This window comes from Cyprinodon tularosa, unplaced genomic scaffold (assembly GCF_016077235.1).
Source record: "Cyprinodon tularosa strain WSP-4 unplaced genomic scaffold, ASM1607723v1 ctg117, whole genome shotgun sequence".
Classification (NCBI taxonomy): Eukaryota; Metazoa; Chordata; class Actinopteri; order Cyprinodontiformes; family Cyprinodontidae; genus Cyprinodon; species Cyprinodon tularosa.
The window spans coordinates 1,177,209-1,249,297 of NW_024037970.1; the positions used below are offsets into that span (position 1 = coordinate 1,177,209).

Sequence of the window (72,089 nt, forward strand, 5' to 3'; positions counted from 1 at the left end):
TCTCCCCACCCCCTCCTGTCGAACCACTCAACAGCCACTTCCTCCAGGGTGAGTATTCACTTCTTTTAGAGTTCTTAATTTAGGAAAACCAGATGAGTATGGATTAACTCTTTCAAATAGAAAACAGAAACAGACACTTTGGAGCTCAAAACATAACAGATCAATGTCCCGTGGCGTGTTCTACTGGGTTGTCATAATCTAAAAATGAACACTGCTGTTACAGAGTTAAAAATAAAAAAAAAGGAACACATTTGTATGCATAACAACACCTTTGTTTCAGAATAATGTAAATAAGCAAGCCCCTGCAAACATCTATTTCTTACCATTTTAACAAATGGGGATTCCCCAAAAGACAAATTTGGCCTCCAAACGGTCATTAGGTTGTTCTGTTGATGAGGTACTACTGTCTAAAATGTCTCATTATTCAAAGGTGAAAGCTAGAGGAAGGCCCCTTTTCATTCCATCCTACTACTTCACCGTTTACACCCAGTGAATTTAAACAGACGAAATGGAAACATATGCCTAATGGTCTAAAATTTAATTTTCACTTAGGACAAAACAGATCAGGAAGTGATGTCACTACTGAACCATTACCCAGGTTAGACCACAAACCTTCGCAGAGATCTGCTTAACCTGCCAGCACTGCATTTGAGAAGTTTACCTCAAACACTTTCGGTTTATAAAAGAAAACATTCAATGCATGCAATTTGCAACAAGTTTAAACTTTCGCTAGATAGAGTTGTTTATTTCTCTTGCAGTTATAGTTGTTAAATATGTCACAGGATGCAGTTAAGGGATCTGATTAAGGTGCCTTGTGGGTGCCCAACTTTGCCCCATATACAGTAAGGCCGACATGTGGATCGGTCATAGAGTACATATAGATTATACAATCGTGCTCTGGATTCAGCACTGGATCTGAAAAGTTTACTCTTCAACTAATTTGGTTATGTATGAAAACACTCTACACCATATTCAATAATAGTCCAAGTTTTATTTCAATTGAAGCATTTTCTGATCTTATCTGAACTCCAAATTTCCAAACTGATAGAAGAAAGTAGGTAACATTGGTGTTGATATATAGCAACTGTTGTCATAGTTTGATATGTTCTTGGTTTTTCCCAGCCTAGATTGCATGCAACATTTACCCACTGTCTGTTTACCTCAACTGCTTGCACCTGTTCTGCTGCCTATTTAGCTCGTAGGTCTCCCTCCAGATGGTCTGCAGCTCTGACTCAGTGTTAAGAACATCTGTTTTTTGTGGTGATTCACCAGCATTCTTGGAATGAAACCTGGACTGTTTCTGCTAAAGCTGTTGCTCTTCTGGAGTTAGTAATTTATCAGTCTGTTTGGATTGGTTTGTGTGTATGATCACTCCTCTCTCTCTCTTGACTAGTCAGTTTGTTTCTGAGTTTTTGGATTTGGATTCTGACTGCTGGACATGGATTGGATTCTGATCTGTTTGGACCAAGTGACTCTCCTTTCCCCCCCAAGAGGAACTTTGAGTTTGTGAAGCTACCCATTGAGTTTCCTTTTGTTAGAAAATAAACTGGTTCAATTTTCCTCGGGTTGTGTTTTCTGTTCTGTTGTTCTACTAGACATTGCATATGTTTAATTTCATCAACTTAAATTGAGCGAGAAACCAAACTCTCATACTTCACATGTATACACAAACATTCAACAGAAGAAAAGGTTTAAACTAAGAACCAACTATCTTGAGATATTATGTTGTTGTTATGTTGTTATAGTATGTTATTAGCATCCAAATTCTTACAATTAACACTATTTCACTCATCCAGCCATTTTCTGACATGCTTAATCCCAAGCGGGGTCACAAGGGGTGCTGGTGCTTATCTCCAGCTGTCTACGGGCAAGAGGTGGGGTACACCCTGGACAGGTCACCAGTCCATCGCAGGGCAACACAGAGACAAACAGGACAAACAACCATTTATTCTCACACTCACACCTAAGGAGAATTTAGAGAAGCCAATTAACCTAACAGACATGTTTTTGGACTGTGGGAGGAAGCTGGAGTACCTGGGGAGATCCCATGCATGGACAGGCAGAACATGCAAACTCCATGCAGATTTATTTGTAATTTACAACCTTCTATAGACTTACAAATAATCACAAAGAAACATGTATTCATTTACTTGACTATTTTTAGTAGATTAACTAGAACATATATTTTACTTTTACTATGTTAATATCATTCTAAAGTGACGCGACTCATACTTGAAGTTCTTTTCTGGCCACATCTCATCCCAAACAGCTCACATGTTTTAATTTAATATTTACAGGACACAGTTAAAGTCTTGCAATTTTTTAAAGTGAGACTTCTTATTTCCACTCAACATTGTTTTTTGATGTTATAGAATAGAATAGAATAGAATAGAATAGAATAGAATAGAATAGAATAGAATAGAATAGAATAGAATAGAATAGAATAGAATAGAATAGAATGGACGAGTAGAAAATCCCTTTATTGTCCCACAATGGGGAAATTCTGGTGTTTACAGGAGTTAAAAGATTATATAAAAAATGGTCACACAAATGTGGACCTTAGAAAAAAGGTATATGAATAACATAATAGTGAATAGTTAAAAGATAAACAATGAAATAATGAACTGTAAAGTGTTTTAACAATATAAAAACGCAACACCTTGAGAAAAAATTGCAAATATCCAGCTATGGACAATTTTACAGTAATGGATATTTGAAAATAGCAGCAACATTATAGATATGCAAAATGACAGCAGCATGTTATTTAACTGACTACGATAGAAACTGTGCAAAATCAGCATGAATGTAACAACTTATTGAGTTTGTTCTGAACAGTGGTGGTTATTAAGTCTTACAGCTGCTGGGAGGAAGGATCTGTGATAACGCTCCCTGGTGCATTTAGGATGCATCACACCTGATGAACGTTTTTAGCCATTTGGGGCTCAAGTAAATGTACAGTTAATATTATATATTAACACTGAAAGTGCCTTAGATATTTTTGGGTTTAAGCCTTGTGTTTGTGAAAAGTGTCACATTAGAATGTTTTCTACATCAGCCTGGATTTATTCTGTCACAATATAATTAATCCTTGCCTCAACATTTTCAGGTAAAATTTTATTCTTAGATTGCAGAACTTCTCATAAATTTTATTGCAGTTCTTTTTGTAATTGACCAGCCATTTTAGCATTTCTTTAATATTGCTTGAGTGACTTTCTGGAAGATGTATTCTTTTTTTTTATTATTGCTTCAGTAAAAATATTTGAGGATTGTGTGACTCTACCCACCTCACTTTGTCCCCAATATTGTGCTTAATACACAGTTTTCAAATATAACATATAGATAACATATTATCTTTAGCCCTGGAATAGATACCATACGTACTCAAACCGAAATTCATCTTTATACTTGATATATACTAAACAAACTGCATATCTGTCTCTTGCTCAATCAAAGGCTGCACGAAACTTTGCCTGATCTCCGGTTTATTGGCTGACCTTTAAATATCAAGTTGCTTCTATCGCTTAATCTTGTTGCTTTACACAGTAAATAATCCGCCCGTATATAACCCTGCATACCACGGATGTCATGGCAACATAATAACCATGCTCACTTGTCTCCAAGATGGACCACAATGCCAACAACGTTACTGCAGAGGTGGGTAGATTATGCAAGAATTGTCATCAAGGAAGAGTTTCACTACTTACATCTTTTTTTTTTTTTTACTTAAGTAAAAGTAAAAGGCGGTCATCCAAAGAGGTGCAACAGAAACAAGAATAAAAGTTGCGCTGCTGAATTATTGGTTAGTGTTTCAAAACAGGTGAAACCCATGAGCAAGACGTGATGCAAAAGTTTTTTTCTGAAAAAATAAAAGCTCTCTCTATCTTTGACCATTCATCAATTTTATCATTTGACGAATGGTGATATCCATGAGCATATATTCTCCTGCCGGTTCACAAAGATTATTTGCAGTGCATATAATAATAGGTGCTCTATTTCTGATTAGAGGCGTTAAGAGAAGGCTGCACTTCTCATTTGTTTCAATCGTTATAAAGGGCACCTATTTAGCCGACATTCAGTCATTCATCCATTCTCACTGATGGTGGCAAGCTGCATGTCCACAGCTGCCCTGGTGCTCACTGACAGAAGTGTTGCTGCCATACTGATGCCATACCACCATCAGTAGGAAATGCGGGGGAAGTATCTTGCCCAAAGACACAACTACACTGAAAACTGGAGCTTGAACCAACAACTTGAACCACACTCCATATCCTACGCCACCGTTGCCCCACATGAGACTAAAGAATTGAATGTTCTTTAGTCTCAAGAGTCAATATGATGCATATGATTTTCAAGGCGTTTTACCAATCATCAAGCTGATTGGTGGGGACTGTCTGTTTTGTAACAATGATGCTTTAACAATGGTTTATCTATTTTAAAAAATGCTAAAGAATAAATATATTTAGATGTCAATTATATATTTTATAAATGTATATACTTCTGTCAGATTTTCTCTTTCAGAGGTCGCAGACAAGGCCACACGATGGCAGCCCACTGCTCACCAACGGATGTAAATTTCTCCAATGTGAGATCAATAATGTTAAATTTTTATTATTATTATTATTATTCCTCTCAGGTGCTACAGGTGTCAGAGCTACAGACACATGGCTGTGTTTTTGTAGGAGAAAGCAAAGGTGTTAAAAATGCAGAAAAGAACACAGAATCGAGGAATAGAGGAAAGAAGCTGAAGAAAGGTGAACAGAGTTAAATATGTGAGGCTGTGAGGTGAGAAAGAAGGAAGTGGAAAAACAACAGGTTAAAACAAAAGATATATATTTAAGCTACGCATAAGCAGTGAAGATAGTTCATGGACAAAGAACAGGAGAAATGAATTAAGCACAGAATCAGGTACAAAACAAGTACATTAAAAAGAGAAGATGATTACATTCTGACATCAGAGAAACTGATTTTATTCATAGCCCATGTGTGATGTCAGCATGTGCAGCTCCACAATAAATGGTTTGGTAATTCTTTTTATCTAAATGTATCATTATATTTGTTTACTATATTGTTTTTTGATTTCTTTTTTTTTACTTATGATTTAGCATTGGTTGACTATTTTGGTGCATACATTTGGTTGACTCATTTTGCACATTTTGCTTGTATGGTTTACTTTAAACTAACACTTTTCTTTTGAGTTCCCAGTTCCTGTGAGGCTGCCATATGGGTTTGGCTGGGCCAGTAAAGCAAGAGAAGCAAATAATCTCAGTGGCAATGAGACTTAATTGGACGCCCACACTTATTTTATAAGAAGGTGTGGGAAAGTTTAAGTTTTTTCCATCTTGATAGGTTTTTGTTGTAATTAAAGCTGGAGAGTTTAATCACTAAAGTTATTTTCTCTCAGGCTGCTGATTTTTTATTGTATATATTAGTTTAGTCTCTTTGTTGTAGTTTTGTTTAGGTAAACGTATGTAATGTTCCCTCTTGTGTCAAAATGGCCTGATCAGGGACTATATATGTTACCCTTGTGTGTCAGTTCGTTAAGTCCATTAAAACCTCAGTTGTGTTACATTTAGTTTTGTTGACCTAATATTATTTTTTGACCCAGAGCTATATTTAGAGTTCAGAATTCTCTTGTAGATAAATCTGTTTCCATTTATTTCCTCAACCTTTTCTGCACTTCCCTGATTTGTTGGCTCAGTCCCTAACTGCACAAACCAAGCAAAGCATAGGACAGAGCAAATCAGGATCATGACGAGAGTTGATGAGAAGTTTTTGGGACTCAAAGAAGTCAGTTGGGGAAACATAGTTACATGTTTGGAGAATAAAGGAAGAACAGGAGCATCTGGTTTTTAGTTCTAGTTTTGATAATAAAGAATAAAGATGTTTTTAATAATGTTTTTAAGAAATGAATAGTATAATCCATATAATTAATATATGGATAGGTTGGAAATGGGTAGGGGAATTTAATTTATTCAATTAAGAATAAAGCATAAAAGTTTAAGATATTGTTATTAATAAATGGTAATTATATTAGATAATGATAGAGGATATTTGGTTATTATATTTTGGATATTTAAAGTAAAATACAGTTTAGAATAATCATTTTGTTCCACAATCAATACCGGTAGGTGGCGGTAATGCGCATTCAAATTGCTTGCTAACCGCCTTAAACTTTACAAAGAAGAAGAATTATTTAATGAATTACGGTAAGAAAACGAAATAAATATAAATAGTATGAGATTTATTAACTTAATTATTATAATTCAATTTTTATTTTTTTTGTTTTGTGGAAAAATTTATATATACGTAGCCCCCCGCTCCACACTCCATTCCAGTAGATGGCGGTAATGCACATTAATAAGTTGCTTTGCAACCGCCATAAAAAAAGACGAAGAAGAAGTAACAGTCCATCGGCTCGCGCGTCAGTTTGGCAGTCGGGCTTGTTCCACTTACCATTCCACCTCCTGCTACTTTTCGACACCTAAACAGGTAAAATTTAACAGTTAGGTTTGGTTTCTAATTTAAAATTCCACCTTTCATCTTGGTGTTTAGACTTTTCCAAAACATTGACTCGTAAATCTGCGCTAGAGCTACAAGATAAAGTTAGCTTACCTCAAATAAGCATGGTTTAAATTTTCAACTGGCACACTAGCTGACTTGTAAAACTGGCTACAGTTGTTTAACGTAAAATAGTTTGCACACATTTACCTACTTAGTTACACTTAAACGTGAGAGAAGCGCTGTAAGAAATAAACCTAGTGCTGTTAAGACTTTAATCAGCAGGTGAACACCCTGCAGCCCAGACAGCAGAGGGCAAGTTAAAAAAACAAAAAAACTCGCACCTCTACCTGGCTGTGTTAGAATGTTTAGAACTACAATAGTATTATATCGATATTCTGACTTTTATTGGGCGTAGTAGCCATGGCAACCGTGCATTTAAGCGCAGATACCTCCTCATTGGGACAGAAACATGCAGGGGAGCTCAGTTTTGCCAACGCGAATTATCCGCCATTTCTTTAACCCTTTATAGGGCACTCAGTGAAATACTTCGAAAATCCAAATTTCAACCCAATACTGCTTTTAGAATCCAGGGCAAGACCTTATTACCTTTGTAACATTCAAAAAATATGCATATTTTGATTGCAAAAATCAATGTAATAAGAAGAAACGCCAACTGGCCCGAATATATTAATAAAAATAAAAGTTCTTCTATAAGAAATTCATGAAAAACACTCTAAGAGTGAAAGAAACAAATGTTTTGGTCCAACATAACCATAGAGGCATTAATGCTGATACTGGCATTTACATTTTTTAGTTTATAAACCTAAATATAATTGTTAACTAGGCTTAATAACTTTTTAATAAGCTTTTTACCTTTTTTTTTTTTTGACTTGTTAACTTTTTTTTCAGCTTAATTTACAGTAGGTATATATCATTCTAGGGCTTATCTAATTGGTTAAATGTCAAAATAAGATGTACAGCCATGTAGCAGCAATGGCTGGATATAGATCTTGTTCTTCTAGACCTCACTGAGGGATGGGGGGCTCCATTTGTAAGAGGTATGCAAGTGATCAAAAATAATATCTGCCCTATAAAGGGTTATAAAATAAAATAAATCTAGCGATCGTTTCCTGTCTAGTTGACGACTTTGGTGATAACATTTGTACAGATAGCTTCTGAGTTTGGTGTCTTCAGTGAGTGGTGAGTGAAGGAGCCCCCCCTCCTTCAAAACACAGCTTCTGCAGTCAGAGGGAGAGGAGCGGCGACTCTGTTTCCTCTAATGATCTCTTTATTCACTGGATAGCCCATAGACCCAAAAAAACTGAAGTCACTTGCTGTCTCTTGCCGCCATCTTGGTACTCCCTACTCTCACGGAGTTGCACCATAAAAATACCGACGTGTGTAGCATTTGGCTGCAACAACACGCATTGTTCTGCTGGGGAAATACATTTCACATGTTTTTATATATATATATAGGGATGTGCCGATACCAGATTTTTTCAAACCAAGTACGATTACAAGTACTTCAACTTCAGTACTTGCCGATACTGAGTACCGATACCGAGTAATATTAAGTGCCATTAACTCCTCAGAATTAATTTGAAAATTTTTTATTTTCATTTGGCTCAAACAGAAATACACTTGGTGTATTTTAATTGTATACATCCGTCCTCTTTTTATATTTTAAGACATAGAACATCACTTTTAGTCTAACCAACCCTGTTAGTTTAACATAGATTTTAACATTTACTGAATAGTTTTAACAGCCTTGTCACAGTTTTTATCTATAGGCAAATTAAACATAACTGAACATATAATGAACACAAACTGTGAATGTGCAACTGATTATTACATAATGCTTTTTGTAAAGCTTGTCTTTTAGGTTGGAACCTATTTTAAGAAAGTGAGGGGCAAGTTTTTCTTGATGAAAAGCAACATCTCTGCATTTGCTGCACTTAATCTGTTTCTTTCTTCATTTATGATGTGTGAAACTGAGCTAAAAAGTCTCTCACTTTCTACACTGGTACATGGAGCTGAGAGGTACCTCTGGGACATTTTAGCCAAAGCAGGAAACCGAATTTTATTAACACCCCAGAACTGCAGTGGGTTTTCTTCTCGAGCAATTGTTTTAGCTTAATTGATTCTGTTTTGATCATATTCTAATATGCTAAACAAAAATGGGCAGACTTTTACCTTGGATCCAGTAGAGTTGCAATGCAGTAGAGGGGGATCTTCTCCATGTCAGTGAAGCGCCTCTTCACAGCTGCAGCTAAGGTCGACTTCATTGTTTTGATACCCTGATCATCATCAGTTCCTCTGTTCAGGATTCTGAGAAGCACAGTCACAGCAGGGATCACATCTGATGCCAATGCATCAGAGCAGCTTACTTTTCTTGTAAGCTCTTCAAACGGAGCCAGAACAGCGACAGTTTTTTCCAAAAGTGCCCACTGGTGAGCGGCGAGATTCTCTGGAAGCTCATTTTCAGATCCATATATTCCAAGAGCACGCTTCTGCTCAATGAGAGACTGTATCATGTAAAATGTGCTGTTCCAGCGGGTCTGTACATCCTGTCGCAATCTTTTTGTTGGTTGGTTGAGCTGCAGCTGAATATCTTCCAGCCGTGAGTAAGCTAACGTGGAGTGTTTAAAATGTCTTACGATTTTCCGGCCGATAGCGACAGCATCAGTCACACTCCTCTGGACCAGAAGCCCTTCGTCTTAAGATGTTTTATTAGGTTACTTGTGTTTAGGGCTGCAACAACGAATCGATAAAATCGATAAAAATCGACTTTTAAAAGCGTTGGCAACGAATTTAATCATCGATTAGTTGTGTCGCGCGATTAATGCATCATCCGCCGCCGCCGTCATCCCGGGGAAGAAAAAAAATATGGCGGAGCGAGTCAGCGCCGCAGTTGCAGTGTTGCCAACTCAGCGACTTTTCAGACCCCTCCAGCGACTATTTTTTTAAAAAGCGACTAGCGACAAATCTGGCGACTTTTTACGGTGTCACTGGCGGCTTTTGGACACTCTTACGTGAAAGCATGTATCGTTCCTACTCTTGTCCTCCAGCGGCAGCTGCTGCCGTGGGGCGCCTCCCCCATCCCAACCCCGTTCTCCCTCTCCCACAGGAATCCCTCTCAGCGCTGCAGTCAGAGCCGCAGGATTTTAGTGAGGAGTTTACCCTCAGCGTCCAGACTGCAAATGAAGCGCGCATGCCCCGGGATTGACGGCGCAAATTGATCACAATAATTAAAATAGCCTGCGCTTTGTAAAGTGAAAAAAGTTGTAACATGCAACTTTTGTAAAAACAAATGAACATGGCACGGAAGCACCACTGTTATGACGCAGCACCTGAAAAGAAAACACGTTGGAGCCTTCAATGGCAGTGAAGAGAGATGATCAGCAGGATGAGTAACCATGTTTGTTTCATTTTAAAGTGGGGAAACATAAGTTAGTTTCTCAGGTAGCTCATCTGATGCTTTCCTTAGCTTGTTAGTAGGTTACAGACAGTGATAATGTTGGCTTCTTATTTTACTTTTAATTTCATTTGAATAAGCTTAAGCAGCGTTTATATTTTCTTTATAAATAAATTAATTTGCAAATTATGAGGGCAAGGCTTTTAAAGTTTAAATCTTCTGGCAAAGATAAAGTAAAGAAGATCCTGCAATTTATGGAAGTAAAGCAGAATAAAATCCAGCAAGATCAGTAATATGTCAATTAATTATATGCCACATTCCCATGTAAATATCTGTCTTGGGAGGATGTGTTTTTTTAACACCCCTAGTTCTCTCATTTTTATTCCAAATACAATTTATAATTTGAATCACAGGGCTATTTTTATCTCTATGGTTCAGTATTTTCTCAAGTAGCAACTTTAACTGCTATACTTTCCTGTCTTAAAAGGCAGAACTCTTCTAGTCTAAAAAAAACCTAATTTGTTGAAATGGGGGGACCTATTGTTTGAACCCCTTAGGGGCTTTAAAAAACAAAAATGCCTGTCTCTTTTTGCGCTTTATGAAACAAAGTACCCTATATTTTGTGGATGTACAGCTACATTTCTCATGTAAGTTTGCGTAGTTTTAACACAAACATTTATTTTTCATATTGCACCAGTACAGTTAATGAGAAACCTGTACTTGTGTGCTTGTTTGTTCTGTCTAAAATGTTTATTTTGGAATAAAGAGGTTAATATAAAAAAAATATTTTGTGTCCGATTAATCGAAAAAATAATCGGCCGATTCATCGATTTTCAAAATAATCGTTAGTTGCAGCCCTACTTGTGTTGTAACTATTAGGGTTTGTTCCTCCCCTTGAAAAATTTGATTTGCATATTTTGCAAACAGCCTTACTTTTGTCGTCCTCGTTCACTTGGAAATATTTCCAAATAGCGGACATGCTAACTCTCTTTGTGTTCGCTCCCTCCTTCTCTATACTCTGGCTGGCGGGTTCTTGACGTCACACTCTTCGCTGCTTGAAATGTATGCTAGTATCCGGTAGGGATGGGCGATATGGGCTAAAAAATTTATCACGATAATTTCTAGGTTTTACCACGATAACGATAAGTGACGATAAAAAACAAAACAAAAACACAAAATCGGCCTAATGTATGAAACCAATCAAACAAGCCTGAAATATGAGAACTAATTTCACATTTATTTAAATGCTACACAGCAAATATAACTTGGCTTATAAAAGTTGCAAAGTAGTGCAACTGTAAATACAACCTGATAAATTGAGAAACAGAACTTAAAAGTATTTTACTGAAAATTAAAACTAATCAGTAATCACCTCCTAATATAAATGGATGTGTAAATTACCAGTTGCTGGAACATGCCATATATTGGATAAATAAATACCAGTGCAAGTTCTAACATACTTTAGACTCACTTCACTAAAAATAAAATTCAAATGTTATATTAACCTGTAACAACATTTTTTGCTGTTGGGCTACAAAAATGTGCAAATTGCATGATAAATAAAGGGGGAAAAAAACGAAAAATCTAAATACTAAAATAGAAATAAATAATTTCAATAAATTCCAACAAACATGTAAAACCTGAAATACTTCTTTGTGCAAGAATGTACAAATAAGACTAGCAGGATCGTCAGCATGCTAAACAATGAAATAAAAATAAATAATATCAAAAAATTTAAAAAGAATATAAAAACTGAAATACCTCTCTGTGCAACCCTCCTTCTCCACAGATTGAAGCGGCAAAATATCTTTAGCCAGGCAAAACGCAACGGCCTCTGTTAACTCTTTTCATCGCTTGCTTTGGCTGTCATATGGTGTGGAATAAGCAAACGCGTCAGCAAGTTTTATTTGAGTGGCAGTCGGTTTCTTAACAGAGGTTTTCGAAGTCGAGGCTTCTGCTGCATCGCAGAACATCTTCTGACTAGCATCATATTCCGGTTTGTGTTTTAGGTGGTGAAATAAATTGGTAGTGTTGCTCCCCTTTGTCGTCACAGGTTGTCTGCCAACTTTGCATATTACGACTTTCTCCATATCAGACTTTTTAAATCCAAACCAGTTCCAGATAATGGAGCTGGAGCCTCTTTTAGGAACCAGGTCTTGGGGCACGTCTCCTCCACCTTCCGCCATGCTTGTTGTTTGCACATGGCTCGCACGTGAGTTGGGCTGCAGGTGTGTCACGCGCAGTATACGTCACAGGCGGGAGTTTATCTTTTTTATCGCGAGATGACAAATTGTTACCATGAGGAATTTCTTTGACGATATATCGCACACGATAACATATCGCCCATCCCTAGTATCCGGCCCTGTAGTATCGGTACAAATTTATACCAGTACCAGTACAAATTTATACTGATGCCGATACCAGTATCGGCATCAGTGCATCCCTATATATATATATATATATATAAATATTAGGGCTGCAACTAACGATTATTTTAAAAATCGATGAATCGGCCGATTATTTTTTCGATTAATCGATGAATCGGACACAAAATATTTTTTTTATATTAACCTCTTTATTCCAAAATAAACATTTTAGACAGAACAAACAAGCACACACATACAGGTTTCTCATTAACTGTACTGGTGCAATATGAAAAATAAAAGTTTGTGTTAAAACTATGCAAACTTACATGAGAAATGTAGCTGTACATCCACAAAATATAGGATACTTTGTTTCATAAAGCGCAAAAAAAGACATTTTTGTTTTTAAAAGCCCCTAAGGGGTTCAAACAATAGGCCCCCCCCATTTCAACAAATGAGTTTTTTTTAGACTAGAAGAGTTCTGCCTTTTAAGACAGGAAAGTATAGCAGTTAAAGTTGCTACTTGAGAAAATACTAAACCATAGAGATAAAAATAGCCCTGTGATTCAAATTATAAATTGTATTTGGAATAAAAATGAGAGAACTAGGGGTGCTAAAAAACACATCCTCCAAAGACAGATATTTACATGGGAATGTGGCAGATAATTAATTGACATATTACTGATCTTGCTGGATTTTATTCTGCTTTACTTCCATAAATTGCAGGATCTTCTTTACTTTATCTTTGCCAGAAGATTTAAACTTTAAAAGCCTTGCCCTCATAATTTGCAAATTAATTTATTTATAAAGAAAATATAAACGCTGCTTAAGCTAATTCAAATGAAATTAAAAGTAAAATAAGAAGCCAACCTTATCACTGTCTGTAACCTACTAACAAGCTAAGGAAAGCATCAGATGAGCTACCTGTAACTTACGTTTCCCCACTTTAAAATGAAACAAACATGGTTACTCATCCTGCTGATCAGCTCTCTTCACTGCCATTGAAGGCTCCAACGTGTTTTCTTTTCAGGTGCTGCGTCATAACAGTGGTGCTTCCGTGCCATGCTCATTTGTTTTTTACAAAAGTTGCATGTTACGACTTTTTTCACTTTACAAAGCGCAGGCTATTTTAATTATTGTGATCAATTTGCGCCGTCAATCCCGGGGCATGCGCGCTTCATTTGCAGTCTGGACGCTGAGGGTAAACTCCTCACTAAAATCCTGCGGCTCAGACTGCTAGCTGAGAGGGATTCTGTGGGAGAGGGAGAAAGGCGTTGGGATGGGGGAGGCGCCCCACGGCAGCAGCTGCCGCTGGAGGACAAGAGTAGGAACGATACATGCTTTCACCTAAGAGTCTCCAAAAGCCGCCAGTGACACCGTAAAAAGTCGCCAGATTTGTCGCTAGTCGCTTTTTAAAAAAAATAGTCGCTGGAGGGGTCTGAAAAGTCGCTGAGTTGGCAACACTGCAACTGCGGCGCTGACTCGCTCCGCCATATTTTTTTTTCTTCCCCGGGATGACGGCGGCGGCGGATGACGCATTAATCGCGCGACACAACTAATCGATGATTAAATTCGTTGCCAACGCTTTTAAAAGTTGATTTTTATCGATTTTATCGATTCGTTGTTGCAGCCCTAATATATATATATATATATATTAGGGCTGCAACTAACGATTATTTTAAAAATCAAATCCTGCGGCTCTGACTGCAGTGCTGAGAGGGACTCCTGTGGGAGAGGGAGAACGCGGTTGGGATGGGGGAGGCGCCCCACAGCAGAGTAGGAGCGATACATGCTTTCATGTAAGAGTCTCCAAAAGCCGCCAGTGACACCGTAAAAAGTCACCAGATTTGTTGCTAGTCGCTTTTTTGAAAAATAGTCGCTTGAGGGGTCTGATAAGTCGCTGAGTTGGCAACACTGCACCTGCGGGGCTGGCTCGCTCCGCCATATTTTTTTTTCTTGCCCCGTTTCAGTCAAGTGGATGTGACGGTGGCGGCGGCGGATGACGCATTAATCGCGCGACACAACTAATCGATGATTAAATTCGTTGCCAACGCTTTTAAAAGTTGATTTTTATCGATTTTATCGATTCGTTGTTGCAGCCCTAATAAATAAATATATATATATATATATATATATATATATATATATATATATATATATATATATATATATATATATATATATATACAGGGACGTCTCCCTGTCACCCCCTGCAGCTGAAAGATGTTATTCCCTGCAACTGTTATCTGGGGGTTAGGTGTTATTCCCCCAGGTTCTGTCCTTCCTCCGCAGCCAGAGCCAAAAGCTCCCTTTCTCCGCCTCCTCAGCCAGTTCCTTTGTTGCCTTCCTCAGCCTTCCTCCCGTGACTCCCACGTCTTTCAGGAGGCGTATGGTCGACAACCCTGTGAAGCCTCGGCATCCGACCTCTACTGGGTAGATGGTAGTCTTCCAGCCCGCCTCCCGGCACTCCGCACCCAGCTCTGAATACTTGGCCTTTTTTCGCACAAAGGCAGCTTCGATCCCTTCCTCCATTGGCACAGTGAGCTCAATGAGGGCTACCGCTCTTGCCTTTATGGACCACGCCACAATGTCTGGTCGGAGAGATGTGGTGGTGATTTCTGTGGGAAACTGAAGCTTCCTGTCCAGGTCAACCTTCATGCTCCACTCCTGGCCAGTAGTGAAGGGCCTTGAGGTTTCTCTTTGCTTGAAGCTTCTGATTCCTCCTTTCGCGACAAAGATGGTGGGGTCCTCTGCTGGCGATGGTGTTCTACTACCCTTTCTGCGCTCCTCCAGCACTTCGGCTAGCTTTCTCAAGACCTGGTCGTGGCGCCATCTATAGCGGCCCTGTGAGAGGGCCACTTTGCAGCCTGACAAGATGTGCTGGAGGCTTGCGTTTGGAGCATTGCAGAGTGCACAACATTCCTCGTTTCCGAACCACTGATGAAGGTTCCGAGGACGGGGAAGCGTGTCATATGTTGAGCGGATAAGGAAGCTAAGTCTTGCCTGTGGGTTCTTCCACAAGTCTGACCAACTGATGTTCCTGGGGTTGAGATTCCCTCCCAGGTTGTCCAGCTTCCTTGCCGTCCCTGAGACACAGCCTTGATCTTATAGCGGTCTTCCTCCATCCTCATCACCTCCGCCACCACCATTTCCTTTCTTTCCTTGTGATGGGCCTTGGACCAGAAGCGTGGTGCTTCTCCCAATCCTAGGCCTGCTCTTCCTACCTGCACCCTGCCTAAAATGTCCCTGTGCTGCAGCCGGCTTACCGCTTGGTCGACCTCGGTCTGGGCGTTCCACTTGCGGCCAGTCAGGACCCTGGCGTTAGCATTCCTAACCAGCTCATCTGTGGACTCGCGTAGCTCGAGCACCAACCTGGTCTTTTCTTGCATGTAGCCCAGCTGTAGCGATCTTAGGGTTAGCTGGAGCATGTTCCTCCCAAATAGGCCGGCTTCAGAGAGGCACCGTGGCAGCCCCAACCCATTTCGGATAAATGAATTAATATATATATATATATATATATATATATATATATATATATATATATATATATATATATGCAAAAAAAAATAAAAGACATGTACTTGTAATTCAGTCTAGGGCTGCAACTAACGATTATTTTGTAAATCGATTGTCAATTCTTTTTTTTATTGTTTTTTATTGATTAATAATCAGCAAAGATTCCTGAAAGAAACGAAATAAACGAATAATAAACGAAATAAACGAATAAACGAAGTGAAAATCTTTCCATTTGAGGGGTTCTGGATAGTTTTTTTTTTTAATCTTAAATGCAAATATTTTTTTTTTTTATTAATTTTTTTTTACAATTTTAGTATAATTACTGCTCTAAGGGGGTAGCTCTGTTATCTAAAGATGTGTAAGTCTCTCTACTCCAGTTGACGAGTAATAGATTACTATATTAGTTGACAGTTATTTCAATAATTGATTAATCCGATTTAATTGTTTCAGTCCCAATTCAGTCTTAATTTTATATCTTGAAGTTGTATGTAATGTCATTATCATAAGAATGTAATCAGTATATGTATATTGCATGTACAGTACATCATCAATTCACCCTATTTGGCACATCAGTAGAAGTTATGTTTGAGCGTGTGTAATATTCTTAATATCCAGTACCCCTGAAAATGAGAAAATCGTCATCATTTGACATGTATTGCTTACATTCTGACTGGTCTAACCCACTGATCTCTATGAATAAATGGAGAACTGGGGTGTGTCTCACGAAGCAGGTTTAACAAACGCAGATTCAGATGCACAGCTCTAAATTGATCTAGCCTGATGTTGGAAACTCAGTTTTCGGTTTCACAACAGCTGCTATGAATTAGTTTAATCAACTGCAAGTAGAACCACTTAAGAGTTTAGCAAGTGCATAACCGGTATGAAAAGCCATTATCAGTGGAGCCCCCGATTCGACGAGTCAGCATGGCAACAGGAAGTGCCTACAGTATTTCACCCCTACGAAATTAGAGATTTTTATGCAGAAATTATATAAAAAGGGAGTTTAAAAAACAGAGAAACAGTGCTACAGCTGCAAAGGAGAGGAAGATGGCAAAGGAGAAGATTGTTGTTCGAGTTAATGTGAAAGTTTCTAAGTTCCATTTGTAGATCACTAAAATAAGATTCTTCCTGATAAAAATCTCACTCCTAGACTGAACTTTAATGATACATTTTCTAAATAACATTTTTGTAGCAGAAACTGAATTTTAGAAATTAAAAAGTGAAATTATACTTGTAAAAATTAAGTTTTATATATCTAGAGAGGTTTACACATCTTAAGTGTCTGTTGTGACATTTATCAGCTTGACTGAATATGTATTTATAAAATCTGAAATTTCTTCATTGTTAAAAAAATACAAATGATGACGTGTATATTAGGAATATGGAGATCTGAAATTGATTTCTAGACCTCCATAATGTTTAATCTACATAGATGTGAATGACATTTTGTTTGAGATGGTCATTTATATAAAGAAAAATTGTTTTTTTCAGATATCAACAATACAAATTCAGTAAAATGAATACATATTAATACGGCTTGCCATAGTTGCTGTTACCGTGATATTATGGGATTATTTTTTAAGTGGTAGTGGATCAATGTATCCATTTATATGAAATCATCTCGCAGCAGGTGAAGATGAAGAATAAAATAGTTGTTCTAATAGATGGAACTTCATCATATCATGGCGTTCTTCAGTTTGATTCTGTCTTCTTTTACACAGTAAATACTAAGTGGCTGTTTCCAGCTGCTTCGGATGTTGTCATCGCGATAAATCAGAGTGAATCCTAACTCTAAAATAATTCCTCTCCCCCCGCAAAATTAATCTAGTGTAATAGTGTAAAGTCATGTGTAATCTGAAAACTATTTCATTAGTTCCTTATGTACTGTAAAAATAAATACAAATTATCCGCATGTCGCTCATATTAAACAAACAAAAAACAAATAAATCTCCTTTGCTGTCACTGAGTTGTAGAATCCTCTCCCTATAAGTATTTAATTTTCTGAAAAGGTGCTGATCACTCTTTTATAAGATCCTCATCAGACAGACATTCAATGTTTGTTTTTCAAAAGCTGGACCTAGTTGATGATGTTTACTTTTATGCACAAAACTACAACAAAAATCTGACCAAATCAGAAAATGAAACGGCGTGATTGCGTTTAAGGAGAGCGGAGACAGAGGACACTCTGAGTTTATTAAGGAAAACCTGCTCCCGACCAGGTTCTCTGGGGAGAATGTTACTACGGTGACTGAAACAGGTTGAGGAAACTCTCTTTGTGAAACGGAAAAGTCAGTTTCTCATATTTCAGGTTTAGAAAACGTAGTTTTCAGTAAACCTGCTTCGTGAATCGGACCCCATTGGTCTAACCAGGTACCTATATGGCGGTTTGTAACTTGGCAACGTGTACTACCAATGGCCAAAAAGCTATCCAGTGAACACAGATCAGTGGTTTCCGCATTCAACATGAGTCACACTTGAAAAATCTTCCACTGATCCACCCCCGAATTAAAAAAGTGGGATGTAAATATAATTTTTTGTTTTGACTGTTGCACTAAAATAGTTACTCCCTATATTTATTTTAAACAAAACTCCATCCACATTCTGCCCCTGTTAACTGCCTTTAAGTTAAATTTGATAACATCAAATTGATTTAGTTTCAGTTCAGGTTAAAATTACCCAGAAAACTGCAAATGTTTTATAAAGTTTATCTTGAGTTTTAAATGTTTTGAGTACTTTCTGTCTTGCTAATGTTGGTGTACATAAGCAAGACATGGAAAAACATGTTTTATGTTATTGTATGTTTACCATATCTTCCCTTGGTTTGAGTTTGAAGACAACCTTAAATTACATAGGGGAGAGACACGCAGGTAGTTTGGTGTTTGTGAGTGGAAACCCCATGTAAAAAAAAAAAAAATAAAAAATCAAGGGCACTATGTAGTTTCTTAAAAACATAAAATCTACATTTTTTTTTTTCTGTGCTCCTAGATTTTTTTTATGGGACCACTAGTGTTCCTGGTTAGAAAGCTAAGATACAGTTCTGATTAAGAGTACTAAGATAATGGTTTCATTCAACTGCTGTTCTGCTGTTACTTAAACTGCTGTCAGGTATGTTTACTGCAAATTTCTAGTGAAAGAGAAGCAAAAGTCCTAAGTAAAGCTGTGCGTTTCCATAAAAAAAAAACTAAAACCCTCTTCAATCTGTTTGATTTTGTGCTTTCGGATAAATGAATAATGATAAAAAAAAAAAAAAACTATTAGCCACACCTTAAGATGCCACCGCTGAAGCAGATTGTTTTGCACACAATCCCGTGGATTTTTCTTTGTTGTTTGACAGCTTCTTTTTTTAGTTAGGCAAACAAGACATCAAGACTAGGAATTGAAAAGTTACATTTTAAATGATTCCAGAGAGTTAAAAGGTTGAACCCATCTTGGAACAAAGCCTTAGTAGGCACTTATGAGAGAATTTTAGTTTGTCATATTTCCAAAAAGGTTTTTAAACAGCAATGCCCTTGCCTTGAAAAAATGCAGCCAGTGGTATAAGACATTTTATATTTAGTATATTGCATTAAAAAAAAAAAAAAATTTGATTAGAGTATAAAAAATTTTATATCCTGGCAACCTTAGGGACAGGGCCGATCCGATACCAACTTAATTTACAGATTGGAAATCCATAAATTAACACAGGGACATTCGGATCTACGCATTTTCAACTATGTAGTCTGCTTAAATGACTCAGCAGGTTGTTCCTGGTCACAAGAGCACCAAGACTTTTTGGCAAGTGGAGAGAAATGGGAAAGGAGCTGCCAGGAATCACTGCTGGAGTCATTTAAAAAAGAAAGTAAACCATCGACTGATAATATGGAAGCAAAATTAATCACAGAGAAGTTTCTCGACTTTATCGTTAACCAGCCATCATCAGTGGGGGAAAACTAGGGATTTTGTAGTTGATAGATACTCTTTAGTGACTGCGCTACCAGAAGTATATATCCAAATGTCAACAAAAATAGCTGAAAAATAAAAGAAGTTCCAGCTCTGAGCTTCATTACAGATATTTGGACTTCAGGTATCTGCACAATGTCAATAAGTCTTATTGTTCACTGGCTTGACTCTGATACTTATGGCTTCTTTAATGCGGTGCTTCAGGTGAAAATGTCTAGTTACAACCTCTGCCTCCACCACCAAGCTGTAAATCACCGGCACATCCCTTTGGAAAAAGTGCATGTCATTCTATGGGACAACGCAAGTAAAATGTCAGCTGTGATAGACACCATGGTTGTTTGCTGTCTTGGTTCTTTTGCTCACACTCTGCAGCTTGCTGTGCATGATGGGCCTGATGTCACAAACTATTGTATGTGATGCATTAGCAAACAGTAGAAAGATTGTTTCAAGCATTCACAACTCTGAGTGTAACTTGGAAGTCTTGGAGCTTGAAATACAATCTATGGCGACCACAACCACTCCAACCCATCTTGTCCAAGATGTCCAGACAAGATGGAACAGCTCCTTCTATAAGATCAAGAGCCTTCTGAGAGAAAAGCAACATTCTTTGTGCCTACGCTGCTGACCAAAACCTTCCGGAAACACTTTGAGCCGACAAGTGGAGTTTACTAGAAAAAGCAATGACTGTGTTTGATTCCATAGAGGAGTTGATGATAAAAAATCAGTTCAGCAACATCCACTGCATCCCATCCGTCACAGTTCTGAAGCCCTGTCTGCTGGAGGAGAAAAGTACATATAGCAGCATCTAAACGATAAAAAGCTGTCAACAGGCACTGAACCCTATACACTGTTGCCACTTTCCTGGACGCTCGTTATAAGGACAGGTGAACCATATTTTATTACTATTTTCCTGTGACTGGATCGGAGCGGGCAAAATATGGTGGAGCACAGAGCGTTTTTTAATTCAAAGGCTTGAGCAAGAATGTGTGAGCAAACGACAATTAAATAAAATTTTTAAAATATTTATTTGATTGATTGACTTAAAACCTAGGCCAATGCCTATGCTGTTTTCTTCGCCTATAATCTGTTATAGTCTATGTTGAATCGCCGAGACGAGGATTGCATATTGTGTGAATAAAAAGTGGGATAAAATATCATAAAAACATACACTAACTATACTGAACAATATAGAGTGGGTTTACATAAAGTGAAAATCGCATTCATGCATTATACACTATTTAGTCATTTGCAATGGGATGCGAAGTGACCCTTTTCAATGTAGTCTAGTATAATAACTTAAAAAATTAAGCGGCAGGAAAATTAAGGTGAACGTGGAGTGGATTTTGAGCAGAGCGTCCTGGTAACTTTGAGCGGCGGAGCGATTAAGCGAATATTCCCCAGAGCGGGAATTGCGCAGCGCTCCGCTCCATTTACATGCTCTGGACTGGATGCACGTGTCTACATGCTGACTTATGTGTGTGGCTGTGTGCATGCTTGCAGGTCAGGTTTTTGCAGCAGCAACAGATTAAGCTGTACTCAAACTATTTCATTTTTTTGTGAAATTCTTTATGGATGGAAAAACTGCCATGGGGCCAAAGGCTGAGGGCAGAGAGAAATTTTAATTTTCCTCAAAAAGAACCTGCCAATGTAAGAGTGAGATGTGTTTAACACCATATCGCTCCATCAGTGTAAATTTCTTGATGAGTCATCTGCTCATTTTTTGTTTTTTAGCTTAATTCAGGTCACCTTTGATGCCGAACCTCCTTTCCCTTGTTCAAAATGATGCTAAACGTTTTAGTGAGATTATTTGTGTGTATAAGTTGTTTTGCACTTTATTCTCATAATATATGACATTTGGCCCTTTTCTTTTTTATATTTCATATTTGAAAACCTTTAATTTGTTGATGAAATGAGTCGGTGGCCAACATTTTTGCTGCTCAAATGAAGCAGCTCTTTATAGTTTAGCTTGAGAGACGTACAGAACCACCTTGGCTTTAATTTTGTTGTTCAGAATGATGCACACCGTTTTCTTTATATTGTGTAATAATTGTTTATAGTTGACTTGTTGCACTTTTTTCCTTTTCTAATATTTGACAGTTGATTACTTTAAATTGCTGCTCCTACAAAAGTCAATAATACACTTTTTATTTATTTGAACAATTTCTTCTTAAAAGCTCTGAATTGTTGATGCAACAAGCCAGTGGTCTAAGCTTGTGCTGCTCAGATGAAGCAGCACCTGATATTTTGTTGAGAAGTTATAGGTAAAGTGTTGACTTTTATCTGTGCTGTTTAGTTTAGATGGAACTCTTTTATTGTGTTTCTAGAACTCTTTGTGGCTCGTCTTTATATTTAATAAATATCAATTTACAACCATTGCAGTTTTAGATTTACTTTTAGGATGGGAATTTCCTCATTTCTGACATCCTTACTTCAAGTTTCCTTTGGGACAGATGCTTATATGTGTCCATATACTAGCTTGTAGAGTGTAGTTTTTAACCTCACATAAAATGAATAATGATAATAAAACTCTGGTATCGGGATAATGCCACTATCGGCAAATATCCAACTTCAGATTTCGGTATCGGAAGTGAAAACATGGATCAGTGCATCTCTTGATAACCTTATTGCTGAACCAGATAAGTCACTCCTAAATATCAGTTGCCTTCAGTTTTGTAATATCAGAGCAAACCTGGTTCTTCTGTTCTTCTCAAACTATTAGGCTTCCAGGATGTTTTCATTTCGAGGGTCTAGAGGAGCCACATTTTCAGAAATGCAAAAGAGGAATGTGCCAACAGCATCAGAATCGAGAGATTCAGACCCATCTTCCATCGATGGTCCTAAGGATTATCACTTAGTCGGACAGGAAACTAAGACCATCAGACCCAGTAAGCTTTGGAATGGGAGCTTCCATTCACTACTCTTGATTGTCTTTTTGAAAGTGACACACAGTTTCTTGATAGACTTTCACATTTAATGTCTTTGTTTTCACACTATTCTTTTTTAAGACAACCTGGTAGTTTAACCTGTTTTTTTTTTTTTTTTATGCTGTTTTTATTGAACTCAGGTCCTCCTGAAAAGCCAAAAATCTCTCCCAAAATGCTGGTTGAAAGATACAACAATGGCAGCACCGACGCCGTGTCTTTGCTTCATCAGCTTGCCCGTGTTCTACAGTTTAATCTGGAAATGAAAGAAACTGTAACCCCAGGTGAGAAATTACCGTAAAACGTTTCCCCGACCTACTTGTGGCAAGTGTGGATGGTTGAGTGGAAGGTTCTGCTTCCACCCAACCATCAGTGAATTGTTCCTGCACTGTGTGTGTGAAAAATGCTGAGTAACAGAACCACTGAATGTTTTCATTTTTATGAGTAGGTGTCTTCTTATCTAATTGACATTAAAGAAAATTGGTCTGTATTGTCATTTTTTGGTATTTTCTTTTGTTTGTGTTTTAAGTCTCTGCTACTGCAGTAAGAATATGGAATTCTGGTAAAATCATTTTTTATGCAAAGTTTATTAAATCTGTAACATTTGAAAGTAGTTTAAGGAGACTGTAGGAAAAATAGTCTTTCTGTGAGTAGTAGTTTGTTTTGGTAATAGCTGTGGCAAACAATATCTCCTCCTGTGTGTTCAAGTTTTTGCTAAACAGTATGCAATCTGTTTAATTACTCTTTTCTATATTACTCCTTTCTTTCAAGACAGAAATTAACGAAGTGCTGAATAATAATAATAAGCGCAGATAAGATGGGCTATGATTCATCATTTGACCTTTTTGGATGCTATAGGCACAAATAATAGACTGTATAGAACACTGTATAAGTGATAAGATTTTTATGATCTCGTTTCTTGTTTGTGTTTCTTTTTTCATAGGGAATGTGGCAGGATTTTATTTTGCCTTTGCTGTGGTGATAGATGGTGCACAGCAGAGGACTGGCTTTGGCGTGACTAAAAAGGAAGCTCGTCAGCATGCAGCAAAGCTGGCTTTGGAAGACTTTTTGCCAACATTGGACTGTTTCAGATCTGATCTTCCTCAAGCCTCAGGTTTTGTATTTTGAGAACATCAATCTGTTTTTGTTTGATACTTGATGATGTCAGTAGTTATAACATTATGAAAGTAATTTGACTAAATCAAGTTGTTTTGGGTTAAAATTATGATTTTTAAACTTTCTTCTACTGTTAATAAAAAAAACAAAATAGAAAGGTTGGTTGGGATTTGTTGTCATGTGCTGCATTAGATATTTCATAAAGGAAAATAATTTTTTCCCCCTTTTTCTTTTAAATCACTGCTGAAGGAAAAAAAAAAGCAAAACATAAGGCAGCAAATTTTCAAACATGAAGATTTTCTCTTTAAATGGATGTGAAATGCATTAAGATTTTTCATTGTTTTTTTTAAGAGATGATAAAATACCTTTAACCAGTGGTATCCACATATTTTGCAAAAGGGTCCAAATATGTCAAGTACTCAGGGGATAAAAAGCTTTTTTGTTTGTAGGTTAACGTTGTATGAACTTGTTTTTCCAACACTTAGTGTTAAATTACCTCTGTTAAAGTTAGAGAAGATAAAATTAAAATGTGTGTCACTGGTGGTTTAATATGATGCACATGGGATGAAGAATATCAGGGAATTTCTAATCTCTTGTTTGTAAATGCTGTTCTACCATTGCCAGTGAAGACGGAGCCATGCACCTCTGGCAGCCATCCTTGTAAAGCCTTTTACGGTAACTTCCCTTTTCTGTTTTTTCCATAATTGGATGGATTGAACCAACATCCTTCTGTTTCAGTATATTACTAATACAGATGTATTACTAATTCTGTTATCCTACCAATGACACTGGTGGTATTGGTGTGACCACGTCTCAAAGGAAAAGTTATATTTGCTGTTTGCGATCTACTAACATTAGAGGGTTTTCAGTGCTATGGAGTTAATTTGCTTTAGCTAACATTGGTTTGTTTTGCAGATATTTAGAATACATTTTTACTCTGGACTAATTTTGAACATGTGGGAACCCATTCTCCTATAGATCATGTGCAGGGATAAATTATCTCATGGAAAGCTTACAAACCATGCTGCTGTACCCGTACTTCTCCTCCTCTATAGTATATCTAAGTATATCATGTCTGTCATGAGAGAGGCTTATTTCATGGCTATTATGATACAGTGACCCTTACTGAGTAATCTGCTTAGAGCATAGATACACTCTCCTTAAAAAGTCAATTAGAAAATTTTAACACTTGAATATCATATTGTTAGACACACAAGTACGTTTCTTATTTATGGAAAAGACACGACTCAAAAAAGACTGATATTATTCTGGAATAAATTTTCTCAGTTTTTTTAAACTAAATCAAGTCAAACTGAGATGCTCACATTAGTAGTTAAAGTAGATTTAGTTATCCCCTTAAGATATGTCTGAAATCATCTGCTAAACATCATCCGTTCCAATTCTAGTTCGCTTTGCTTTGACAAATAAGCTTCGTATATAAAAAAAATAAATAAAAATCCTTTATCCTGTTTTGCCCAGATCAGATCCGTAGAGCTTATTGATTTTATTTTGTTTTTCAGAAAGAAAGAGTCCAGCCCACCTTCAGATTTCACAGGCCGTGAAGGATCAACTCTGTAAACTGATGAACAACCACACCCAGTTCTCTGGTTGCGGAGACACAGCAGCAGCATTCGTTCTCAGAACTCGTAAGTATGCTCTGTTATGCCAATGTACAAAAATGTTACCAACCAATCATTAGTTACTAGATTCAACTGTGCTTCACTGAATTATTGTTGAATCTAATGACTTCAAGGACATGCAAAACAATAATACACGAAAAAATCAAATACTGTTATTTAGAAAAGCAAAATGCAGTTTGCCTAATACTTAAGGTGATTAAGGGCCCAATGCATAGTGCTGCGTGCTGTCAGGGATGTCATGCTTGACGGAAATGCAGAGAAGTGTCAAAATGTTTTCAAAATGCAATCAGTCATCTGGCTACATGCAACACATGCCAGTGTGGAAATATTTCACACGAAAACACCTCAAATCAAGACTGTTGCCTGCAGTGTCTACAAAGCTGCTGCACTGAGAGCTGCAAGATCTTCGTGACCTAAAATTCAGTCAACTTGATGTAAATCTGTTTTTCGTTTGGTATAAAGTCAGAATAGGAAGACGGAGATATGCTAAATTGTGTTAAAAGTAAAAATCACATATTGACAGCAAATATTGAAATTGTCTGTATTTATTTAAAACAAATAAATGCCTATTATGTGTTAGCTGCGCTGCTGTTGAAAAGAGTTCAATGACTTCTGATTGAACTCCATCTAATCTAATAATAATAGTAAAAAAAATTCTGCATTAGATATGTAAATCAGATTTATAGTGCATAAGTAAAATTTATTTTGATTATTATTCTCTAAGAATACCTCTTAATAAATAAATAAATAACAAACGGCTGGTTCATGTTATTCCTATAAATGCTTGTTTAAAAAAAAAAAGTGCATTGTGTGAACACATTCACAGTCCGTGTAGCTTTTTTATGAAGTTTACCTTGTAATGGAATTATTGGTTTTTACACATATTTTGTAGGTTACAATGCTGTTTCTGCTAACGGCATTGCAAACATTGCTTGTTGGTTTTTGCTGTTTAAAAATTTCCACACACTGGTGTTATTCCAATTGAAAGTCTATTAGCCACAGGTAGTGCTGGACAATAAATATCAATATCAGTCCCAATCTCATTTTGTTTAATAACAGTGATATGATGTTGAAATGCATTTCCTGTATTTTATATTAGTATTTTATTATATACATTAGTTCACTGTCATAATTCTAGGCCATGTGAATGAAAACTTACACCACAGACACAGAGCCTGTGACTGCAGCTGTGAGGGGGAGCTAAATGCAATTTGTAATACATATAATATAGGTAATCCAACATTTGCAATATAGAAAGTGATAGAAAATTCTCTAAGGACATTTAAAAATCAAAATAAACATTATCTAAAAAAAATCCAGTATTCCAGAAGGTTATTTTAATCTTATTTGAAACTAAATCAATTTTTTGTTTTCAAATTCAATTTAAAGAGCAGTTAACAGAGAGACATAGAGTATGAGACAAAATATATATACATCCACCTTTTTAATTTAGGGGATTAGTGGAAGCTTTGCGCATGGCTAGCCCATGTTCAGTGGGGCAACAGCAGAGTTGCTCTTTAACTGTAGAAACAGGCTGCTGCTGCCTTAGTGTTTGGGAGGAGGGAGGGGCTCGCTCACTCCTCACTGAAGACACTAAACTCAACTGCTTTCACGTTGTCACATCTCCCAACGGGACAGGAAATGGTTGCTAGATTTATCAATAGTCAGTTTTGGGAAGAAAAAAAAAGTTGCTGAATGTAGCGAAAATTTTGCAGAATTGGCAACAAGATTTTCACCTGCTTCATTGAGCGGATGACGGTTTTAACAGTGTTGGGTTCACATTTTCACATTGCCTTTCTCATGTTTATGTGCTAATAATGAGGTAACTGTTTAAAAACACAGTTTCTGTGGCTGTTACACTCAGTCTTTTGCAGTTAACCCTGGGTTCACTGCAAAAGCTTCAAATAAAGTCAGTTTGTCTTAAAGTGCATTTTTCTTGATTTGATCAGGTAAATGAGACACTTTGCCAATGGAATAAGAAATTTTACATTCAAAATAAGAAAAAAGCAACTGAAGGCTAGTTTGTATTTTTAAAGCTAGTGTTAGGATAATTATCATTGAAGATGTGAGTTTATGACACCTTGGTACTGGCTGCCTGCTGCGTGTCAGAACTGATGTTTTAATCTAATTAAGACTGGAAATACAGTTATAATCTTCATTTTGTACGTGGCAAAGACTTGGAAATTGAATGAGAGCAGTGTTCTTCAGCTAAGAACGAAGTGTAATATTTTGATAAGGCTGGAGCCATGGATGTCATCATCTGCTAACGTGTATGATGTAAAATAAGATGATGAGGCAGAATGTAGATGTATAAAATGCCTTTCTAACTGTTAATCTGGGCCACTTCCTGAGAGGTGAGCCCGGAGGTGTGCAGCTGCCTTCTGTACATTCAAAGCACTTTCTCTGATCTGAATAAGATTACAATTTCTATCAGAATCTGTTGTCATGCCTCCTGGTTATTTAATAAATATAAGTTATGCAGTGTTATTTAAAGAGTTTGTCCCGAGTGATCTCTTTTCATGGAAAAGAACCGGAGAGATGGAGCATCAGGGTGGATACACGGAACCTATCTTTAACACTACTTAGTTTTGCAAATTTATCCTAGACACTGTTAAACTGTCTTTCAGGCTTAGGTGTCTTTGTCCCCTTAAAGATATGGAAGTTGATTATTAAAAAAATGATGGAGGCTTGACAGAAAATCTGGAAAAAAGCAAGAAGCCGTGGACTGAGGAATATAAGGGGGGAGAAATCCCCTGGTTAAATGTGCATTTCCTAAGATGACCTCCACATAAAAATGGTTAAATCTGATGTTTTTTCATTATTTCTAAAATGTTTTAGGAGTTTCATAGATGTGGAAAAATTATTTTCATAATTGTTTCCAGGCATCTATTGGTAATGTTTTGAGGATTCTTTCATATTGTTAATATCTATATCAGAATTGGTTGATTGAATTGGTTAAATAGTCTCATAAAGGGCCTTCAGATGACATGTGCGCTATATAAATGAACTGAATTGAATAGAATCCTCCTCGGCTCAGGCTCCTCCATCCCTTCCCACACTGATGCGCAAAGTTGGTTAACTTTGGCTGACTGCAGAGACATGTCATTCATAAAAACCATGGAGGAGGGAGAGAGCCTGAGCGTCTCTACCAGCAAAATGTGGCATAATTACAGATATGTTCAGAGCAACAAGTTTGGCACTGAAAGCAGGACCATCAGCATCAGACAGTGAAGCAGACCTACTGAGTTAGCAGAGCAGGCGGACAGGCTGATAAACAGCTGAGGAGGAAGGGCAGGAGTAGGGGGGGACATAAGGAGGACAGCAGAATGAATCCTAGCAGCCTGCTAAGCAGTAGTTAAAGATGTTAGAATAAGCAGATTAAGATGAGAACAAATAAAACCTTTATTAAATCTCAAAAAGTGAAATTTATCAATTTACATTCTTCTCAAAGAGCAACTGTTTAAACTGCTTCAAAAAAGAAATTTTTTTAAATCTAGTCTAGACACCCAGACATGGTTTCTTGCTCTCTGACTAATACTGGGAAATGACTCCACGGGGGAGGAGCATGAAAACTAAAAGATCTTCCTCCTATTCTACTTTTAGAAACTGCATGTCATGGCACTGAATATGCAGCCTGATAGTCATGGTCCAAATTAGGTCGTTCTTCACTAGTCAAACATGAAAATCACTATCCTCTTAGCGAAATCCATCTTTTTAAATCCCATATTGTTAGAATCAAGGAAAGAAATAGTTTTTAATGTTTACACATGACTGTAGTGGAAATAAATACATTGCTTGAGAAATATTGTAGGTTTAGTAAACCTTGACATGACTCAGAGGAGTTAAGTATATTATGCAATCATACCACATAATTGGTGAACGAACTATTACATAATCACAAAACTTCAGTGAAGCACATGCATATCCTCTACTTTAAAAGGTTGTTCATTACCTTTCAGGGAAATGTGAACTACTGTAATTTTAGAAATATTGATAAGACGTTAGTGGAGCATATAGACTCTAAAACATATTTGCTTTAGGACCATTTTGATAATATCCTATTTTACATCGAGTTACTTTTTTTTTTTTTGTTGTCCCTTTCTCAGTTTAGAGCCTTGAGTTACCTCAGATTAAAGGAATAGTACACCCAAAGCATGATTAGCCTTCATTTTCTACTCACCCCCATGCTGAACAACACTCTGGAGTACTTTTTTGATATCTCAAATGCATCTGGAGATCTGGGAGGCTTCTTGCTGTCTGCTGACATTCAAATAATGGAGGTCTATGGTGCCCGAGACAGAAAGGTCCATAAAAGTCCACAAAAAATGTGTCAATATTCCTCCATACTACTCGTCCAATGTATTCCAAGTGTCCTGAGTGGGTAGCATCCAGAATCTACTCGAAACGAAGTCATTTAGAATGTTTCTAGAGCATAAACAGCAGTGTATAGGATTTCCTGAAAGCGCGCGCCTGCCTGTTCACGACGCTACGGAAGCCGGCAGACCAAACCAGCGCATTCAGCTCGGCAAAGAACTCATGCTCTTCCTCAACACTGAAGTACTCAGACATTTTTCTTTCGTTGTTTCTTTCTTTGCACAGGTAAACAGCACATTTCTTCTTCTACGCTTGCATTATCTGCAGAGCAGACGCTGAATGCGCACTTTGGTCTGCCGGCTTCCGTAGCATCGTGAACGCGCAGGCGCGCGCTTTCAGCAAATCCTATACACTACTGTTTATGCTCTAAAAACATTCTAAATGACTTCGTTTCGAGCAAGAAGCCTCCCAGATCTCCAGATGCATTTGAGATATCAAAAAAGTACTCCAGAGTATTGTTCAGCATGGGGTTGAGTAGAAAATGAAGGCTAATCATGTTTTGGGTGTACTATTCCTTTAAAGCAGGAGCATGTGCAATGCTGGTCTCAATTATTAGTCCTTAACATAAAGCCATCTAACATTTATTTGAAACCTTTAAAAAATCCAGCCTTTGAGTTACATTCATTAAGTGAGGCAGAAATTCTTTGTTGCCAATAGGGCCCACGTTTAAGAAAAGGGGTCCTGAGGATACAGAAAGAGAATTTAGATAATTTCCAAGTTTTTGTGGGATGTAGTAGGTGTTCTAAATAAATTGATGATTGGTTTTGTGTCTAGAGAATAATGTGATGAGATGGCTAGGGGCTGTACTGTGGGGCAGTGTGTAGCGCTGTTACGCTAGGTTCTTGGTTCAGTTCCCGACCCAGGATCTTCCTGCATGGAGTTTGCATTTTCTCCCTGAGTATGGGTGGGTTCTCTCCAGGTACTCCGGCTTCCTCCCAAAGTCCAAAAACATGACTGTTGGATTAATTGGGATGTCTCAATTGGCCTTTAGGGTTGAGTGAGTGAGTGTGTGTGAGCATGGTTGTCTGTGTTGCCTGTTCAGGGTGTACCATGCCTCTTGTCCAAACATTGCTGGGGATGGGCTCCAGCCCCACTGCAACCCTGATGGAATAAGCGGAAGATGGATGGATGATTTGGCTATATGTTTTTAATCCAAGGATATCAAATAGTTAGAAATGCCACTCACTCTCACAGATTCCCAGAATATTTTGGAGAGGAATCAGCCCCCACTATTGTTGGTCCTACACTTTGTTGGCTTTTTGTGTTTTTGTTTTTTTTTTTGCACCACTAGTGGCTCGTTTTTCCAACAGTAGGCTGACAGGAAAGTGGGTATAAGAGAAGTAGAGGGGGAGAGAAATGTGGCAAAGGATCACAGGTCAGATTCGAACCTGGTTTGGCCGCGTCGAGGACTAAAGCCAAGGTTTCCGCGGGTCATTAAAAATCATTAAAAGTCATTAAATTATTGTTTAAATGAAGGCCTTAATTAGCATTAAAATGTATTTAATGTGATTACTGTGGCATTTAAAATGCTTTATTTTTTGTTTCTCACATATGTTTATAAACACAATTTCATCAAATATTATTTTGCGATATATTGGCGCAGAACTACTTCTAATTGATCCTAAAGCCGTATGTTCGGAATAGAGGCTCGAGGCGGAGAAAAAGCTAGAGAATGGAGAAAATGCAAATTTCAACAAAAGTGGCTGGAAAACAACGAGTCTGGGACATGGCTGCAGCCTGTCGACTACAAAGATGACGAAGGATTTTTCCGTGTTATATGAGGGTCATGGTTACTTGTTGTGATGAAATTAAAATTATTTCTTAGGGGATTAAAGAGTGTTTAACTTATAAAAATGTTTAACTTAATCCTGTTCTAGCCACTGGATATGAGGTGGTCGCTCTTGGGACTGGAAACTACAATGCCAAAGAGTGTGTGTCTGCCAATGGACGCATTGTTCACGATTCACATGGTGTTGTGACAGCAAGGAGGTCTCTTATGAGGTATTTATTGAAAATATTTCTTGATCTAAAAGTTAGAGTTGATTCAGGTTAACATGTTGCTGTGGGTTAACATGAGCGACTACTGTCAACTACTGTTTCTGTAGATTAAAAATATTTAACTTGAATGTGTATGACCATAACTTGATTGGTCTTATACATTTACTGACTTCTCACTTTGTTAATCACTTTGTTGGTTGCCTTTGTTTTTTTCACATCTAGTGAAAACTAGATGTGGATGGCACGAACACTCATTGGTTAGCTAAAGGAAATCATCAGAAGCAAGCAGGTGTTCTTCAAACTGCAAACATGAATTGTCTATGCCATGCTACAATGTAGGATTCAGAGAAAGATGTTGAAAGGTCGGACACAGGCGAGAGCGTATTGGGAGATGGAGACCAACAAGACCTCCCTCATCCTTGGCCCTATCTCAAAGAATTTTTCGAAGTAGTCGAAAAATTTTGCTTTTAATTTATATAGTGGCATCTGGCTGTTTTTTTTAAAGGTTACTTTATACTTTAAGTAGTTTATGAAGCACATACTTTTTCACTTTTACTTGAGTAAAGAGGTCAAGTTGATACTTTACTTTTACCAGTGTGTTTTTAAACTGCAGTATCTATACTTCAACTTAAGTAACAAACGTGTGCACTTTTGACACTACTGAGCACATATTATCAATTAAATTGATTAAATACATTTAAATCTACTAAACTATATCTGCAATTAATAGTAAGTCAATTATTGGTTTATAACGTACTCTATGAAAGTCTCTGCAGCACTTCAAGCCCATTCTCTCTACCTGCTCCTGCTCCTGTGCTGTGGAAGTTGAGCACAATGTAGGAGTCATAATCTTTTTTGTTTTATCTTTATCCTTTTGACGCTAATGTCGAATTGGTTTATCTCCCAAAAACGCATGCAAATAATGTCCTATTTTGAGTTAACATTCTGAACATGTGATATATAACAACAAAAGGAAATGCAAAGAAAATTGTCTTTTTTCCCCATTGCGTTTCATCATAGCCTGGAAAATGAGGCTCAATTTATCTCAGAGGTCAGCAGCAAAGATGTGAAACGGGTAGAAATGGAAACAACTCTGCTTATTTTGAAATTAATTCAAATTATGCTGGCTTGTTAGGCCACTAATCTACTGCAAAAAACGTTTCTGCTGAATTTCTACTTTCCTTGATAAATCACAACATTAATCTGCACTTTAGAAAGTCAGATCTGACCTAGAGACTTTAATATCCCAACTTTTTGGTATCCTGGGTCTAAGACGACACTGTTGTGCACCTTACCATGCAAGACACTACAGTATATCTTATCTACATCACATTCTATCTTCTCTGTATTATAAGGTATCTCTACCGGCACCTGCTGATGTATTTCAGCAAAAATCCCAGTCTGTCTGAGAAGTCTGTTTTCACACAGAACGTCAACAGCAACCTCCTCTGCCTAAAAAGTGAACTCACCCTGCATCTATATGTTAACCAACTTCCAAAGGGTGCAGCTCAGATCCCTAACCAGCTGTAAGTATTTGTTCTTTAGGTATGTTTATTACTGCTTCTTCAAATAGCCATTAGCATAGGTCAGTGTTTGTTTGTCACATCTATAACCAGGGAATCCATGGCACCTAAAAATAAATAAGCCACCTAGAGGTGTATGTTGTAACACTGGTTAGTGGTAAACCAGTTTGTATAGCCAGTTACAAATATTAGAGTAGGTTTTGGAGAAAATACAAAAAAATGTTTAGAAGTAGTTTTGCTGAACTATGTGGTTTATTTTTGATTATTTTACTCCTAAATAATCTGAGTTACATTTCTGGCTACTCCGCCCACCTACAGTTACTTGACTTAATAAAGAAGAAACATTCACTTCACTTCCTCTGCTTCATGTTGAGTGTGGTACACACCATGGCTGAATCCCAAACCAGCTCCTGAACACCAGCCCTAAGGGATAACCCTCAATTTGCACGTTCTCGTGCAATATTAAGTCCCATCCCTAGTGCGTAGGGAAAGTGGACTGTTCATCCCTTAAATATCAATAATAATTTAACTTTATAACTATATAGTGAGTCTGTGCAGGCTCAATAGTATTTGGCAGTGGGTGTAACGACGAACTAGTGGAAACATGGGCATTCAAATGTAAGTTCTGCTGATTTGCTAAAAAAAAGGATCATTAATGACTAAATGAAAGGTCCTCTTAAAATAGTTTTATTTGACTCTTAATTTTAATCGAATGATCATTCATTATTACTTTTATAAGATTCAAGTTATTTCTGTGAACGTTGGAAGTTTTTCTTTGTTTGAATGAAGGATACCAAACATTTTGTCCATGTATGTTGGAGCGTCCGGACATGGATTTTCACTGTGGGTATTACCATCTATGGGCAATTGAACCCAAAATTAAAACAATTAACTTTTATTAACTACTACATGAAGTAATTAATGAATTATATGCAAATTTATTTTCATAAGATTTACAAAAGTTTGAATAAATGTTTGGTAGTGATTACTTAATATTCATTTGTTGGGAAAATATTTAATGTTATTTAATTTTAAAACTAGTTCTGTCTTATTTACTTGGCTTTTTATTACAAAGTTTAAAATTTCTAGTTACAATTATTTTGATTTGATTATACACCAAAGTCCTGATTTTATCCTCTGCCTTATTCCTAGTCGTCTGAACCCCTATTCCGTTACACCCTGGCAAGTCAACAGTGAGATTAGCCTTCACCTGTCAGTGGGGGGCAAGGTATTTTACAACGACTTTCAATTATTTGTCGGAATACAATTTTATGTCGCTCTTCAGCTTATTTCATATCGTATTTTATTTAAATAACAGTCCATATCAATTTTTCCTTCAAAGGTGTTGTCAGTTTTTTCCTCTGCACTTAACTCTGCTAGCGAGATGGTCAGCATGTCCAGCACTGACAAGATTACACAGTGGCAAGTCCTTGGATACCAAGGGGCCTTACTGAGCCACTTCATTGAGCCGGTCTATGTTCAAAGCATACTTGCAGGTAAGTCGAATCCCGCATCTTTGACTGGAGCAACCGGTTTGTACTGCTTTTACAGCATTTTTTCACATAAATGATCAAGAACTTAGGTGTGTCATATATTTGTCTTAGCAGCATCTAAATACTCTATAGTGATCAACATTATCAGAAGGATTTGGTGGGTTGTTATAATTGTCCTAATTTCCAGCAGTTTTCTTTGTTCCAAAGACTATGTTAATAATAATAATAATAATACATTTTATTTAACAGCACCTTTCTTGACACTCAAGGTCACTTTACAAATAATACAAAAAAATAAAATAAAAAGAGATGAAAATACAATATACAGTTGTGTATACATGTTGTCTACTTTCACCATGAAGCATTCATTGGAATCAGCTGTGTTTAACTAGAAAACATCTTAAACATCAAGAACACCGCCTCTGGATGGCATCAGTTTGCTAGTCCTGGTATAGAGTATTACTGTTAGATCATAATAGTTTGGGTAGATTTCCTGAAAATGTCCTTTACTCTAGGTGGATATTAGACTTCAGTTCAGCTAACTTATTTTATTAGGATACATTTTTTTCATCCACCAAAATAAATGATTTGATACGTATATACCAATGGTTTCAAACCCTGCTCCTCATGACCCACAGGCCGGTTTGTTTTAGATGTGTTTCTCCTCCTGCACACCTGCATTAAATGACTACAGTACCTCCTCAGCAGGAGGTGAATAAATTTAGATCTGCCTAACGACATTCAAGCCAAGGTTTAAACATAGCTCCGTTTAAACGCACAGTAAAATTGTGTTAACCCAGAGTTGGATATGAAACTGAAATTCTTTTTTTGAAGAGGGGAAAAGTTTACCTAAAAATAGTTTCTTATCTTACGCTGTCAATACCTTCACCTTGCTTTGAAGGTGGGTGCTCTTGAGCACCAGCAAATTCCCCAGTCTTAAAACCATGATAAAAAGGTGTGAAAATATCATAGTTTCCATGTTTGAGGGATGCTTATACTCCCCACCCATTATAACTACATGGCAAACAATCACATTTGTCCAGTGTTTAACTAAGGGAAACTCCAAAAGTAAGTTCACCTATTCTATAAAAATGTACCAGGGTACAGCCCCAGATTATAATGGCTTGGAATGGTATGACGAATTTAAAAGGAGAGTACCAGGTCCATGAGCAAGTCTGTAATGCTATTATAGTTGTAATTTTAGTAAAGCTCAATGACACTTTTATAAATAAACAATTAAGCAGCACCTCATAAGCATCTGAGGCACATGAAGCGTTTCACCAGCAGCAGCTTCTGGAGTTTGAACATTTTAGCTTTTGCTGCTGGATGCACCACATCGACCAATCAGAGAAGCTGATCTGGGAGCTGGCAGGGAGATGGAAACAGCGCTGCTGATGCAGAGCGCTATGATCACTCCACTGAAACGGCTTTTCACCTAAATCAACTTAAAATGTCAACCTGCTGGCAAAATATGTTTGCTTTTATAATTCTAGTGCCTGCAGTTTGCACCATATACCTGAAAAACGCCAATATCTCCTTGCAGCCACCACAAACTGTGGGGGAAAACCCCCAACAGGCAGCCTGGCCTGTTGCTGGATTCCCAGTGACAGCGCACAGTCTGTATGCGTGGTTCTGCATGCCTCCGACACTGAATAATATTTTAAGGCAGAATTGTAATCTCGATGAACTGGCTGCACAGATGATGTTTTGAGATGGACTTTCTCACCAAAAAAATATAATAAAACTTCTTTTTACCAGCTTATCTCAGGTAATATAGCAAAGCCGCTCTTGCTATTGAACACAGGAGCAGCAGAAGCATCAGATGCATCTGGATACACTTTACTGGACTTCACTTCAGGAGCATCAAAGATGCTCTTGTAGTTTGTCTGACCTTAATATGTACAAGCTTTAAAAATTAAGCAGCAGGCACTTTTTTGCTACTTAAATCTATTGACCATTTCAGTTTGTGATTTTGCCTGAGGCCAATGTGTTTTACTATGCATCATGTGTCTGACATTATTTTCAAATGCTGCAAAGGCCTTACCACAATAGAACCCTGGTCCTATCTTTATCAGACAGTCGGACAAGGTATTCTATTTGCAGAAGACGTCGCAGCGTTTTTATTCAGCCCGGATGACAAAGCAACTTCATGAGGTTTTGGCCTTAAGGAAAGGTGGCTTAGCACTGAGGAGTTGCAATAAAATGAAGATGCAATAAAGGCTTCAAATTATCTTCTAAAAATCTATTCAATGAAATAAATTTTGGAAGATTTGGAAAGATTAACTTTTGTAATGTATTTTTTAACTTTGCAACTTCATTACATACGAAATTTACAACTACAAAAGTGAAGCGTATGTAAAATATTTAAGTCACAAATATTGGGTTCCCATAAGCGATCAATAGAATTAGATGAGTTGTTTTATTTTCTCACACATTCCAGGCATTTTTAAAATAAAGCCAGAAAGTCTTTTCAGATAAGGACCTAGCTGCCAATATACCAGCTCCACTGTCATGTTAACGAATTTGTAACAGATTATGTGAAACCTTACAGGTGACTCTGGCTGCACTGAAATCCGTGGTATGGAGATATCTGTGAACGAGCGAGTGGAGGGAATCACCTCCCAGCTGCCCATGTTCTACTGCGACATGCGACCCCAGATTAGCCTAGTGCCCTCTGTGGTCACCTCTAACACTGGCAGCAGGTTTCTGACCAGTGGTATCAACTGGAGTGAAGGAGACAGCTCTTTGGAGGTTGTGGATGGTCTTGAGGGAAAAACCATCGAAGGGTAAGCATACCTAACATATTTTGGATAACATATTTTTTTTTACGTTGGAAGAATGGCAGCAAGAACATGGAGGTATCAACATAAAAAAAATTTTCATAGCTGGCATACGATGATAATGCAGGAGTAAAGTTGGATATTTTTATGTTTAAGTTTAGTTGCAATATCTCCTAATGGATTTACTGCATTACAGATTTCAAATTTTTTTGTTTTGTTTTTGGTGATGGCTAAATTTGTCAACTTTAAATCACTTTTAATGTTAGACAAAGCTAAACTGAATGAGTACTTCCCACCATTTACAGCTGTTCATTTCATTTGAGGAAACGCCGGTCAAACTAACATGGCCCTATGGGCAGATATAATCACCTTCATTAATTACATCATTTGTCATGTTTATTTTAGACTTGGAATCAAATTATTAGACTATGATCTTGTACATGGTCATGGAACTAGGGTTACTGCGCTTTCACATTCAGACTAGCTATAAGTGTCATATGTACCTGTTATTTTTTTTGTTTGTTTTTCATACAGTAATGTGACAGGGGTCCCGCAGGTCCTTAAAAAGTCTTAAAAGGCATTGAATTCTTCAAAATAAAACTAAGGCCTTAATTGGTATTAAAATGTCTTAAATAGTCTTTCGTAGGTCTTAATTTTTAAAACATCATAAATAGGATTATTTTTATTATGATTTATTTTTGTAATCTAAATAAAACATTGAAATTTACCTTTTTTTTTATTTAAAAAAAATAACGGCTCGACATTATTGGTTCCGTCCTGAAAGTGGAACCAATAATAACTGAGATGCACCATTAACTTTTTGTCTGAGAAATATGAGCAAGTGTAAATGTAACCAAAATTGTCTATCCAGCCAAGAGTTTTCTGCATGGCTAAAACCAGGGGACATACATGAGGCACAGTGTATTTTGTGCAAGAAGCGATTCAAGCTCGGAACGATGGGAATTAAGTAGGGGTGTGCAAAATAATCGTCATGATGATGCATCGTGATTCTAATTTTCGTGATCTACTGCATCGATTCTTGATGCCAAGTATCGATTATTAATTTAAAAAAATGAATAAATAAAATTGCATGAATGGTTGGCGAACATCAGCCAAAAACATGTGTAATACAACTTCCAGTCCAGTAGATGTAGCTGCGGATGTGTTGACGCATGCTGCCTTGTGTCACAAGCATTTCTGGCCGCGGGATACTGCGCCGAGTCATTCAAAAACAAAACATAGAGGAGAAAATATTGCAATGCATCGCATTATTTCAAGTATCGTGATGCATCGTGATAGAATCGCATCGTGGCCTATGAATCGTGATTCAAATCGAATCGTGACTTCTTTGGCAATACCCACCCCTAGAATTAAGGCAGTGGAGTCACATGCGAAACACAAAGCGTCAAAATGGAGTTACAGAGAAACAGCCGGTATTTCTCGGTTTGGTTCCACCCTTGTCTCTGCAATGCCTCCACTTATCACCAAATCAATCATACTAAGAAAATTATACAAAGAAAAATAGCTGCAAAAAAGACATAGCACTGGTCATGTTGTGGCTTTAAAACTGATTTGTTTTGTTCCCTGCTAAAACAAAGTTTGTGAATTCAGTTAAATAATTGTTAAAATCTATCTGTCATTTGTGTGTTTTTAGCTTTCTTCCTGTATGGGAAGCTTTTCAAAATTTGAACATTAATACAGCGGTTTATGTTATAATAAACCTTTCGGGTTAAGTTGCAGCAAACAGGTTTTTCTTGTGAATTTGGTCTTAAATTTGTATTTCTTGTGGCATTAAAAAGTCTTAAAAAGTCTTTAATTTAACTTGCCTTATGCTGTAGGAACCCTGCATGAGATAAGCGGGGTTGTCAGAAAAAAAACAAAATTTCAAACTCAACCTAGATAATTATCTATACTATCAACCATTAAAGATAAAAAAAAAAAAATCACAAATATATAAAGATCCATCCATTTTCTGACCCGCTTTATCCCAAACAGAAAAGGGGTGCTGTTGCATTTTTGTCAACAGGAAAACCTCACTTTATTTCAATTTCGACAAGTGACATTCTTTCTTAGGAGCATAGGCTGATTATATAACTGAGCAAATAAATGCAGAATAAATAACTCAAATCTATCATAATGTGACAATATTTTATGCTCGTTTTATCCAGAAATCTTAACTATAGCAAACATGCAAACACTCATTTTTATTATAAATGCCATGAAATGAATACTGTATCTGGATTTAGTGTTAGTGTATTGATACGTTTTTGAAGTATCAACTTTTGACAACCCTAGATTTGAGACAGGAGTTAGTACTTGAGGTAAAGGAAAAATAGATTATGATTAACCTTGTAGTAAGAATGATATTTACTTTGCTAAAATGAAAATAATGTACAATAATTTGTGCTTTATCAAATAAGTTTATCATGTTATTCTCTGTCTGCCATGCAGACACTAGCTCCTGCCTTGCCCTGTCGGCACCTACCTAATGTATAATAAATTTTTTTTGTAGGTCCCCATTTCAGAGTGGTCCTGGCCTGGCAAGCCGCCTGTGCAAAGCAGCAATGCTGCACCGCTTCAGGTTGGTAGCCAAAGAGGCCCAGAGACAGGAGCTTGTCACCACAAACTGCTACAGAGAATTAAAGGTAACCTATTTACACTTCCGTGTTTCCCCTACAGCCTTGCCACTAAGAAGAAGTAGTTTTTCTTTTCTTTTTACTATTATCAACCTGAATTTTGTCAGTTTAGTAAATGAAATAGAGATGCTAAAGCTTAAGACAACTTGTTTTCTAGAAGTGCACAGGAATCTTTTATGCTTTAACCCCCTTGTTCATGTGTCAGATCAGAACTTTAAACTTTAGGGGGTATACTAAAAGTTTTTCCATTTTATAAGTCTTTTCTAAGTTATGTCTGTTGTTCATGGAAACTAATTTACACCTCCTTCTCACTCTGGTATTCCTTTGTACTATTTTTGTTATTGAAGATGATGGCTAAGCCGTACCAGGAGGCCAAAGGTGTGCTGCGGACATACCTGCGTCAGCAAGGCTATGGTTCATGGCTGGAAAAGCTTCCTGATTGCGACAGTTTCAATAGTTAAAGTAAAAAAACTCAACCTGATTCGAAGTTTTGTTTTGTTTTTGTTTGTTCTTTCAGAGAGTTGAGCCTAGATTTTCCTTTCAGAAAAGGAATAGCTTTAAACCTGTTGGCTTTTTTTTATTTAAGTTGTCTCTTTAAATTCTAAGGTTTTTTGTTTTCATCTTTTTCAGAGAAGTTGATTTCTCTCATGTGGAATCTAAAGTTCTGTTTGGAAACCACATTTGTAAATACTTTTGACGGCTGCTTTATTTGTTTTAGGTTTTGGATCTTTGCAACATTGTAAGATTGTTTTTTCTTTATACACAGATGAACAATAAAACAAAACTGTTTGGGTTTGTATATCGTATGAACACAAAAGTCCATAGGTTAAGAATTTCTGAAAATATTTACGTTTTATTTATGTTTGTATAAAAACAGAACTTTAATTGTAGTTTCTTTAAAAAAAATTCCAAAAATAAAAAATCTCAAAACAGAAATTTAATGTTATGTCCTACATAATGATAGGTCAGGACTGTTGACTCAGCTATCCATTAGATTATCACAACACACATTGGGTTGCAAGCCCACAAGGGTTGTTGCTAAAGAAGCTTGCTATTCAGTAAGTTTTATCTAAACATGTTTTTAAATGTATGGAAGGAAGACAATAAAAAAAAATCCGAAAGCATCATAAATTACCTCAACCTTGAGAAGAACCTAGCAACAAAATAAACACATGATCTCATCAAATAGAGGCATTTATACTTGAGGAGTACAAAGCAGCTTAAACAGTAGTCCTTGTGGTTTAGTGGTTTTAGTCTCTAACTTGAATGCAGGAGTACTGAGTGTGAATCCTGGTTGCATCAGTAAAAGCATCTGGTGAGAAAAGTTTTCCAGGTCATGTAAGCTGATTCCAAATAGTGCAAATCTGTAAGGATACTTTAGCTAAAGTGGAAGTCAGCAGCCACATAGACAAGTGCTAAGCAAATAGTGGTGGCAGTAAGGAAGGAGCTAGGAAGAGGAAGCAGAATGTTTCCAACCGATAAGTTTGTTTAGCATGGGGACCTCTCAGCGTTCCTTTCTGCTACATAGGAGCTTTATACTTGCCCACAATGCTTTGCATGACATCTGGGCGTGGTGCACCACACTGAGGCTGATTCCTCAGTTCATAAGAACACGAGTATGGACTTGTGTTCTCGCCAAGTATGTTAACAAAAACACAGGAAAGTATGTATTTGGGGAGAATGGGAGCACACAGCATAAATATGGGTAAATTGGAACAGAATCATACACGCTTGGCTAATCTGGAGCTGCATTTCGCCTTCTGTCAATCTCCAGATAATACATTCTTACTTTTTTCCATTTAGCGGGGGAATAATATAGTAAGATTAACACAAATCAAATTAATATTTCCCAAATAAAACCAAAAACCTCCATCAGAGCCAGCGGTACTTCACACACAGCTATGCAGAGAGGGCTGCTGCAGACGGGCTAACATTAGCCCTGGCTGTGGGTAGCCTTGGAGGTCCGCTGGTTGCAACGGTCCTCTCAACATTGGAATTTTTTTTTTACTTACGAACTAAATTAGTAAATGGGCCATATAGTAACACTTAAAGTAGTAGGGAAATGGCCGTTCCAAACGTTGCATTTCCAAATTCTCCCGAGTGGTGCATGACTTTACACAAGTGAATAAAGTGAATGTGATTGGTCGATTATATAGAGGGTGGGATTGTTGTGGCTGAAGGTTGGCAAGCAAGTTTGATTAATGCCGGTTTATCGGACGCATCTTGCTAACCAGTTAGCAACTTAGTGCTAGTAGGTTCCCAATGGGAAATTCCATTAGGATCAAGTAGCACTAAATTGGTGAGTTAAAAACGAGACTGTCAAGGAACACTGGACAGCGGAAACATGCAGCAGGAGGAGGGTTGTCAGAGGTCGTGGATGAGTCTCCTCTATCATACATTTTTGATTTAGAGGAGTAAAGTGGGGACGAAGGTGTTATGGAAGAGGACGGCAGGGCGACAGAAGCTTGGTTTGGTTCAGAAGGCTTACAGCCGTACATGTTTGAGCCCTTGCCTCGTAACGCTGCCAGTTCTGTTAGCTCTACGCCTGCTGAAGACACAGATGTCCATCCCTGGGACGTAACTCAATGGTAAAGTAAATGATTCTTATTTCAGCCGTTACGTATATTAGCTCCGACATAAGAATCAAGATGCTATTACTGAAAAAATTTGATTGACAGATGACTGTTGATAGATGATTGGCTGAATTTAGGTGTACAAGGTGATGTATAACTAACTGGCCTGCATATGGTAACGGAAAAAAAAAACAGGATTTTTTTTTTTAAATAGAAATTTTCAAAATTTTGGGACAATATCGTCTGATAAAGAGTACATTTATATACATGTTTTTAAGCCAGAATGATTTGACATTTAAATATGATTTCCCTACGACTAAAAGTTCAGCTATGCGAACAGTCCCTTTTAAACAGAGCGTGCACAAGGAGAAATGGGCTCATGCATGCTCTCGCACACGTTTAATAGGAGTTCCCTCATAGCAGCAGGTACAGGCTACAGGCTGATGCATGCTCAGTTAAGAAGGAGGAACGAGAACAACATCTGGGGAATTTGTACGTTCTCTTGTGTTCTTGTGAATTGGATCTGTGCTTGGGCTGAGGCTTCAGGACGTTTCAGGAGCATACGAGAATGCACAAGTACACCTATTGAGAAACGGCCTGAGTCTAACAAAAATGCATCACTTCATGACATGTACTGCATGTGAAAAATGCAAATGTTTGCATCTTCATATTTTTTTGGTTTTAAAATGGTGAGTCATAGTTTTAACAACTTTAAAGTTTGTGTTTTTTAATTGTTTTTTTTAAGGTTTATATTCTCAATTGATGCAACGCACTCTGCAAGATCGGTCGGCCCACACGGAAATGCAACCCAGTTTAAGCAAGCCTAGGAAAGTTTTAAGGGTGACATGGTGCAACAAAATTATAATTGAAGCGTTCAAAGAGGCTTTCTAGTGACCAGCAAACATCGAAGCAAAAACAATGTGCCTTATTTTATTTCTACATCAAGCCAGAAAAGTTATTTCAACGCAGTAAAGAAAAATCACGGAAAATGGATGTCACAGAGAATGAGAGAATATACCCTCATTCTACATAAAAGGTTGAAAAACTGAAGCATGTTTTTACTAAATGTGCGGTCAAATTGTGTATAAGGATTTCCAGGCCATGCTAGAACATTGCATTTGATGCAGTTTATTTTCAATTGTTTATAACTAAGTAACTTCGAAATAACCCTGTAATTATGCGAAAAAGTAAGGATTGTTTACCTTCATACAAATGAACAACCGGTAGCTCCGTTGACGCTCTAGCTTTTTAATTTTTAAAAAATATAATTCTGTTCCCTAAATACTCATGGGTTACCACCTCTGAACTACATATTTCATGCTAACAACATTTAGCCCTTTATTGCATGTCTTGTTTTAGCAAAATTTCCAGGTCCAAAATCCTGGTAAAGTTGACAGTGAGAGACAAACAGCTGCTCGTGCAGGGAGGGCCTTTTCACCTCAACACAAATTGGGATAGCTGATTGGTCAGTTGCTGATGAACCTCCAGGGTTGATTGACACGTGCATCATGTCTGTCGTGTAATGACCTCTGTGAGGCTGAAGTTTGTCAAGGTTCAGCACAGCAAACCGGGCCTCCTCTCCTACCATAAGTGTTTTTACTATTAAACCTGCGAAAGGTGAATGTGTAGGAGATCAGAACAGGAAGTAGGTTCTACAAGTCACCTTATACAGAGTAAAGAAAAAAAAGCAACCTCTGCCATGTTTGAACTACATGTTGTCTACAATGTTATGTTTTCTTATCTCAATTTGTTTGGCACCAAATATTAATTAAGGGAAACTGTTTCAAACTTGAATTCATATTTATCCAGGGTAGTGACTTGTATAAATGCATTTATTTACAGACAAATCTGACACTTCTAGAAAAACACCACCAAGCATCATTTTTACCTCATTTGGTGTGACTGTTACATTTAGCAGTGCGTGCCACAGTCTCTTACCCTCCGTCAAAACGAGGAGTAATGAAGAGCAGGCAGTGCAAGTATGGAAAAGTCCAGCTTTTCCATGCGTATAATGCAAGTTGCATGGCACGTGAGTTTGATGGGCAGTTGCATTGCAAACCCACAACTTTAAAGTCGATAGAAGGATGGCAATTAAAGCTGTTCACTTGATGCATAATCTAGCAAGAGGAAATCTAGAATATTCATTTTAAATATTTGTTTAAACTTGTTGACCTGTTTCCTTTCCTATTCTGTTAAACTTTTTTGCCCTACAGTGTTTTTTTTAATATACACATACAGGAAATGCTCTGGTTTCCTGTGTTTGCAGCACAACGCTTCATTTATGCTAAATTGTTGGCTGCAACCTTGTGAATGGAGATCTGTGCATTCCTACTTATCTTTGCAAGCAATGGAAAAAACCATAGGATGCAGGGAATTTGTGTCCAGTGATCAAACCTTTCATTCGTATGTATGGCAACACAGATTCCTTCATTGTTTTATGTACCGTTACCTTTACATGTGAAGGGGGGATTATGTTTGTAAAGAACTCATTTATTTCTTAGAGAGCAGCTGGTATTTATTGCTTGTTTTGGGGTGTTAAATGCTTCAGTGCAGTTTCTTATTTAGCCAGGATTCAATTCACATATGCATGTACTGAGCTGAAGCCCGTTTTTTCTTTCTTTAGTTTCTGTTGTGCAGGGACCTATGCAGATGTTTAAACAACATTTAAGTGACTGAAGAAGGAGCACATCTAAGAGAAAAAAATTGTGTTCCAAAACAATTGGAAATCAATTATACACCTTTTTTCCTCTGAATATGTTTTAAAGATCTGTCAGCTAAACAATTGTAATTGATGAAAATCACTAAACCTGATGTTTTTATCTAAAACTAGGCTTGTGGACTAAAATGGCATATTTTCACTTTTAGAAATTATTACAGAACCTTTAAAATGTGTTTTGCAATTACACTGCACATTTTTATGATCACTCAGTCACTGAGGTGATAATAGTAGGTTTAGAGATAAACAGGATATGCAACTTGTTTGATGTGGTCACAGTGGAAAAAAATCGAACCAGGGTTTTTAAAGCTGGGGATGCTGTGCTGTACAGAAATTTTCTTTGAATTCTTGTAAATGGCATTCAGGATTAATAGATATGTTGGCCTAACAATGGTGATGATGATTTGCAATTGCATTCTTGATATCAGAAAACTATTGGTTTATCATTTTAATAGATTTGAACACAATGACTTTCTAAAATACCATTTGGGAATTTTTAAGATAAATTTTATCTAGTGCCCACACTTTTTTTATCCAATGCCCACACATCGCACCAACTACCACCACCCTGGGATGTCTAAGAGGAAGGTTTTTTTTTTTTTATTCAAAAGTTTTGCAAGTTTCTTGGTACGCCAGCAATCAGCATTCCGAGATATCCATCTTCAAACATTATCAAAGTTCAGTGGCTTGTGGTTGAGATAGCATGTTTTCTGCCTTTCCATATTTAAGAATGAGCATCTAGGAATGGCATTTTTACTTCTACGAACACACTTTGTGATATCCTTTTAAAATAAAATGTCCATTTATTTACCATTTCCTTTTAAATTGCTATAATTATAAGGTTAGGATAAAGAGATTTCCCATATCCAATACCGTATTGGACTACATAGGAATTTATTAAAAAGGCCTTTATTTAAAAAAACAAACAAAAAAAAAACAGTCTAAGTCGCATAATTTACGAACCTAAAACCCATTATCGCCTTCAGGGAAACATAATTTGTTTAGAACCACACAAGCAACATGATTCTTCAAATAAACAACTTATATTTATGGGTAACACTTTACAATAGGGTGCGCTATATTTGATTATCTACCAGAGACCACCTAAAGAACTATTAAGGAACTAGAGCACGACCAAGAAAGCCTTATAATGGGGCTGCTGCTTAGTTACCTGGGAAACACAGGAACTAATGTGTAGTTCCAGAGGAAACAAAGTAACCAATAAGAGACTAATATGTAATTAGCAATGAATCAAAGAGTAACAAGGGACTAATATGTAATTACCAATGAAACAAGAGTAACTAATAAGGGACTAATATGTAATTACCAATGAAACAAAGAGTAACCAATAGGGGACTAATATGTAATTACCAATGAAACAAAGAATAACCAATAGGGGACTAATATGTAATTACAAATTAAACAAAGAGTAGCCAATAGGGGACTAATATGTAATTACCAATGAAACAAGGAGTAACTAATAAGGGACTAATATGTAATTACCAATGAAACAAAGAGTAACTAATAAGGGACGAATATGTAATTACCAATGAAACAAAGAGTAACCAATAGGGGACTAATATGTAATTACCAATGAAACAAAGAGTAACCAATAGGGGACTAATATGTAATTACCAATGAAACAAGGAGTAACTAATAAGGGACTAATATGTAATTACCAATGAAACAAGGAGTAACTAATAAGGGACTAATATGTAATTACCAATGAAACAAAGGGTAACTAATAGGGGACTAATATGTAATTACCAATGAAACAAAGAGTAACTAATAGGGGACTAATATGTAATTACCAATGAAACAAAGAGTAACTAATAGGGGACTAATATGTAATTACAAATTAAACAAAGAGTAACCAATAGGGGACTGATATGTAATTACCAATGAAACAAGGAGTAACTAATAAGGGACTAATATGTAATTACAAATTAAACAAAGAGTAGCCAATAGGGGACTAATGTGTAATTACCAATGAAACACAGAGTAACTAATAAGGGACTAATATGTAATTACAAATGAAACAAAGAGTAACCAATAGGGGACCAATATGTAATTACCAATGAAACAAAGAGTAACTAATAGGGGACTATTATGTAATTACAAATTAAACAAAGAGTAACCAATAGGGGACTAATATGTAATTACCAATGAAACAAAGAGTAACTAATAGGGGACTAATATGTAATTACAAATTAAACAAAGAGTAACCAATAGGGGACTAATATGTAATTACCAATGAAACAAGGAGTAACTAATAAGGGACTAATATGTTATTACAAATTAAACAAAGAGTAGCCAATAGGGGACTAATGTGTAATTACCAATTAAACACGGAGTAACTAATAAGGGACTAATATGTAATTACAAATGAAACAAAGAGTAACCAATAGGGGACCAATATGTAATTACCAATGAAACAAAGAGTAATTAATAAAGGACTAATATGTAATTAACAATGAAACAAAGAGCTAATAATCTGGAATTAATTGATGGTTACTAAAGAGACTGATTAGGATCTAAAGTAAAGTTAACCAGTATTTATTAGGCAACTACTGGTCCGTTAGAGCAAAATTTGTGTAGAAATTCTCATTGTTGGTTCCGAATAGACCCCAAAACTATGAAGTAAGCTCATAGAAAACGACGTAACCGATGACCATATTATTGCCTAGCTATTATTTTATAGACTTTGTTGAGTTAAGCATCATATTGGATAGTTACTAAGGAACTAATCATTACTCAGTAAGCGCCTGACCATTATCTGAAGTTATTGTGTGCCCTAAATCAAAGTGAAACATTATACCAAGAACGTACTGAGGAACTATTCATTACTAATCACCACTTGACCATTTACTAATGTTGTTGTGCACCCTTGAGTAATTTGAAAATACCCATTAGTTCCTGCTTGATTACTCTGTTTCTCCCAGATAACTAAGCAGTAGTTCTGTAATCAAACTGGGCTGGGCATGCACCAGTAACTACCCTTTAGTTCTCATTAGTTGCCTAGATGTCATCTAGTAGTTGATCAAATTTAGTGTACCTTATTGTAAAGTGTTACTTGGATAAAATGTGGTGTAGTCAGTTTATGTTGTTTAATGTTAATTTACTTTCCTCTCACTATAATCCACACTCTATTAATGTCTACACCTCTATCAGCAGAGAATGAGCACATAAAAAATAACAGTCCAGACTTATTTAATGTTCAGTATTCTGTATGGCCACTTTATTTTCCAGCACTACTCCTTTTAGGTCTCTGGGGTATATAATACTCCCCCCTCATATGATTTAAGAATGTTACCCAGTTTCTACAGGAAGAGGATAATGCTGAGCGTAAGTGTGTCACAGTTCACAATTATGGTTTCGTATCCAAACTGTGGCTCCCAAAGATGAAAGGACTAGGCAAGACATTCGTCTTTGGGTTCCTCACCTGTTTGCTGCTATAGGCAAAACATTCGTCTTTGGGTTCCTCACCTGTTTGCTGCTATAGGCAAGACATTCGTCTTTGGGTTCCTCACCTGTTTGCTGCTATAGGCAAGACATTCGTCTTTGGGTTCCTCACCTGTTTGCTGCTATAAGAGTTAAACACAATACAATCCGAATAAGTACATTTTTTCCCATCGGATTTATGGTAATCAATGTCTCTTGTTTTGCTTGTCTTCAAGCTTTTTGTGGGTTTTTATGAATCTTTTTCTGGGCTTTCAGCATAGGATTTCTTTCTGAAGCTATAACTTTATTGTTTTTAAATAATTAGTAAAACAGAACTTGTATAGAAAAAAAAAGATAGAAAAAAGTAGATCCCAAGGACCTATCAGTAAACATGTCTGTTCCAGCGCATATCATCATTAGAATTTCTTTGAATATTATGTCTTCAGTACAGGGGCCATAACAGGGGCCGGGACATGATCTACAGGGGCACTGGCCCTCGTTGGCCCCTGTCTAGAACCGCTCATGATCAATGCACACATTTAGCGACACACAGGAGCTCTTTCAAGCTGGGCACCATTTCAGTCACAACACCTGTCCCATCAACCAGGAATCAGAAATACTGTAATAATCCCAGGGAGGGATTACTTTAGTTACATTACTCCATATGTAATAGAGTGACTGTAGGACCAGTTTGATAGAACACAATTTTATACAATATTAGGGGGTCCCCGCTCCATCTCGCCAACGATTTGGGGGTCCTTGGCCTGGAAAACGTTGAAGACCCCTGGTCTAAGGGATTTTGGGCTGACCCCACTTCAACCTCTGCAGCAATGCCAGTGGCCCTCATTTGTGTACTTTCAAGAACCAACCTGTGAATAAGACACTGTTCATTACACTTCTTTAGTTGAGGACAATGAGGTGTGGTCTGTGTGAAACTTGACCTGTTAAACCACTGCATGGTCTTGGTCGAGTCGATTCCTGTTTATTTTGTCAGATATTTTGTCATTTTCATTTAATTTATCGAAATCATCATATATTGATAATAAAAAAAATATCCTTTAACTCCCAGTTGTCTTGAAAAAAAATGAATGCAGTAACTAAGTTACTTAGTTACTTTTTGGAAGAAATATTTTTACAGCTGCCTTTTGTATCTGCTTCTGTCTACTTGAACCCCAGTCGGCCTCGGCAGATGGCCGCTCACACTGAGCCTGGTTCTGCTGGAGGTTTCTTCCTGTTGAAAGGAAGTTTTCCTCTCCACTGTCGCTACAAGCATGCTTAGGGTGAGGGATTGCATTCGAGTCAATGCAATCAAATGGTTTTACTCAATTTGACTGTATGATCAGGTGAACTGTAAAGTACTTTGAGATGACGAATGATGTTGTGAATTGGCGCTATATGAATAAAATGAATTGGAATTTATGTGTATATTTAGCTGTTCATAAAAAAATTTAAGAAAATTTCCCTGCTACGCTGTCATTGTATTTTGCAATTAGCCTATTTAGTGGGGATCCTTTAGAAGTAACATAGTTAAAAACAAGCTGGGCTTCACAGTTGCCATATCAAGCACTTCTCCATAAATGTAGTCCTCTTCATTTGGACATTTCTTGATTAAAAAAATTTGCATGTTTTTTTTTTCTTTTTTTTTCTTCTTTTTTTTTTTAAGATGTTTAGCTTCGCATTTTGAAACATTTACAAATATTGATCTGGTCAATAGTTGAGTGTGCAGCTGTCACATAAACATGCAATCGACATGATTCACAATTTATGCTCAAAGCGTACAAATACATTTTTTGGTGGTTTAATTTAGTTTATAGTTTTCCATCCACAGCAAACCAGCTTTGTTATAAGCACCGTGAGACTGTACAAAATGGGATGTGGGAATAAATTGTATGACAGCGGATTTTCCATGTGCTAACCTCAATGGACAGCTACACTAATTTAGTGGCTTTGGTAATTCTGAGTGGAAAGAGACTCCCACACACCTTTTCCTCCCCCACATTATTAATTCCAGTCATGAGTATCTCATTGAAACAAAATTTGTACCTGAGATATTTAAAGAATTTGAAAAAAGGCGGAATTCCTTTTGAAGCTTTAGCTTTTTAATTCACGCAGCATTTTACAGTTCACATTGTAAGATAAACAAGAAGCATGTATAAACGTTTCATCATAAAAATCAAAATTTCAAGCACCAGGCAGTCAACAAAGATAAATATCATAAATAAATAAATAAATAAATAAATAGGACTTTAGAGCATTCTAAAACTTTACTCTGATACATTCGTTGTTTCTTGTGAACAAGAGGTTTACTGTATGTATAATATATACGAAAATTAAATATAATACAGTTGTAAGTGATCAACTTGGGAGTTGCTGGGATAAGAACAGTGTTGAAAGAATCTCCCAAATTATTTTACATGTACTGAAAGGTTAGTTAAATTAGATTTAAAACACTCATATTTATAAAAATCTCTATTCTCTTCTGCTTTTGTTTTGCAGTTTTTCAGCCTCCTCTAGTACTCTGTTGTAAAACAGATTAAAAAAAGCCTTTGTGCAAATGTTTCCTCTTGCCCTTATACCCCCAAAATATATTTTTTTCTATTGAGTATTATCTCTTTGAAGCAATGTCTCGTAGTTGTTCAGAAACACTGTAAAATTAGCTTTGTTCCATGCCTCACAGACACATTCAGGGTCGCTTGTTGGTCCCTAGAGCAAAGATAAGTCCAGTTAGATCTAGTCGGATGTTTCAATGAAAATTTTACTATTTCAACTCTTCACAAATAAGGTACTACTTACGAGGGTGGACGACTTTTCCTTTAGCTGCTCTATCTTTAATAGTAAGGTGCCGAGTCCCATGTTAATGTTGTCCCTTGGCTCACACTCATCTCCAGCTACTCCTTCTAATTCTTTGAATATGCATTCCAGGGCACTCGTAAAGCATTTATCCTGTCAGGGTGAGAAATATGTTTAGCATCCTTATACCACGTTGACTGAGGCAGACCTGTGGCTGCACACAGTAAAGTCACCCAGTAGTCACAGCTGTGTGAAAAAAAAACAACACCTGGCAAGCTCATTTCCTGTACTCGAGAACCTTTACATGTGGTTTATAAAAAGTCAAAGCCTGCAACCTCCCTCTCTTATACACAGAGGAGCACCCCAGCAGAAATTAAATATCCAGTTATCAGCTATGTCTATCAAAGTTTATATTAAATGTTGCTTTAGTCAAAATTATTTATTTTGCAGCGTAAAAATGTCTTACCTTTACTGGCTTTGGAGTATAGAGTAAAGTATCCTTTTCCTGTGAAGACAGAGGAAAGCATGACATTAACACTTGTAAAACCTGAGCAAAAATAATAAAGATAACTTCACAAGAAATTACTTACACAAGTGACACTTCGATTCATGAAGTCAATTCTAAAATCCGACATATGTAGCCTAGGGACTGGATTACAACCAGATAGCGTGGCAGAGAAGGTAAAGATCCAAAATGCAATCTTCATTAAATGCTCCATGTTCAGCTTGAAATCTTGCTCCTGTGATAAGCAGGTTCTTTAGTTAAAGTGTTTGCTTACCCCCCGTGGTGCTGTCATTTATAAAGCTTTGTGGTGGAAAGGGTGGGCTGAATTAGTTGTGTATTACTGTGAACATGCAACATTAATTTTCCTTCATATGACTCTTGGAATTTTTTTTTTCTTTGCATTCTGCTACAGCATGGTAAAATCCCTCAAGTGGCCAGTTTTAGAACAGCACTCAGCTGGAAAAAAAAAATTAGAAAGTAGGTTGGCTTTCAAAAGAGATTCTTACACACTATGCCGACTTTGACTTTTGCTCTAAAGCTGGTAACTCAGCTGTGCGTTTGCTCATTAGTAACTAAAAAAGCTCACTTCTTCTGTAAGAGAAGACTTTTAATTATGTTCCTGCAATTCTTCACTATATTGTGGCTTGGAATTATCTGTGTGATCCAAGATTAACAGGGATATTGTCAGTTTAATCAGCATTTCATTTTAAATGTTATTGAAAGTTTTTTTATTAATATTTTAAGTATTCATAATTTTTTGCTTGTTCCACTGCTGTTCTTTATATCTAATTTTAGAGTTTCCAACTTATCCATGATACTTATTTGTGGTTTGTGTGTTCCGACCACTTCTGACATTTGGTGGTATATTCCTTGAGCCTACACTGAGATGACTCCTCAGATCTTTACATCACTGCAACATCTTTAAAACGATTTGAAATCTTTATCGTTGATATGATTAAACATATGGAAATAGGATATATCAGTAAGAATTAAAATTTGTTAAAACAGCAGTAAGTTGAAAGTCTCAAGAGGTTGGCTAATGTTTTAAAGTATTTTAAACAAAGAGAAATTCTACTGCAGTTATTTTGGTTTTGTTTACTCATTAGTGTAAAAATACCGTTTATCACGTTGAAGAGCGTGCTGTGCAAATTCGAGAACATTTCTTTGGGTTGTGAGCAAGGAAGTAGCCTTTTCCTCCCGTGTTTGATTATGAATGTAAGTTTCAGACAGCTCAAAGATAGGTTAGTTGCATCAGTCGGGCTTATCTAATATTCTTAATGAAGAGGAAAACTGCCTTTTAACCAGACACGTTAAAATGGTACACGTTTCAGTTTAAGCTAATATCCCATTCAAACTTTCTCATACACTGATACACCTTCATAATTTGAAAAATAACACTACTGTGTATATAGTATATAACAGTATATTGTATGTTTTATATTGTATATAGCTATAGATTCTGCATATATATCTAAATTGTCTGCACCATTAACACCAAGTCAAATTCCTTGTAAGTGCAAACCTACTTTGCAATAAACTTGATTCTGATTCTGAAATGTAAGTTGTCAGGAATTTAGATGAAAAAGTAAAATGGTTTAGGAAAATTTAGATATAGAAGATGTTTATACAGCATTATGGAGTAACGTACCGTTATTGCGGACTGGTACCTTATCTATATAATACTAATTGCAGATTTAAAGTCAGCATAAATCTCTGATAAATGTTATCAAAACAGGTGCTTATACTTTTAGCAATGAGTACACAGATCTAATGGTGTAGATCATATCCCGTAACACCAGATCCACTGTGGGCGGTGGAAATGTTGCATTGCACATCAGAATACTTTGATAAGGTTGGCATAGACTTATTAAAAAGTCCTTTTTTTTTCAAATACTAATTATGCCACAAAGGAAAGATTTCCATCTCTTAATCTATGGGGAAGCCCAACTTCCCAAACCGATTACAAAACAAATTAACTACAGATCTCCGAAAAATACTATGTTAGAATAAAAAAAAGGCCACTTATAAACATAAATTGTATTGAAATGGTATAAATGATGCCAAGACCTCATAAGATGATGACCTTTCAACTGATGGTAAGATGACCTTTTTTGTTTAATGTTTAGTTATCTAACCATCAGTTGAAATAACTACTTTTCTGGAGTGGGGGGGCTGAACTTTCTGATTTAAGAAAAGAAAAATGCCCTAAAACTATGTTTTTCATGACTAAATGCAATTGACATAAAAAAAAAGCCTTACTCATAGACGATGTCAAGTATGTATGTTCATACTCATCCTCCTTAAATAATGAGCACAAGTCTGTGCCATTACAACTACAGCTGATTTAAAAAAAAATAAATAAATAAATCAGTCCAGAAGAAATCAAGTCGACTGCTTTTGCAGTATGCATTAAGCGCTTTGCAGGTAAAGCACTCCTTCCCAGTTGTTTTACAACCTCTGATACGCACAGAAACTACATCAACAGGACACAAGATGTGCTTTACATTGTTGAAAAAGCTGGAGTCTATTTTTCTGTGATTCCAGCCATGGGTGGGGCATTTTTATGAGAGCCAGGCATTTCTGATGCCTCAGTTTATTGAATGGCATCTTCTGTGCTTAAAGTGATGTAAAACCAAAGCGAAATATGAAAAACAATTGGTGACTAGGTCTAGTAAAGCTTTTTTATTTTAAAGATTTAGGAAAAATAAAGGTTGTCTTTACCGACCTTCTAAGCTGCCAGGAAAAAAAGACAAAGCTCTGCACTTAAAGTCCCATTGTGTCCTATCAGTGCCTGTTTACATCAGCTTTTACCTTGGCTGTCCGCTCTCGCCACTTGATGAACTTTGGATTTCTTCCAAAGTGTTGACTACACTATATCCACGGTAGAGCTTTAGATGTAAACCCAGATGAAAAGGCACGTACTTCTTCCTTGACAAGTTATCTCTCATAATTCCTCCATTTCTATTTACGGTAGTCAAATAAAATGTGAATGTTTCCTTGTATTGTCGTTGCTAATTTTTTCTCCATTTCCTTTTATATTTTAAAAATTACCTGAATTTTAATGGTGTAGCACACTGTTATGAGACTGTAATTTGTACTGTAAGTCCATATTAGGCCATGCAAACATTTAAGGGGATGTTAAAGAGTAAAGCCTGCCAGATTATAAAAGTTTACTTATTGTTGGCCCAGAGTTATATCTGCTTGTTTAAAGAAAGAAAGAAAAAATAATTAGTTTTTGGTAAATTTCATTTCATTACATTAATGCCAATAAAAGCATTTCCATCAGCTACTAAGGGTGTGTATAAGTGGTGACAGGGTTTTTATTGTTAAATACTTTAAAATTAATGAGAAAGGTAAATGGAATTCTGAGAAATAACATTAACATTAAAATGTGGGTGCAGTTGAAAGGAGTGAGATAAAATGACTAGCAAAAATTTCCCCCCTGATAATAAATACAAAAAATATATATAGAGAGAGAGAGATTTTTTTAGCTGCATTTAGAAACTGTTATATATATCTTTCCTGTAAGAATTTCATATTTGCTCTAAATGGATGATAAATTATATCATGATATGAAAAAAAATGTAAGTTTTACCAGTATAGCTCTTGGAATCTAGATATTAACCCAACAGATTTGCTTTCACAAACAGACCATTGCTGTCGTTGCCATAAGGTTCCACTTGATAGTGTTTAAAAATGTATTAGAGGATTCAGGGAATAAAATCGTATATAACAGACACAGAAAGGAAAGCAGAAAGACATAGATATAGGGAAGAGGCAGGAACACATTAACAGAGAGAGAACAAACATGAACAATTAACAGAAGACTCCTAGAAGTCTACTTTCTCACCTGCGTTAAACGAGAGAAAGAAAACTGACAACCAAAGTAAACGTTAAAATAGCCCACAGCAGCGGGCTTGGATATCCAGTTAGCAGAGGGGAAAAGTGTACTGAAAATTTGTACTCAAGTACAAGTACTGTTACACTAATTAAATTATAGTCAATAACAAGTAAAAGTGTTGGTGTAAAAAAAAAAAAAAATACTCAAGTAAAAGTACAAATTACTATTCTCAAAAACTAAGTACTAATTACTTTTTAACTGATGGATGTTTTATTGCATCATCAATAGCATGCATTTTATTCAACTCTTTTTTTTACCTACGTTCAAAGCACATTTCTTAGATGAACAAGGTATAGAAAAATCATAGAAATTAAATTGTGTTGTAAAGAAATGTAGATATAAAGCAGACATTTTATCTGTAAAAAGAATGACTTTGAACTGACAATTTAAACTTTTGCCAACATACTAGCCTTTCTGTCACACCTCAATTTCTGATCCTTTTGTTTAGTATCAGCAAGAGCTGGTTTTCTAAGTTTACAGTCTATCCTGCTTCGTTTGGGTGTGAAGGGTAGCTAGAAAGCTGCTCACATGCAGCAGAGGCAGACAGGGCTGTGTTCAGCTTGAGTGATTTTTTATTTTTGTTTTATAGACTTGAAGGATTTCAGAAGCCGCATAGTGTCTGTGGCACAAGAAGGTAACCATGAAGCCCAACTGGACTTTGAAGCTTTTTGCAGATTGGCCTGAGAAAAAAATCATGACTTAATGATTCTTAAGTCATGAACATCAGTCGTTGCCACAAGGTTATGCAGGTTACATGCACATCTCTGAGTGGATATTCCTTGAGGCTGTAATGTGGTCACCAATTCTGTGAAGGCAGGCTGTTATACCACTGAAAAAGGCTGTAGACCTTCACATTGATGATAAGCTTGTCAACAGTTGCTTGTTTATTTGCTGAGATCGTGTTTATTGTGGCTGTGGTCTTTTGCTGTTGAGATGTTGCTGCCACAGTGATGTAGTGCTCCATTTGTGATGTATGTTTACTCTGCAGAGATGAATATGATCACACATCAGGTTCAAACATCATTTCATCACATCACTGTGATTAACAGAGAAGTTAAAAAAAACATATTTAAAAAGAATAATTCAATCAGAGTAACAATTTAAGCATATTTATCTAGCTCTGTCATCAGATAAACCAACGGCAGCGATAATATCTGCAGACTTGGCTTAGGCAAACTAAGAGCCTCAACAACCATGAAAAATAGGAGAGCAATATCATACAAGTAGACATCGCAGTTTTATAAGCTGATATGATCGTAGCAGTCAAAGTTTGCACTGCAGCTGCACTGCGTCTTGTTTTTTTCCCTCTGCAAAAGAAAAATTCCACCAAAAATGGCCACAGGTTCTTGGACCTTGTCCTCCGTCTTTTCGTCATCATTTTCACTGTTTACTGTGTTGTCTTCTGTCTCAGTTTTTGGCTTCCTTGTACAGCTTATTTGCTCCAACCTCGTATTGTCGCCTCCAGAAACCTGTAGTTGCAGCAGCTGAGTTTATAGGAAAGATGTGGAAGAAAAGTAGGTGGCTGGGAGGTGGAAATTATGGACTTACGTACTTACCAAGAAGCAATTTGTGATTTTTTGTTCTCTTTATTTAATTTATTTTTAAGGAACAACATGAAGAATGTGCATCTCTTATGTATACAAAAGGTGGCATAGACTTAAGGCGGGCCGAATCGCCAGTCATTCCAGAATTTTTGCATCTGGCCGACTTTCAGCCTGATCGTGCGTTGTGTATCGTGAGGTCGGGAGAAAATCAAACGTATATGATATCCAGTCGGCCGTCGTAAGGTCGCGTCAGAGCGTCAGGCTACACAGTGTGAGAACATGCATCGTGAGCTGTGAACTTTTAAACCCTGCTGTTTCTTCGTACAGTTTGAGCTGTAGCTGCGTGCAACAATTGTAAATATTTCACAGTGTATGCCCGGTTTTATAAAATCATCTATTTGGTGTAACTTTTTTAACCCTTTAAAGCCCGATCCAAGAATAAAACAAAACAGAAAATTACTTTTTTTTGGTTTGAAGTCCTTATTTGGCCTTTTAACAAAATATGTAAAAGGAAAAAAAAGAAATACATTTTTGATATTATTTATTTTTTACTATACGATAAGTCAAGATTATTGTTTGTGTAGTCTTCTGCCCTCTGTTATCAGGTATATCTGATTGTGTACAATAGGATTTTGAGCAAAGTTTTTACCATTAAATTATGCAAAATGTGTCAGAGGCAAAACATTTCAGAAACCGTATGTATCAAATATAATAATAATATACATTTGGCATTACAGGGTTAACTTCTCCTCCTTCTCAACCCCAATTCCTGTCAGAAGAATGGGGAGAAAAAAAGAATGAACAAACCAATATCACATCGGAATATATTTTCCAAACCGTAGAACAAATCCTCTAAACCGAACAGAGTTGAGGAACAATGGTTGTCGCCTCACCTTCAATAGTCTCAGATCTGGTTTTCTTAAAAGTCCGCCATGGGGTCCAACATTTTTTTTTTTTTTTTCTTGCTCCAGTTTCAGTGGAAAAGTCAGTTCCTTCATCTTTCAAATGTCTTGGATGATGTTTATCCAGTCCTCTAGTGTGGGCATTTTGTAAATCATCCATTTCCGAGTGAATGCCTTTTTACTGTAAATTAGCATTATATTAAACAGGTATCTTTTATCAACTCCCTTTACACAGTTTGGTAGTTTGCCCAAGAATATAGTCTCAAAGTTTAAAGCAATATCGGCCCCAATAACAGTCTCTACACTTTGTTTATTTATCCCACAGTAAGAAAGTTGCTCAGGAAAACTCCATAATATATGAAAATTACAAGCTTGTTTCGATCCAAACAACCTCCAGCATATTTTATCTGCATTTCTGCCCCTCTGAGCTGGTATTTTGAAGAAGCGTGCAATAGTCCTCCAAACAAATTCTCTGTTTCTGATTATGTATATTTCCAACACTTCTTTAAAACTAGTCTTCAATGTGAATTAGATTAGATTAGAATCAACTTTATTGTCATTACACAGGTACAGGTAAAAGGCAATGAAATGCAGTTTAGGTCTAACCAGAAGTGCAATAGCAGCAAGTGCAGGATAAATAATGGTTCCATAAATACAGGACATGGGTTTCTACTGAATGACTATAGAGATGAATACTATTATAAAAATGAATATAATATATAGATCACTAGTGTTATGAACTAAATTTACAGCTGGATATGTACCGAATATAATATACAGGTGGATATTACTATAAAAAGGGTTTTTACAGTTCTGTACAATAGCATATATACTGATGAGTTTTACTATAAAATGAATAAATAAAGTTTGGACAGAAGCTATCTAAATTAAAATGTAGTGGAAGCTAATTGCATATTACAGTTAAAGTACGGTATTGCAAATGTATATGCAAACAATCGGCATTGCAAATCAATATTCAGTCAAAGTGAGTAGTGCAAGATGCATGTAGACAGTTGTTACAATAGTAACAGTCAGGAGTGCAGGTGAACATTACAGTCTTGTAAAAAAAAAAACAGAATAGCAAAATGGCGGTAGGTGTGAGGAAGGAGGGTAGAGTCTATCCGTGAGGATAAGAGTTCGGTAAAAAGACAGCTCTGGGGAAAAAGCTGTTCTTTAGTCTGCTGGTTCTGGTGCGGAGGCACCTGAAACGCCTGCCGGAGGGTAGGAGAGAGAACAGTCTGTGGGCTGGGTGGGATGAGTCCTTGCTGCGGGCTCAATGTAGGCAGCGTTTCTTCTGGATGTGCTCAATGGTGGGTAGTGAAGTTCCAGTGATGTGCTGGGCGGCTTTCACCACCCATTGCAGTGCCTTGCGCTCTGCAACAGAACAGCTTCCGTACCACATTGTTACACAGTTGGTCAGGATGCCTTCTATTGAATTCGGTGGCTCCCTTCCTTATCCCATTGCTCCTTTTTATATAATTTGAAGAAGTTGATTGATACCATTTCAGAAAGATATCCAATGTGCTAACAAAGGTTCTGTCATCTTTTTTTTTCTAAACAGTGTCAGATTTGTAGATAATGAAAAAGATCCCTTTTGTCAAGATCATATTTTTGCTTAATGTCTTGAAAGGTCATTTATGATATAAACCTTTATATCCACTTTTTAAAGGTATTATCTGTTTTATTTGGGGTAAAGTCTTGATCATATACTATCCATCTTCAAATCTTTTTGAAGATTTATCTTGGAGTTTAGCTTTGGTTGGTTCTGCTGGTGGTGTCTGAAAAAAGTACTGTGGTTTTGGTAATATCGTCATTATGATAGTTTCTAACCGTTGCATGAAACCCAGATAAGGCAGTAGGTTCCGTCTGGATACATGTATGTCATTTTTTTTATTTTAGTCACTAATGGGTCATAATTTGCTGAGATAATATTCCTTCGATCTTAAGGAATGGTCACTACCAAGTATGTAATTGAATCCATGTCCCAATTTATTTTGATGTTTTCTTTGTCAAGATTGTTGGGTGAATATTTTGATGTCAAGACCTAAGGTTTCTCGGAATTCAGTTTGTAACATGAAAATATTCCGTACTCCGACAAGATTTTGTGTATTTCTGGGAGGGAATCCCGGGGTCTTGCCAGGTACATTCTGATCCTCTCATGCATGAATTATGAAATCCTTAGTCAAGATTTTTCTCTCAAGGGTTTTATTCTTATTAGAACATAAAAAAAAAAATGTTAAACTTTTTTTTTCCAAAAATAATGTTATTTTATGAAGTCACAGATATGTCAAATGGAGTCGACTACATGTGCCTGAGAACTCAACAGAAAACTTTATGAATTTATTGTAAAAAAAAAAAAAAAACAGCAAAGAAAAAAAATTTATATGTAAATATAAAAAAAACAATTGTTTAATTTTATGCCTTGAAAATTAGTTCAACATATCTTGTTGAAATATTAACATTATATAAGCACAAAGTTTAGAACCAATGACACTCATAGCTGACTGAAGGATCTGCTGCTGCTGCCTTGAATGTCTCCTGAAACGTACTTAGGAAGGCTCTTATTCTGGAAACCCTATCTGTGTTTGCTGGGCGGTAAGCCAAGTTATCCACAAAGTGCAGGTATCTTATAATTTGCTCCTATCTGTTTACAGACATGGCATTTGCAATTATTCCAAATCTTAGGCCATCCTCACTTGACCAGTACATTCTTGCCCCTGGTTGGGGTTAAGTTGATCCCTAAATATATATCTGCATTTCCTCACCTGTCACTGCCAGGTTTCCTTTCCCTTTCTGGAGAGCATACAAGTTGGTGTTTTGCACGATGTCATCAATGAGGAGCTGAAAAAGGGATTTCTGAAACAATCTATAGGATCTCTTCCCTCCACACTCAATTACTCTCCTAGAAAAGGAGGCAAGTCTCAGCCATTGCTTGGATTTTCTGTCAACAATGGGTGGTTAGGTTGCTTTGAGGACCCAGATGCAGAGACAAGTGAAGCAGGGATGTGTTCTGAAAGGTTTAATTGTAGACCAAAAAGCAGCAGAGGCAGAAATCCTGAAATCCAACTCAAAATATAAAACAAACCAAAATCATGGAGACATCAGGGTAAAGACGAGTCTGAGGAGCCGGGGAGAGACGAGCAGAGTAGACAACACAGCAACAAGAAGGAACCAGCACTGAGAGACTGCAGAGGTGGAGTATTTAAGGACAACCAAACAAAAGGATGGACTAACGAGCTGAATGGGGAGCAGGTGTGGCTGGAACTGGCAAGAGGGAATCCAAGGGAAAAGAAAATCACAAGGGGTAACTAAAGAATGCTTGAAGATCATGGAAAATAACAAAACAACTGATAACAGAAAACTGAAAACTCAGAGTCACAACAAATAAGAACCATAACAGTACCCCCCTCCCTCAAGGGCGGATACCAGACGCTCTTGGAGCCCAAACACAAAACAACCTACCCAGGGTGGGCGGAGGGGGAAACCAGGAAGGAGGGCAAGAAACCAAAAACAAAACAGAGTCCAAAAACAAAACAACCCACAAAAGGCGGGCGAGGGCAACCTAAAGTCTCTAGAATTCAGCCGTGTGGCCGGGGAGGTGACAGAGTCTCTGGAGGCCGGCCGTGTGGCCGGGGAGGTGACAGAGTCTCTGGAGGCCGGCCGTGGGGCCGGAGGCGAGGTGACAGAGCCTCTGGAGGCCGGCCGTGGGGCCGGAGGCAAGGACGAAGGTGGGCCTCTGGAGGCCGGCCGTGGGGCCGGAGGCGAGGATGAAGGTGGGCCTCTGGAGGCCGGCCGTGGGGCCGGAGGTGAGGACGAAGGTGGGCCTCTGGAGGCCGGCCGTGGGGCCGGAGGCGAGGACGAAGGTGGGCCTCTGGAGGCCGGCCGTGGGGCCGGAGGCGAGGACGAAGGTGGGCCTCTGGAGGCAGGCCGTGGGGCCGGAGGCGAGGACGGAGGAGGGCCTCTGGAGGACACCGGCAACGCCGTCTCTGAAGAAGGGGAACCTTTGGAGAGGGACGCCGTCTCTGAAGAAGGGGAACCTTTGGAGAGGGACGCCGTCTCTGAAGAAGGGGAACCTTTGGAGGGGGACGCCGTCTCTGAAGAAGGGGAACCTTTGGAGGGGGACGCCGTCTCAGACGCAGCTGCAGGGACCTTGGGGGACGCCGTCTCAGACGCAGCTGCAGGGACCTTGGGGGACGCCGTCTCAGACGCAGCTGCAGGAACCTTGGGGGATGCCGTCTCAGACGCAGCTGCAGGAACAGCCTCAGAGGGGGCCGCCGACTGCGGCACAGGAACAGCCTCAGAGGGGGCCGCCGACTGCGGCACAGGAACAGCCTCAGAGGGGGCCGCCGACTGCGGCACAGGAACAGCCTCAGAGGGGGCCGCCGACTGTGGCACTGGAACAGCCTCAGAGGGGGCCGCCGACTGCGGCACTGGAACAGCCTCAGAGGGGGCTTGGAGAGCCCGCTGAGGGGCTGTGGAGGCTTGGAGCGCCCGCTGAGGGGCCGTGGAGGCTTGGAGCGCCCGCTGAGGGGCCGTGAAGGCTTGGAGCACCCGCTTAGCTTAATTTTAGAGAGCCTTTTACTAGTGTGCTCAGGGATATCAGGATGACTCTGAGCGGGCTCAGGGGTTCCAGGCGCTAGGCTAAACGGCCCGCTATTGGGCTCAGGAGTCTCAGGCGCTAGGCTAAACAACCCGCTAATGGGCTCAGGAGTCTCTGGCGCTAAGCAAAACAACCCGCTAATGGGCTCAGGAGTCTCTGGCGCTAGGCAAAATGACCCGCTAATGGGCTCAGGAGTCTCTGGCGCTAGGCAAAACAACCCGCTAATGGGCTCAGGAGTCTCTGGCGCTAGGCAAAACAACCCGCTAATGGGCTCAGGCACTGGGGGAGCTGCCCCGCTAATGGGCTCAGGCACTGGGGGAGCTGCCCCGCTAATGGGGACTGGAGCTAGGGAAACTGGACCGCTAATGGGGACTGGAGCTAGGGAAACTGGACCGCTAATGGGGACTGGAGCTAGGGAAACAGGACCGCTAATGGGGACTGGAGCTAGGGAAACTGGACCGCTAATGGGTTCTGGAGCTAGGGAAACTGGACCGCTAATGGATTCTGGAGCTAGGGGATCTGGCTGTCTAGGAGCTGATGGAGGTGGCAGGAAAGGAAAAAGATCTTCCCTCTCCCAATAAAAGTAGTGCCTTAACTGAGACTCCTCAATATGGGGAGCTCTAACTGCAGGGGGTGTAATACTTGGACCTGGTTTGAGTTTTTTAGAAGATGGGACTAGCTGTTTGTCATGGAGGTGACGACTGAGACTATGGGAGACACTGACCTGGTTATGGGGAAAGCTAAGGCTAGCAGCTGGCTGACCAAAGGGAGTGGAGGCGTCAGGCTGACCCGCCAGAGAGGGAGAGGAGGCGTCAGGCTGACCCGCCACAGAGGGAGAGGAGGTGTCAGGCTGACCCGCCACAGAGGGAGAGGAGGCGTCAGGCTGACCCGCCGGAGAGGGAGTGAACTTCTTCTCCCGGCGACGCTTACGCCTGGAGGGAGCAGTTGGCAGGGGAGAAGCTGTAGAGGCTGTGGGAGAAGTGGAAGCAGCTGAAGGAGAGGTTGAACAGGCAGCTGCTGCAGGTGATTGTGGTTGAGGTGGAGGAGGTTTATTTAATAGCTGGGCTAAAGCCGCCTTGTGGTTCCACTCCACCTCTTCTAAAATGTCCAGAAACCCTAGGGATGACAGGAGAGTTGTTTGGGGGGTTAAAATCCTTTTTAGGTCGGCTGCAGCACATACCCGTCTCCAGGGAGGGCTGAGAGTGGCAATCCTGTCCAATGTGAACCGACAGTTCTACAGGAAGTGTGTCATGCTTCCTGCCAAGTTTGACTCTGCTGGGTCCATGTTGGCTGGTTCCTTCTGTCAACAATGGGTGGTGAGGTTGCTTGAGGACCCAGATGCAGAGACAAGTGAAGCAGGGATGTGTTCTGAAAGGTTTAATTGTAGACCAAAAAGCAGCAGAGGCAGAAATCCAGAAATCCAACTCAAAATATAAAACAAACCAAAATCATGGAGACATCAGGGTAAAGACGAGTCTGAGGAGCCGGGGAGAGACGAGCAGAGTAGACAACACAGCAACAAGAAGGAACCAGCACTGAGAGACTGCAGAGGTGGAGTATTTAAGGACAACCAAACAAAAGGATGGACTAACGAGCTGAATGGGGAGCAGGTGTGGGTGGAACTGGCAAGAGGGAATCCAAGGGAAAAGAAAATCACAAGTGGGCAACAGAGAGTAACTAAAGAATGCTTGAAGATCATGGAAAATAACAAAACAACTGATAACAGAAAACTGAAAACTCAGAGTCACAACAAATAAGAACCATAACATTTTCCAGATATTTCTATGTTTGGTCAGGTGCCCTTTGCCCACAGCCTCCTGATCATGCTGACCTTCCTCTGTATCCTGGCCCTCATCACCCTCACTTTCTGCATCCTGACTGACTGTATCTGCCTCATCATCAGCATGTCTTTTCTTCGCTTGTCACTACACTAACTGTCCTCATCACAAATGGACAGAGATGGCAAAAGTACTCACTCCGTACTTGAGTAAAAGTACAGATACTTGTGTTAAAAAATACTCTGGTAAAAGTGGAAGTACTGATTAAACTTCTTTACTCAAGTAAAAGTAACAAAGTACAGGCTTGTAAATTTACTTAAAGTATAAAAGTAAAAGTAGAAACCACTTTTTTCATGCAGTTGCCTACATTTTAAAGGTACACTATGCAACTGGTGTTGATTTTCCAGCGAGGCTCCCCCCAGAGGGCGAAAGTAAAAGTGCACTGTCGTAAATATGCTCAGCTGTTCTCCTGGTTTCTCCGTCAAGCCAGGCGCGGTTGTTTTGAGCTTAGCAGACAGGCGAACGCAACGAATGACTAATGCTGCATTCACACCGCAGCTGGCGCGACAGAAGCAGCGAGTTTACATGCAACGTAACGTCAAGGCGCAGCAAAAGGTCCCGCGGCGCGTTTTGAGCAGCAGGCGCAGCACGTCTGAGCAGCTGAAGCAGCGCATCGGGCGCGTTTAAGCATCTGACGCAGGGAGAGAGACACAGCGCTGATGATCACTCCTCTTAAACAGTTTATTGACGCCTAAATTAACTTAAAATGCAGAAATCTGCCGGCAGAATATGCAGTTTGGATTATTTAGATGAAAAACACCTACCAGCTGCTGTGGTGAACCGCGAGGAGGCGCCCAGGCCAGAGGCTGTGGATGAAGGGATCCCTACTGTCGGCGCACCGCTGGTATGTGGGGGTCTGAGCGGCTCCGACAGAAAAAATATTGAAGGCAGGATAATAATCTGAATCAACTGACGGCACTGATTACGTTTTCAGGTGTATTTTCTCACTTAAACACATATTAAAACTACTTTATTCCCACTGATCACAGCAAATATAGCTGGAAGGCAGAGAAAGGATAGTGAAGCTCCGCCCAACGCGCGTCAGACACACTTTTGCACCGCGCAGCCAGAGCAGCAAAGCTGCTTCAGCCGCGCGTCAGAACTAACTGGTACAAGCAGCAAAAATGAAACAGCAGACGCGATTTTGCTGCGTCCGATGTGAACGTAGCATAACTGCACAAAGATCGCCACTGTGCTAGCAACGAGAATGCTTTTAACTGGGGGCGTGTAGCAGTTCTCGCCGTAAAGCAAGACTGACTCTCACGAGACTTCTGAGCCTGTGGGTGCGGGTCGGTGCTCCTGCAGTTGCAAGTGCGGTATTTCCCCCACAGACCACCAGGGCGGCCGAGAATACCTTTGTTCAACCTGAAATGAATCATTTAATCATCTATAACGTTATGGAACACATTAATTAACTGAAAAATGTTGCATAGTGTGCCTTTAAATGGATGTCTGCCAATAGGACTAGATCTCCGTTGTGTTCATTTTCAATCATCTCGTCGTCCATGCTACTATGCTAACGCCACCGCCACCAAGCTGCAATGATTTGCCGCAAATGAATACCGCCAAATCTGTCGATTCATCTTGTAGTGGTGCGTCAAATGCAACGTAGATTCCCATCCAATTAGATTGAATTTGGTATTGAGGACATGAAAAATAATAACGGTAACTCCATTGAAACGATTCAAAACTAAAGTAACAAGCCAATTTTTAAAAATGTAAGGAGTAGAAAGTACAGATATTTGTGTAAAAATGTAAGGAGTAAAAGTAAAAAGTCGCCATAAAAATAAGTAGTAAAGTAAAGTAAAAATATCAGAAAAATCTACTTGAGTACAGTAACGAAGTATTTGTACTTCATTACTTCCCATCTCTACAAATGGAGCTGGATGAAGTTTCATGGACTATCCTGTAGGCTGCCTTATCCTTTGCTGCATTTCACCTCCTGTTAGTTTCTAAATAATGACAAATTAAGACCTTTTTTATTTGGTAGATGAATACTAATAATTATACTTATGATGAATGGGCTGTTTATGATACATTAATGAAATTGTGTTATATTTTTACTGTTATAACGTTATTCCAGCAAGTATTTGGTACATAAAACAAAACAATTATAAATAAATGCCAGTCAAGATAAATGCCAATCAAATCAATGTTTTGTGAAATAATACAAATACAGAGAAAAAAATGCCATTACAGGGAATGGTACTTAAGACACGAGTAGAGCTACTGCCTCTAACCCAGGCTGCAGTTAGTCTTTGAGGTCCACTGATTGCAACGGTCCTCTCAACATCTGGACTTTTCTCTTAATTAGGCATTAAATTAGTACACGGGCCATATAGTGATGCTTAAATGGACAATGTTCTCGCCTCAATGCTTCTCTCAATTTTTGAAATAATTTGACCTGCAAATTGAAAGAAAAAAAAAACAGAATCTTGAAGACCTCTGAGACCAGGGGTCTGTTTTGCAAAGCAGGTTTAACAAACTCAGATTTGAGTTCACAACTCTAAATTGATCTAGCCTAAGGTCAGGAACTCAGAGTTTTCGATTTCACAACGGCTGCTATGAACTCGGACTTGAGCACGTGCATAACAACTATGAAAAGCCATTATCAGTGGAGCCCCGATTCGACGAGTAACCATGACATGTAACAGAAAGTGCCTATTTCACACTACTGGAACTTGAGATTTTAATGTAGAAATGGGGAAAAAAAAGAATGTTTTTAAAAGACAGAGCAACAGCACTAGAGCTGCGAAGGAGAAGATTGTTGCTCGAGTTAATGTATAGGTTTATACCTCTTAATGTTTCCCTCATTTGGGGAAATTCTCACCTATTTTGCATACCCAAATGGAAAAGCAACTTACTTAGGAACTGTAAGCCCAAATTAAATGTGTGATACATTAATTGAAAGCCAACACCTTCTGGTTTCTAAATATATACATGATTGGGTGAGTAAAACACAGCCCAAAGTGCATTAGTTCAAACATGACTCAAAGTTGTTTATATTCTTGAAAATATAGGTATTTTTTGAACAGCAGTAATAAAGACATGCTTGCTTGTTGTGGCTGCTTTTGCATGTGTACATTTTGACATTCTGTGTTAATTGATGCTCGCTGTGTCTATAAAAGGAACTAGGTGGTTGAATTGTGGAGAATCTAAGCTTTTCAACGATGTCTATATTGGTAAACATTTTACCAGTGTAATTTTCATGCCTTCTGAGTTATTATTTGTAAACGCTTTAAAATGGGTTTTAAAAGGATTTATATGAAGTTGGCTATGGCAGGCCGTTTTTACATTTATTAAAAGTACTCTTCTCTCTGTTGTTCCATTTCTAGATTATGTAAGTAAGAATTTTCTGATCAAAATCACACTCCTAGACTGAACTGTAATAATATATTTTGATGATTACATTTTTGAAGAAACTGAATTTCAGAAAGTAAAAAATCAAAATTATAACCTACTAGTAAGAAATAAGTTTTATATATCTAGAAATGTTTACACATTTTAAGTGGCCGTTTCAGCTTGAAATACATTTCTTCATAGTCAAAATAATACATATGCTGACCAGGAATATAGAGATCTGAAAATAATTTCTGAACATCCAGAATGTTTGTTCTACACCTGCCAGCCGCCGCGGTGAACCCAGAGGAGACCCGGCCCAGAGGCTGCGGTTGAATTAAGTTTTCAGGTAGAAAAATAGAGCGGGAGCAAAACTGAGTATGTTGGTGCTTTATTCATGTATTTATTACAAAGTATTAATCGAACCCGTCAAAGTCATCATCCTCTGTTTCTGAATTAAACAGCTGTGCTAAATCAGACATGCCAGTTTCCCCTTCTTCGCTGTCAGAGTCACTTTCCATGCCGGGCGGCTCCTCGGAAATGATGCCGGCTTTTGCGAAAGCTCGAGCAACAGAGCCAGCAGACACGTTAGTCCAAGCATCAACAATCCATCTGCAAACGGTGCCGTAACTTGCCCGGTGCTGCCTTCCACTTTTCGTGAAACTGTGGTCTCCGTCTGTCATCCATCGCTCCCACGCTGCTCGCAGCCTTACTTTGAACAGCCGGTTCACACCGATGTCGAGTGGTTGAAATTTCTTTGTCAGACGTTCATTTTTTTCACCTTTTTTTTCACATCGGCTGTCTTTCTTTTAAAAATCACCATAGTTTCTGTCCATTTGCGTGGCAGCCAAGCACAATAGTAAATGACGCCTTTTCATACCCCGTTGTGTGTATCGCTACAGTGCTGGTCCATTTCTTCTCCACTGTGTGATTCACCGGGATGTCGAAAGTGAGCCGCACCTCGTCCATGTTGGTGATGTGGCTTGGCTGGATGCGTTTGTCTGCGATGTGTTTGCTGCAGAAGGAGTGGAAGCTCGCCAGCTTTTCATTATAATCCGCTGGACGTCGCTGAGCAACTGTAGTCCTGGTCCGGATGGAAAAATTGCACCGTTTCATAAAACGAAAGCACCACGATGGACCTCCTTGAAAATGTTACATTTTAATTTCTTCCGCTAGCGTTACTGCTTTTAGTCGAACAGTGACCGTCGAAACGCTCGCCCCACTCGTTCTTTGATCGATGATCCACCGCTCGAGTCTTTCCTCCAACTCGGGCCACCTCGCCTTATGTCCGCGGAAACTCAGCTGCGTCTTCTTCACCTGTCGGAGTTCGTTTTCCATAGGGGGCGCGGCACATTTTGAGGGGAAAAAAAGACGTTTATATGCACCTTATAGTCGTGAAAATACGGTAATCTGAAAATTAAAAAGTAGTTCATGTAGCTACTGTAACAATAAATAAATTATCCGTATGTCGCTCATATTATTCCATTTTCCGTCACACTTATCCCAAGCGGGGTCTTCAGCTGTCTACGGGCGAGAGGCGGGGTACACCCTGGACAGGTCGTCGGTCCATCGCAGGGCAACACAGAGATAAACAGGACAAACAACTATTCACACACACTTATACGTAAGTGGAATTTATAGAAGCCAATTATCCAAACAGTCATGTTTTTGGACTGCGAGAGGAATCCGGAATACCCGGAGAGAACCAATGAATGCTCAAAGAGAACATGCAAACTCCATGCAGAAAGACCCCAGGCCGGGAATCGAACCCGGAACCTTCTTGCTGTGCCACTGAGCTGCCAGGCTCATATTAAACAAACCAACAACAAATAAATCTCCTGTCAACTGAGTTTTACAATCATCTCCCTATAAATATTTTATTCTCTGTGAAAAAGTGCTGATCATTCTTTAGTAAGATTCTCGTCAAACGAACATGCGATGTTTGTTTTTAATTAATTATTTATTTTTATTTTTTTTTATCCACAAAACTATGACAAAAATGTGACTAAATCAGGAAATAAATCAGCGTGAAATAGCTGTAAGGAGAGCGGAGACAGAAGACACTCTGACTTAAATGAAGTAAACCTGCTCCTGACAAGGTTAGCTCTGGGGAGAACGTTACTACGACGACTGAAACAGAGGTTGAGGAAATTCTCATTGTGAAACAGAAAACTCAGTTTCCCATATTTGAGGTTTAGAAAAGTTTTCAGTAAACCTGCTTCATGAAACGCACCCCCTACCCAAGGGTGTACCTGTGTTTTGTAGTTCTTCCTGTCTGCCTGTATTTTGTGCAATTGCAAAAAAAAAATGTTTTTTCTGAATCTGTTTGGTCTTTTTAAGCCTTTTCTTTTGGTCTGTTTAGAGATCAGTTGACGCCTTTGAAAAAATATTAAGTAGTTTATCTTCATTTCTTCTGGGAGATTCACACATTCTTAAGTGCGATGTGTTGTACTTTTTTTCCTTGGTGTTGTTATCTTACACAATCATCCTCTCAAGGTTTCTACTTTAGGTTTTGGGATGAGGAGAGAAAAAACAAAACTCTTAACCCTTTTCTTTTTAGTTAAGCAAAAAAGCTTGTCATATTCTTTAAACCCTATCATGCTACAGAAATGTACTTGACTATGGGGTGTAGATTTTTTAAAATATAGGTGCATTTATTGTTAACAGTGGTATCTTGTACCTGCTCGTATGTTAATGCAAACCGCACTACTAACCTGATATTAGTCAAACTGTTTCCGCTGTTTGATTTTTGTGAACTAGCATTTAAGAAATATTGACAGCTTGATGGAAAACTCTGAGGCCTTTTCCATTATATGCTATGCAAATTTACTGTGGTGGATTTAATTAAAGGGAAAAATGTCAGTTTCTCTAAGAAACTAAAGCACATTTTGGGAACTTTCCACCACAGTGTTTGCTTCTCAATGCAGTGCAAACTACACAGATAATGCAACCTTTTAGAATTGGTTTTGATTAAAAAGGCTCGTCATAGAGAGGATAACCTGAAATGCAGGCATGTCAAACACCCATTTCTTTTCTTTTATCAAGATAGAAGTGCTAACCATTTCTATCATTATCTAATCATTTTAAACTCTAAAAAACTGAAATATTTAAACGATTTCTGCTTTTCAGTTTATTTTTGAGACAAAGCGGATCTCACTTAAGTCTACAATAACTTTTACTGAAATTGAATTCTGATCAAATGATATATCAGATTTTGACTTGGAAAAAGAGCAACCGTTTGTTTTTTGGCAATATAATTAACTGATTTGCATTTTTTACTTACCGGTATATTGACTGCACTTTTGCAAAAATAATTATACACAATCCAATGTTAAGTGTTTTTACAAATTTATTTAAATAAATACATTACTTGCATAACAAATTTTGCACACTGTTTAAATATTTAATAAATAATATATAGTTTGAGAACTTCTAGAAGTGTTTTAAACCTTTTACATTCAATCACATTTTAGTGCAGCGTAGCATTGAACATCAGAGAGGATCCGACAAATCCCATTGAGCTAGATTTTGGAATTGAGACGCTGAAAGAAATTTTCAAAGTCCTTCAAAAACCCGGCAAACTGCTTTCGTGTTTCCTCCCCATTCCTGGTGTAGTTTAAGGATGTTTTCTGTCGGAAGAGAAAACTAGCTTAGTCCTGGCTGGTATATATTTTACGTTTGCAAAAGAAAGCAAGGAGATGCTTGAGACTCACCATTTCAGAGAA

General features: G+C 38.0%; 1 protein-coding gene across 1 annotated transcript; it reads left to right on the forward strand.

The window, feature by feature from the left end:
- Positions 1–6,396: 6,396 nt before the first annotated feature.
- On the forward strand, positions 6,397–41,014 carry adad1 (adenosine deaminase domain containing 1 (testis-specific)). Its single transcript, XM_038308246.1, has 13 exons — positions 6,397–6,489; positions 22,454–22,619; positions 22,799–22,939; positions 23,599–23,769; positions 24,375–24,446; positions 25,292–25,417; positions 31,663–31,786; positions 33,139–33,309; positions 34,459–34,534; positions 34,649–34,802; positions 37,351–37,585; positions 40,092–40,224; positions 40,563–41,014. The coding sequence occupies exons 2-13, from the start codon at positions 22,463–22,465 to the stop codon at positions 40,674–40,676; spliced, it is 1,674 nt and encodes a 557-aa protein (XP_038164174.1). The 5' UTR covers positions 6,397–6,489; positions 22,454–22,462; the 3' UTR covers positions 40,677–41,014.
- Positions 41,015–72,089: the final 31,075 nt, after the last annotated feature.

Coding starts and splice junctions, on each gene's coding strand:
- adad1 (XM_038308246.1), top strand. CDS start 22,463: ATGTTTTCATTTCGAGGGTCTAGAGGAGCCACATTTTCAGAAATGCAA. Junction 34,535..34,648: donor ACCTGTCAGTGGGGGGCAAG/GTATTTTACAAC, acceptor TTTCCTTCAAAG/GTGTTGTCAGTTTTTTCCTC. Junction 34,803..37,350: donor TGTTCAAAGCATACTTGCAG/GTAAGTCGAATC, acceptor GAAACCTTACAG/GTGACTCTGGCTGCACTGAA.